Raw genomic sequence first — 72,089 nt, 5'->3', positions numbered from 1 at the left:
ATTTTACAAGAAGCAAAAGAGTAAATCTGTCTTATTTTCTTAGTAGAAGAAACATTTTACATTTTGAAACATGCACATATATTAACTCATCAGGAGCATTCAAGTTTTCATTTCAAAAGAAAATAAACTTGGGGAATCCAGAAAAAATAGTACTTGCTTTCAGAAAGAATTAATCAGGCCCTTGCTGAAATAGCACTGCCCAGTGCTGTAGCAAATACAATAGAAATAAAAGAAAAGGTCACAGCACACAGATAACTTAAACCTAGAAGATTATATAAGAGAAACATGTTGAAAACTACCAGAGCCTATGTGAAAATTTTAGAAATGATTGTAGAACCTATATCTAGATATGAAAGGAAGGACAAAGAAGTGAGAATCTGTGCCAAAGATGATTCTGTTAAGGAAAAGTGGGACGTCTTAGAGATTTATGAAGGATTTAATACAGATGAAATGACAGAGAGAGGAAGGGCATTCTATAGTTTTCTAGAAAAAATTGTACATTTAGTAATGATATTTTGTATTTTAAGATCTATTATTATTTTTATCAACCAGATGTCTTGAAAAAAAAATGTAATGTTTTTTCAGAATAGTTATAATCCATCCAGCTCACATCTTTAATCTTGTTGTCAAAATGTCAATACTTATAAGAGGATAAATTATGAGTATATGCTAATTTGGTTAATAAATACGTGAAGTACACAGGTGCACACAGTGAAAAACATAAACAGGTCTGCAAGGACAAGACAAGAAGAATAAAAAGGATGAGTTTGATAGATGTTACATGAAATTGTTGTTTTGCTAGGAATTTACTGCCAGGAACCTAACATTTGGAAGAAAGAACCTTTAGGGAAGCAGGAAAAAAGTCCTTAAAATCATAGAATATAGAAAGGGATACCGAGAACAGCCATAAGCAATCCCAACTTTCAAAAAATTGGATAACAATATTTAGAAGTCTTAGATCAATTCTGATGTGCTTAAAAAAAATTTTTTTTAGTTGTTTTTAGAAAGAGGTGGGGAGGGGCAGAGGGAGAGGGAGAATCTCAAGCAGACTCCTTATTGGCATGGAGCCTGATGTGGGGCTCCATCCCAGGACCCTGCGATCATGACCTGAGCTGAAATCAAGAATGGGACACTTGGGGCGCCTGGGTGGCTCAGTGGGTTAAAGCCTCTGCTTTCGGCTCAGGTCATGATCCCAGGGTCCTGGGATCGGACCCCGCATCGGGCTCTCTGCTCAGAAGGGAGCCTGCTTCCCCCTCTCTCTCTGCCTGCCTCTCTGCCTACTTGTGATCTCTCTGTCAAATAAATAAATAAAATCTTTAAAAAAAAAAAAAAAAGAATGGGACACTTAACTAGTTGAGCCCCCCAGGCACTCTTCTGACATGCTTTTAAAAATGTTTTGAATTAGGGGCTCTTGGGTGGCTCAGTGGGTTAAGCCTCTGCCTTAGGCTCAGGTCATGATCTCGGGGTCCTGGGATGGAGCCCAGCATTGGGCTCTCTGCTCAGCGGGGGGGAGTCTGCTTCCCCCTCTCTCTGTCTACCTCTCTGCCTACTTGTGATCTCTCTCTCTGTATGTGTCAGATAAATAAATAAAATCTTAAAAAATTTTAAAAAATGGTTTAAATCATTAAATTTGAATACAAAATTGTAAGCAAATTGGTCATTAGTCAATTTGATCATTAGGCATGTTACATTTAATGGATGTGCTACCACTCCAGACAGGGACATGAGACGTGTGAGCTTCAGAAGAGAAGCAATGGGGACAGAAAGGAAACCAGTCCTGCTGTAAAATAACACATCTGACTCTGGGATTCCAAGATGGGGGAAGGAAGGGTGTGTGTGTATATGTGTGTATGAGTGTGTGTGTGTTTTAGAATCAACTGATGCTCCTAATGGGCTGAACACTTTATCAATCCTTTCAGACAGAGGAATCTTTCTTATTAAAATACAACCTGTTTGCATGGCACCTGTCACTGGATCGTTTGGAGCTCATTCTCCAAGTTCAGTCTTCAATCTAAGGTGTAGTTCATTGACAGCCAGTAGGTTGTAGGGATAATTAATAGTCATGGAAGCCTAGTGTATCATCTTCCTTTCCTGGCCTAGGTTTTTAGTTCTCATCTCTTCAGACAATTCTCTGATGACTCAAAAAATGAGACTCATTATCAATTGAGAACATATCAGTAACTGCATTGTGCAGAAGTCAGCTATGTCTGATGTACCTGGGAAAGCGACAGGGTAATTCCAACCCTCCAACTCCCATCCACCCCCCAAAGGCTCTAGAATAAAGCGATGGTTAACAGAGTCAGATGGCTGTAAGTAATCTTGGGCAACCTGTTTAACCTTTATTTTACTTCAGCTTTCACATCTGGAACATACAATGATAGAAATAGTACCCACATCATAGGCTTGTTGAAGAAAGAGATAATATATGAGAAAGTGAGAAATGACTCTGGCAGCTGGCAGCCAGGCTGTGATGTTCCCAGTGGAACATAAACTTGCTCAAAGAAGATAAGAATACTCAGACAGAGCTGCTCTAGGACCACGGTGGAAACAAGCTGAGACAAGGCCATTTTGCAACCACAAAATGCCTAAACAGCCCCCTTCTCAAAGTTATGCAGTGACTACTGTTTCTATATTTATCTGTTTCTTTCATGGAAACATCATTGTTATTTGAGCTGAAAGTGTACTCAAAAATATTATTTTGCCTTGACTCAGAGCTTCATAAAGTACCATGAGATGTGTGTTACTACTACTCCTTCGCTAATGACAACTTCCTCTAATCCTCTTGCCTTGAAGACAATGATTAAAATGCCCCCCCCCCCACCAAATTGTCCCCATTTCTAGATAAAATCCATTCTAGAACTGACCTTTGCTGTTTTAAACCCTTCTGAGGATCACCCAGAATAGACCCAATTCTACAAGAACCCCCTGCCCCCTGACTCCCTTCTTCTGAGATGTCTCGCAAGTTCCCTGGGATACCTTTTCCCTTGTTGCAGCCAGCTAAACAAAACTAAATTTTCCACAATGACTCAAGTGTGCATTTTGTGCAGTGCCTTTTGGCTACTCAGTGTCTGCTTTGTTTCTAATAACACATTTAATTTGGCAGACTCCTATTGTCAGCTATCCAGACCCTCTATCTCATTAGGCTTTCACAATCCCCCAGCAGAGTTATTTGGAGAATGTCCATGGTAAGCCAAAGAGACTTCTGGTTCTAAACGCTGCCTGGCTAACTGCCTCCATGCAGCCTTTCCCACTCCTCATCGAGAGCTCACAAAGTCACAGAAAAGCCCTCTACGAGCAGACTGGCAACTCAATTTCAAAATCTTGGAAGAAGTGATGCGAATTACAAAGCATATGGATCAGAGCTGAGAATAAACCACGATGCTTTAACTCACAGCACACCCAGAACCGGCTCACAATTAAACAAGTGCAAGACTAGAGAAGACAGTGTGTACCTCCCCAAGAAATGTTTCCTGGCTCAGAGACTCAGCTTCGGACCAGTCAGATAACAGAGAAGGCATTCTTCTCTCTGCCTTGTGTGCTTCTGCGGGAGTTAACCTAGAGTTCTGTTCCTCATCTCCACCGGTGCCCAAGATACCATCTTTCTATATCCAGGCAGAGATGAAAAATCCCAGGAACCATTGGGGAGGAATGGGGGAGCAGACAAGGAACTAGACAGAAGGCAAGAGAAACTGGATGTCACACCCACCACAGCACAAGCATGGAGTGAGAAAGAATCTTAGTAGCAGTGCATTCTGCCATTTTCTGGTTTTCATATGTTATAGCCTCAGTGTATGAGAAAATCCACTTGGGCACAGGCAGAAAATGCTAGACCTTCTATATCTACTTAGTTTCTGTGGGAGAATTTTAAAAGAAACTAAGCTAGTTAATAACATGCCTATATTGGTCCATTAACTGTAACAAAGGTACAATGTTGGTAATGAGGGAAACTCCGTGTGGAGTATATGAGCATTTTCAGAATTCTTTGCATCATCTGTTCAATTTTTCTATCAATCTGAAACTATCATAGGGATAAAATCTATTAAAATACTTGGAAATAAAGAAAGGAAAGATTTATTTATACCTAATGTACAAGGACCATTGTGCACCCACTTGTGCTGTCCGATGCCTAGAGTCACCTCCCATAAACAAGGGGAGAGTGGGGAGCTCTGCAGCGTGGAAGGCTGATGGAGGTACTTGCTTGAGGCCATTTATTTCCAGCCTTTGGCAACGTACTGTGGTTTTTGCTGTTTAATTAAGTGGATATGTGGATTATGACATCTGGTTTTATGTAAACCAATCTTCCCAAAATATTTCTGCAAAGAAAATTCAGATTATATGTAATACTAGTAATGTTAGCATAAGGAAATAACAAAATGGCAGGACTCTCTCTCCTCTTCTTCCCAGTGGGGGGGGACTCTGCTTTTTTTTTTTTTTTCCAGTCCCAGTAGTAAAAACAGCGAGTCTTAAGAAGACTATTCAAAATATTACTAATGATAAACTTCATTCATTCTTATCTACACCATTTTAAATGATGAATTTTTCCCTATTTGTTATTTTGCCTTGATGGCTAACTAATTAATATGAAGCTATCATCATTACTAAGACATTTAAAACCTTTTTCTTAACCCCAGATATGAAAACAAACCTCTACAATTTTCTCAGAGATGTTTAAAGTCATGTAGCACTCCAGGGCTCCTGGGTGGCTCAGTCAGTTAAGCTTTTGACTCTTGATTTCAGCTCAGGTTATAATCTCAGGGTCATGACATCAAGCCCTGAGTCGGGCTCATGCTCATTGCACAGTCTGCTTAAGTTTCTCTCTCTCCCTCTCCTGCTGCCCTGCCCCAGCCCCACAGGTACCCTCTTTAAATGACTGACTGAATGAATGAATGAATAAGTAAGTAAGTAAGTAGGTTATGCAATATTCCATCTGGGGCATCACAGCATTTTATCACACATACTTCTAAGTATGTAGCACCCTGTTTTGACAAATATCGCTGTTAATAAATGAAGACAAAAAGTCAGATGCCATTGTTTTTCCTGCAGTAGAAAGAATAGCTGAAATATTAACCAGAAAATCAGTGACAAAAAAAAAAAAATCAGTGACAAGATAAAATGCCTTTATTTGACAGTAAACACTGGTTTCAAACACATGAAGGGATATTACCAAAGAATGGACAACAGAAGTGTTCATTTCTGGAGTTTGCCATGTTATGTTGTCATAAATAATTAACTTTTCTAGATTCAGTTTTAATAATGAAATACATGAAGAATTATATCTGGTGAGTCCCTGAGGAAGGATAGTTTGAAGATGTATTTTCAGGACGAAATCACTTTTTAATAAATGTAATGTTTTATGGGGAAGTTATACAAGTGTTACCATCGATAGAATGGCTCCCGGAAATGTGCTAAAGAAATAATTCTAGGGGGATGTTTGCAAAGATGGCATCTCCCTTGTAAATTCACTCACTGTGTCGCTGGCAGGCAAGCTCCTGAGGCAAAGAAGTTTATTCTAACAGACCACAAAGGGCAGCAGCAGTCTTCAATGTCCCTGCTTTAATAAAGACAATTGTAAAAATATAAAAGAGAGCGTTTGGGATGACTGGGTGGCTCAGCGGGTTAAAGCCTCTGCCTTCAGCTCAGGTCATGATCCCAGGGTGCTGGGATCGAGCCTCACATCGGGCTCTCTGCTCGGCGGGGAGCCTGCTTCCCCCTCTCTCTCTCTGCCTGCCTCTATGCCTACTTGTGATGTCTGTCTGTCAAATAAATAAATAAAATCTTTTTTTTTTTTAAAAAAAGAGCGCTTTAAAAAAAAAAGATTTTATTTATTTATTTGAGAGACAGAGATCACAAGTAGGCAGAGAGACAGGTGGGGGGGGGTGGAGTAAAGGCTCCCTGCTGAGCAAAAAGCCTTATGCGGGGCTCGGGATCATGACCTGAGCTAAAGGCAGAGGCTTAACCCACTGAGCCACCCAGGCACCCAAAAGAGAGCGCTTTTAAGGAAATGGGGTATGGTGGCGAACATTTCCTGAACTGCAGTGCTATTGACCATTTCTTAAGTACACAGAAGAGTAACTGTACACAAAAATGAGCCACTTGTTTTTCTGTTCCAAAACATGCTTGCTGATCCTTCCGTGTTTCTATTTAGTATATCTTTCTGGGGGGAATGAATAACCTGTCCCAAAAGCAAAGTGGACACTTGGAAAATATGGGGATAGAACTAGTTTCTCTAACAGAAGCTAGTGATGTGGAGAGAACATTTCGAAAGCAGATATTAAATCGTTATACCTGGGGGTGCCTGGGTGGCTCAGTCGGTTGAACATCGGACTCATGATTTTAGCTCAGGTCATGATCTCAGGATAATGAGATTGAGCACCTAGTTGGGCTCAGCCCTGGGCATGAAGTCTCCTTGCGATTCACTCTCTCCCTGGGTGCCTGGGTGGCTCATTGGGTTAAGCCTCTGCCTTTGACTCCGGTGGTAATCTCAGGGTCCTGGGATCATGCGTCACATTGAGCTCCACATTGGGCTCTCTGCTCAGCAGGGAGCCTACTTCCCCTCTCTCTCTCTGCCTGCCTCTCTGACTACTTGTGATCTCTCTGTCAATAAATAAATAAAATTTTTAAATTAAAAGAAAAAAAAGGTTCTCTCTCTCCCTCTGCATCTTCCCACCACTTGCTCTCAGGCACACGTGCTCTCTCTCTTAAAAAAATTATTGTATCTGGGTGGTAGCATTTCTCTTCTCTCTCCCACATTTTTTTAGGCTTTTAATTATTTAAATTTTATTGAATAAATATTTATTATAAATTATTTAATATTAATATTTAACATATTATTTAATAAATATTTATTTATGTATCTATCTATCATATATTACCTTATAGAAGTACAAAATCAGGTTAGTTTTTAAAAATATACCTGGCACATAGCTGGCATCCTATAAGGAGATCTTCCAAATGTAAAAAGAAAGAAAAACCAGAAAGGCAAACCAGAGGTTTCCTCTGACAGCTGGAATAAAATAAAACTGCAGGAAGAAATGCCCAATAGAGAACGTCCATTTTTCCTTGAGTTGGTTATAAGTGAACTGGACTCTTTAAGTGGTGGTTATTTCCTTGGTAATCATGGGCCCCCTATTTGTGAGAGGACAAATTTGAAATAATTCCTCAGCCATTGGCTCTGAAGCTGCCTCTCCCTTTGCTCTTTCTGGGAACTTCAGTGGTGAACTACTCGGGAGGAGCTAGAACCATATGGAGTAAATTTCCTCACAGGAGCACATTGATTCCAAGGTCATCTCTGCGGAGTTCCTAGCCAGACAGAACTTGTGTTCTGCTGTCCCTAAAATGTTGAACTGTTTGGAAGTGTGTGGCAAACATAATGTACTGCCAGCTTCTTGAGTCCAGAGGAAGCCCAGGGGCAGGAGACGGCCTGTGTCAGTGCCCATCCATTTGTGCGTTTGAAGTCCTGAGGCAGCCTTGTCCTCTAGAGTCAAGAATCCTGACAGGATCTCAGGGAGATGTGCGACGTTTCCTACTAGTCCTCTCCCCACTTTTAAGTCAGTTCTGTTCAGGTGAAGGAGTTATTGAATTTCTGGAGATGTTAGATTTCTCACTTTTCCATCTGAAAGAACTCATGACCAATTTCTTCAGAAGAGTTTGAATCCCCACTCTGCCACTTATTAATGGCCCTGAGCATCAACACACTCATGTGTAAAATACTTAATAAATCCACTTCTAAAGCTGATGCAAAAAGAAATAAGAAGACATATAAAGCTCAGAGCACAGCCTCTGGCCTATAGTAAGTACTTAATACGGGTTGACTATTATTGTTGTTGTTTTTATTAGTATTTTTTATTAGCATGACCTCTGGACTCTGGCCTTACTCACCTCTCTTTTGGCACCAGCCTTTCTCTCCTGGGAAGACATGCGTGATCTGAATCCCAGATCTATACTTGGGAACTGGAATTTTTCTTTGTTACTTCCAGTGGTTTTGTTTTTTGTTTTTTTAAATTTTTATTTATTTATTTATTTTCAGCATAACAGTATTCATTGTTTTTTGCACCACACCCAGTGCTCCAAGCAATCTGTGCCCTCTCTAATACCTACCACCTGGTACCCCAACCTCCCACCCCCCGCCCCTTCAAACCCCTCAGATTATTTTTCAGAGTCCATAGTCTCTCATGGTTCATCTCCCCTCCCCCAACTCCCGTCTCCTCTCTAACTCCCCTTGACCCTGCAATTGCATTACTGGGTATTTACCCCAAAGATACAGATGTAGTGAAAAGAAGGGCCATCTGTACTCCAATTTTAATAGCAGCAATGACCACGGTTGCCAAACTGTGAAAAGATCCAGTGGGTTTAAAGCTGTTTATTGGATAATTTTATGTGCCACAAAAATATTCGGGCTGCGATGCTTGGTTAAACATTATTTCTGGGTGTGTCTGTGGGGGTGTTGCCAGAAGAGGTCAGCACTGGGTACAGTAGACTGAGGACAGCAGATCGCTGCCCTCCTCAAGGCAGGTTGGCCACTGAGGGCCTGAACAGAACAAAAAGGCAGATGAAGGGACAATTTGCTCTCTCTGCCTGAGTGAGCTTGAACCTCAATCTTTTGCCCTTGGACATGAATTTACAGCATTGGTTCTCCTGGTTGTCAGGCCTTCAGACTTGCCCTCAGACCATGTCGCCAGTTTCCTTGCATCTCCAGCTTGCAGAGAGCAGATCATGAGACCTTGCAGCTTCCATAATCACATGAACCAAGTCCTTGTAGCAATTTATAACACATATAAATTCTTTACATAACTCTATCTATCTGGGTATCTCCTATGGGTTCTGCTTCTCTGAAGAACCTTGACTAAAACACTGATGTGAAGGCTCAGAGGCACCACCTCAGTGATTAGGCCAATGCAGACTAGAGCAGGTATGAAGGATCATGGCACTCATGCAAGAACACCATCCAGAAGCACCACCATCTTCAGGATGTAATTGGCAGTAAATAACAGAGACAATAACAATGCCTACACACAAGAGGCATCCTTGAGAACACAAGGCCACACAAGGGGAGGGCACAGAGATACAAAGTTGTGCTGAGTGTAGGCAGGCAGCTGCACATGTGTGGGCAGTGGTCTGGGCCCAGACACAGAGGGGAGGAACGGGCAAATGCATTGCCATCATGGATGTTTCTTTCCTGTGCTTTCTAAGACAAAGCAAACCTTTTTCCCTTACCTGGACTGTCCTTGATGCTAGGGCCCCAACTTGGCACTGGGGAAGAGCTGTGGTGGTTTTCCTTTTATTCTTTACCTTGTCTTCGAATGTGTGACTCCTTTGTTCTGCTTTTTGGGCCATAATGATAGGACTATTGTGATGCCTGGCCTCTTAAAAAAATCATCAGAACTTATTACTTCTAGAAATGAAAAGTTGCTATTTTTCAAATTAGATAAGATTTTAAATTTAATTAAAAGTAACTTAAAAAACTAGCAAAGAAAAAAACTACTTAGCAATTTTTTTTTTTTTTTAATTTATGTGGACCATTCCATCAGAGGCAACTTGAAATATAAAATACAAAGTTAGTCCTGTGTGCATGGTCTACCATATGAGTGAAACCATATGGTATTTGTTTTTCTCTGACTGGCTTATTTCACTTCGTATTATCTAGTTCCATTATCTAGTTCCATTATCCATTATCTACTAGTATTATCCAGTTCCATTATCCATTATCTATCTACTTCCAATATCCATTATCTAGTTCCATTCATGTTGTTGCAAATGGCAAGATCTCACTTTTTTTTTTATGTCTGAATAATATTCCATTTGTATATATGCAACATCTTCTTTATCCATTTATCAGTCAATGGATACTTGGGCTGCTTCCATAATTTGGCTATTGTAAATAATGCTGCAATAAACAAAGAGGTGCATGTATCTTTTAAAATTAGGTGTTTTTTGGGGGGGGGGCAAATACCCAGTGTCATGATTACTAGATCATTAGGTATTTCTATTTTCAACTTTTTGAGGAAACTCCATACTGTTTTCCACACCAGATGCTCCAGTTTGCGTTCCTACCTTGAGTGCACAAAGATTCTTTTTTTTCCACATCCTTGCCAACACTTGTCATTTCTTGCATTATTGATTGTAGCCATTCTGACAGGTGTGAGGTGGCATCTCATTGTAGTTTTGATTTGTATTTCCCTGATGATGAGAGATATTGAGCATCTTTTCATGTGTCTGTTAGCCATCTGTATGTCTTCTCTGGAGAAGTATTTATTCATATCTTCTGCCCGTTTCTTAACTGGGTATCTCTATTTTTTGAAATAATTTTTTTTTCCCTCAGGACAAAATGCATGCTTATTGTAAATTATTTGGAAAACAGAAATAGTTAAATAAGAAAACTAAAATCACCCAATGCTTCAGGATCCAGAGGAAGGCCTGGCTTTGTCTGCTGTTACTGCAGTTTTCAATAGACTGTGGAAGTGTCCAGAAGCATGGCTTTTTTCTTCCTCTTTCAGCTCATCTTGTCTCCCCAAACCCCTTCCTGACTTCACCCTCCTGGTGCTTTCTAATGCCATGTCTCTTGTCCTGTCTCTTTCACAACATCATTGTCACGTAATTGAGTTTTGTAAAGGATATTAGAAGGTAAACTTCAATATATATTGTTGAACTCAGGAAGTCAGGAAGTCAAGAATTTGGAAGTAAATAAAAATGTTTAGTTACAAACAACAGGAGCCCATTTGTTCCCAGAAGCCCCAGTGCAACAAGACTCTCTTACAAGGCAGTATCCGGAACCAGCTGCTGGAAGGACCGAGGGGGCTCTTTGGGAGTTCTCTGACTCTCATTCAGCCCATCATGGCTTGCCTGTCTGCTCGTCCTATGCACCATGGTGGCACTCTACTCTCTTACAAACTTGTTTGTTGTCTTTTCTCATGGCTGTCCCCACCTGCAGGAAGGCCAGGTCATCCTCTGACCCAGCCCCCTCCTGCTCTCTGCCTCTTGTCTCCTCCTTATTTGGTTCAGTGGGCTCAAACATCTGTGTTACTTCCTCTACGACCATGAATAAGATGGATTCTCCAGGTCATGAGTAAGAGCATGCACATCTGCTAAATGATAGCCACTAGCCATGTGGGAAGGAGACTGAAGGAAGCAGGCAGAACATGCATTTCGCAGGGAACCAGGTTCCGTCAATACTCATGTCGAACTTCTCCACTGCCCTGCAGGTTCTCTGCCTTTCTGAGGATAGCTAATACCTGTTCCCACCTTCACCTTCTTTGTTGCATTAATTCTTTATTTACCAGCTGTACTTCCCTTGACAGAGGGTGAACTCCCAGAAGGGAGAAAATATTCTTTTTGTTTTTGTGTTGCGATCATAGTCCCGTGTCTAACACATGATAGCTTCTGAGTAAATATTCGTAGAATTAATGCTAAGAATGTAGGACCTGGAAAAGGAAATAAGAGAAGGAATACATGCTTTAAGAAATTTCTACACAGATGGGGAGCCTTCTCAAATAAATAGGTACCCCCTATTTACATGAATAATGCTAGGTGTTGATGGAAGAACTAAATAATTTGTCTCTGATTAAGATTAAAAAAAAAAAAAAAAAAAACAACACACCAAAAAACTGTTCCTTTTTTGCCTGGCTTTGTTATGACTCTTTCTGAGGGCTTTGAGCATGATATGCCCTGAGAGAACGTAAGGATCTTGAGCCCTACATGCTGTTTTCCAAAAGGCATGACCCTGAACTTGAAGGGCATTGTTATAGTTCCAAGTCTGCCTGGGAATGTTGGTTGGGTTAAACATCTAATTAGAGTGGCTGGTCTTTTTTTATTTGTGGTTAGGTGCTGTGGATACTTGGCAGGCTGCACAGCAAAGAAAACTAAAAAATGTCCCCAGTGAGTGAGAGGGAAAGCTTGAGAACTTAGTAGCATTTCCATCCCGGCAGGTTCTACAGAGACTGGCTTTTACATTTTGACATGATTTTCCCAAAAGATCACCGTGGGTTGGCAGAGAGTCATACGTTTAAGAATGACAGTTAGAGAAATGGGTCACATAAATGCTGGTGGCAGTTAAGGAGGGACCGCATTAACTGTTGTGGACAGTCTAGTGTTGGGAAGAGCCCCAGAAATCAAACTATCTGCCCCTCATCTGGACTCTGCCAGTCATTAGCTGTGACACTTTGTGTTTGTTGGTCACCCAAGTAAACATCACTACACTATACTATGAAGGGTAAAATGAGGGAAGAGAATGGCCTAAAAGATATGTGTCATTCCTTCCTACTTGATTTTAGAGTCTCATGCCCTAAATCTGCAGAACTGACCATAAACAACATTATTAGTACCATTTATTTTTGAAACCCATCTGTCGTTCTCAGTGTCACATTCATCTTTCTAATTCTCTTTGGTTTTTCTCCCTCCCATCCCTACACTGGCTTGTTTGCTTTATATTTTAATTTGGTGGACTAACTACTATTATGAAAGTCTATTATGAAACTACTATTAGGAAAGAGAGTTTAGCTCTCTTTAAGGTTTCTCTTGTGCCCCATTTTACCCTCATGAAATGCTCTGCTCCCTAGGTTACACAATCTTAGCTAAGTGCTAGGAAGTGTCAGAAATGAATGAACCAACTCCTTGCTTACAAGGACAGGACCAGGCAGGACCAGTAGGCAGACCGTATTCTCAAGCAGAATGTGATGTTTGTAATGGGAGCATGTGTGAACCTCAGTGAATCTCTAGTTGGCAGAAAAATCAGTGAAAACGGAGTGAAGATGTCAGACAGGACACTGTATTTGAAGATTTGGGGGAAAGGACTTTTCTATGCCCCTTAAAGGATAGCATGCAGATTGTCACCATTCTGCCTCTATGTATGTTTGGCTCAAACATAAAAGCTTCAGATTAATTTCAAATTAAACTGCCATTCTCCTTTGGTTTCCACAATTACCTCTGAGATGACTTGGGTTTCACTACTTGTTTGATGACTAAAGTTGGACCAATGAACCAGTGCACATTCAGAGCTCCAGTTCACAGACATACTGTGCTGTCATGGTCTGTTCCTTAATAAGCCTCAACCTGTCCAATAGTAATCTTCTTGCTAATTATCCAATTCATTTATAGTTCTAAATATACTCTTTACCACTTTGTCCCACTCCACTGGAAGTTTATCCTAGTAGTTTATTGAAAGGGTTTTTTGACTTGACTTTACCCTCTCCACATTTTGCCTATCAGGCAATGCTCTCAGTAAACTTCCTAGGTGTCACAGATAAATTTCTTTCCATGTGACATGATAATCACCTCTCCATGATCTAGATACATTCTTTCTATTTCTTCACATACACTTTGAGTAAAAAGCTCTCTAAGAACGGACTGGGTCTGGTGCCAAGGAGTCAAAAGGAGCATTTTAATGTTTAAATCTTGCCAGACCTCCCTAATACGTGTGCCGAACCCCAGAGGCTAGGAAGTTTTATTCACTAGATCTTCAGAATCCTGAAGCCCTAGGGATTTTTTTTTTCTATAAACATACCCAACAGATTAGACAATTATTATTCAGTCTTGCATTTCCTGTCAAGGTACACAGCAAATGTTTTACAGCTGATGTTTTAATTGGGTTGATCCAGAGTTTTGAAGCGGCATGCCATTCACAGATCATTTTTTTAAGCTATTAATTTGCTGGAGATGTCATTGAATGTGCTCACTCAGACATATTTTGAGGAGGCATCTCAGCTATAAAGCTTGCCGGTTGCTAGTCTCCTTGAAGTTGGTGCCATCAGAACTCCAGTGGGAGACATTGATGGGACCTAAATGACATTTTCTCATTATTGATTTGATGTGAACACCTGGCCCATGTCTACAAGTGTAGAAATAGGTTATAATTGGTTTCTGAAGTGCAGCTTAAGTCTGGCAAATTATTATGTGCATTTAGGTTCGTTAACTCTTTCTTTCTCTATGAATTAATTGTTATCATTAGCTTTGACCTGACATGGTATTTGCATCTGAACCTGCACAGAATTTAACACTTTGAGTAACAAAAACAGTTTCTTTGTTCTGTTCTCTTACTGTGATGTTGCTAGGTGACGGATGATATACATCTTCATATAAATCCTCTGTTTATATGCAGGAACATGGTAGACATACATAACAACTTCCAGATATCTTAGAAGAGGGTATGTCTTAAATCATTAGGGGGTTCAGAAAGAGATCAATAAAATTATTTGGGGCCTTCTAAAAAGGTACCATCAGTGATCCAGCTGATCTTTGCTGAACTAGGCCCCGTGGTGTGCACCCTACCTATATTATTTTATTGCATGCCACAGGCTCAAGAGGAAAGTGAGAAAGTGACCCTCCACTTTAGAGAGAGGATATTAAAACACAGAAAGGTTAAACAGTTTGCCAAAGAAACTGGCCTTGGAACTCAGGTCTGAGCAGAGAGTTTAGATTAAGAACCTGGGCTTCTAATCATTTCGCCACCTGGTTTGTGTATAGGCAGCATGCCTAATGAGTAGTGGTACAAAGTCATTGGAAAAGACACCAGCTGTGATGAAAAGAGAAAGGACGTCTTTAGCAAGACACAAGACGACACGGTAAATAAACTGTGGTACATTCAGATAATGGAAGATTTTTCAGAACTAAAAAGAGCCATGGGATGACATGGAAGAAACTTACCTGCAAATAACTAAGTGAAAAAACCCATTGGTAAGGGCTTCAGGCTGTATGATTCCAACGATCCAACATTCTGGGAAAAGCATTCTGGAAAAAGCATTAGGAAAGGAAAAGATCCTTGGTTGTCAGGGATTGGGGGGAGGGAGGGATGAATACTCAGAGCACGGAGGATTGCAAGGCAGTGAAACTACTCTGTATGATACTGTAATGGTGGACATATGTCTTTAGACATCTTTCCAAATGGACAGAATGTACATCAAGAGTGAACCCCAATGTGAACTATAGACTTTGTTGATATAGACAATGGGTGTGCCAGTGTAGGTTCACTGATTTTCAACACATGTACCACTCTGGTGCAGATGGTGGGGGGGAGAGGCTGTGCATGTGTGCAGGTAGGGGTACATGGGAACAATGAACCTCCTGATTCATTTCACTGTGAACTTAAAAATCTAAACATGCAAGGACTTTAGTATAGTACCTGGTGGTTAGCACTCTGTAAAAGGACTATATAAAAGTTTATTAAATAAAATGAATTTCTGTATGTAACAGAAACAAAAGACAACAGGATGAGAAAAAAAAAAGGTGCAAGGATGAGATGAATAAAAAGTGTAAATCAAGGAACAGCCAAGAGGAAGCTGACCCCAAGAGCAACAAAGTGAGCTGATGTGTCACCAGCAGTGGACTGGCCAACTGGTCCCTCAGCCTCCCTTATCTCTTGGGTCTTTGGCCACTTTGATTACGGAGAACCCAGATGCCACTACTCCCACCCTAGCTTCAGATTCAGCATTTTCCACCCCATTTACTAGCTCTGGGGTCCATCTTCCTCAGAGCAGGGCTGAGCCTTTGTCATGGCCTCCATCAGTCCGTCAGCTCAGGGATGAGCCTAACCTGACCAGACTCACAAGAACCCTGATTCCTTCTATCACTGCTAGGCACATATACCACAGGACCTGCATCATGGTATCTCCAGGGGCTGCATAGGGCCAGGCGGCATAATCTGGAAGTACCCAGGAGTCAAGTCCCCATATTATTTTCCTGGGGCTCCCATACAAAGTACCACAAACAGAGATCTATTCTATCGCAGTTCTGGAGGCTAGAAGTCCAAAATGTTATCTGCAGGCCCACACTTGCTCTGAAGGATTTAGGGAAGAATCCCTCCTTGCCTCTTCTTACTTTCTGCTGGTTGTTGACAATCCTTCAGGTTTCCATGGTTTGTGGATACATTACTCCAATCTCTGTCTTTGTTGTCACATGTTCTTTTCATTGTGTGCTTGTGTTTGTGTTTCCTCTTCTTTTAGGGAAAACAGTCACACATTTGGACTCACCTTGATTGATTATGATCTTATCTTAATCATATCTTCAAAAATCCCATTTTATTTTATTTTTAAAAAATTTATTTATTTGAGAAAGAGAGAGAGAATGAGAGAGAGAGAGGGAGAGGATGAGAAGGAGGAGGGTCAGAGGGAGAAGCGGACTCTCTGCCCAGCAGGGAGCCTGATATGGGACTCGGTCCAGGGACTCCAGAATCATGACCTGAGCCCAAGGCAGTCGCTTCACCAACTGAACCACCTAGGCACCCAAAAATCCCGTTTTCGAATACCGCCACATTCAACAGGTAGTTGGGGTCAGGACTTCAACATATTTTGAGGGACAGAAGGACACAATTTAACCCACAACAGTCTCATAGGATGAACCTTGACCAAAGGTTCTTCTTACACCTACCTCTTCCTGATTCTACAGTAGACTGAGGAATAATGAGGAGGTAAGTATAGGGCAACTTTAATAATTTTTCTCTAAAATTATTTCCATCTCTAAATAATTCTACCTTTTTATCAGTGAGAAAATGTTAGTCAACTATTTCTTTTTCAGCAGGAGATAAAATCATTACATTGAAAATGAGCTGTAACTTTTGTTTCAAAGGAAGTCTTTTTGTTTAATCTTTGCTAAATTGCATCATTATGATTGGAAATTCTGCTCCGAAGTTATCTGTACTAGTGCCAATGTTGTTGTATTTCTATTTCACTGGTTTAGAAAGTCTTTGAGCTACAGTAAGAATTATTCCTCCAGTAAAAGCTTTCCTTTGTTTATTGTCCTTAGCTTCCTCCTGGAGGGCTGTGGCAGTGCAGAAGAATGCTTTCTGAATGAATGCATCTCTTTGTTAGAGAGTCACGATTTTAACAAAGTATCTAGTCTCTTTATAGAATAGGGTTTTGTTCAGCAAGCATTTTCATCAAAAATTGTATAGTAGCAATTGCGACAAGAAGGCTCCTTAACGTATCATTTCCTAAACACAGACATCACTGGGGCACTGTGCCAATCACCATGAGTAGTGATGCAGAGGACATGCCTTTGCTTGCTAAGATTTGCAAGGGCTTGCATACGTCCAGACTCATGGAGAGCAAATTGTCTTGTCGTCTTACATAAATTGAGAAATTGAGTTTTCCATCTTCATTCCAAGATACAAGTAGTTTTACATTTTAAAAAATATTGGGATGCCTGAGTGGCTCAGTTGGTTAAGCATCTGCCTTTGGCCCAGGTCATTATCTCAGGGTCCTGGGGTCGAGTCCCACATCAGGCTCCTTGCTGAGCGAGGAGTCGGCTTCTCCCTATGCCTGCTGCTCCCCCTGCTTTTGTGCACTCTCTCTCTCTCTCTCAATCTCTCTCTGACAAATAAATAAAATCTTTAAAAAAATGAATTTTTAAAATATCAAGATAATTGTATCACCATAAAAAAATATTTGTGTTTATTGGTATTTAAAAATTGCAGGAGAAATCATTGTGATAATGAGAAAGCCTATAATTTCAGTCACCAGCTGTAGTACCTGTGATATGAACTGGCAGTATTTTTTTTTCTCCCCCTCCCCCTCATTCTTGCTGGTGGTAGATTGTACCATGTGGAAATTTTTATTTTCATGAAGTCTAATTCTTCATTTTTCATATATGGCTTCTGGGTTTGAGTCCTTGCTTAAAAAGACTTTTTTCATTCATATAAATATCACATAAATATCATTTATATTTCATTCATATAAATATTCCCATATTTTCTTCTGGTGGTTTAGTGATTTTGGCTTTTTTTTTTTTTTTAAGATTTTATTTACTTATCTGTCAGAAAGAGAGAGAGAGAGCACAAGCCGGGGAGCAGCAGGCAGAAGGAGAAGCAGGCTAACCATTGAGCAAGGAGCTAGGTGCTGGACTAAATCCCAGGACCCTGGGATCATGGCCTGAGCCAACAGCAGATGATTAACCAACTGAGCCATGTAAGCATCCAGTGATTTTGGCTTTTATGTTTTAATTTTTGATCCATTTGGAATTAAAGAATGGGATAAAGATTCAACATTATTTTTCTTCTCAGATGGATAACCATTTGTCTAAAAAATTTATCGAGCACTGTATCTTTTCCCCAGTGATAGGCAGTGCCTCCTTTATCATACACTAGTTGTTTATATATATTTGTGCCTATTTTTGGATTTTTTTTTTCCCTGAGAGAGAGAGAGAGAGAGCACAAGCAGGGAGAGAGGCAAGGGAGAGAGCAAGAGCCCCAAGTAGGTTCCACACTCAGCATGAAGCTGGACTTGGGGCTCAATCTCAGGAGACTGAGGTCATGACCTGAGCCAAAATCAAGAGTCAGAGTCTTAACTGACTGAGCCACTCAGGCACCCCTACTTTTGGATCTTTTAAAAAAAAATTCATGGTTCTAAGGCCAGTAGACCAAATCCATACAGCTACTTGATTTTGAATATGAAGTTCTATTGGAATAGAGCTATGCCCATTTGTTTATGTATTGTTCATGACTGTTTTTGCACTACGATATTAGAGTTGACTAATTATGACAGAGATTGATCCACAAAGTTGAAAATATTTATCCTGTAGATCTTCACAGAAAAAGTTTGCTAACTCCTATTCTAGTCCACCTGTCCATCCATACTACACTGTTTTTTAATCACTGCAGCTTTATGTTTAAGTACCTCATAGTGCTAGTCTTTTTATCATTCTTCTTTCTCACAAATTTCTGGATATTCTTGCTTGTGTTTTCTCCATATGAATTTGGCATTAGCTAATCTAATTTTTGTATATTCCTGTTGCTGTTCTTTTTTGGTGTGAGGGAGCCACCTTGATTGTGTAAGATTATCTAGGGACACTTAATTTAATGTCCAGTTCAACAACAGGATAGGGGCACCTGGGTGGCTCAGTCGGTTAAGCATCCTTCCAATTCTTGGTTTCTGCTCAGGTCATGATCTCAGGGTCTTGAGATGGAGCCCCATGTTGGGCTCCATACTAGGTGCAGAGCCTGCTTAAGATTCTCTCTCTCCCTCTCCCTCTGTCCCTTCCTAACCCCACCTGTACTCTCTTCCACTCACGCACACATGCAAACTTTCTCTAAAAAAAGAAAAAAGAAAACAGAGTATATTTTTCAATTTGTTAACATTTGACTTTCCAAAATATTTTATGATTTTTCTCACATAACTTTTTGTACCTTTCTTGTAATGTTTATTTGTTATTATTTCATCACTTTGGTAGAAATTACAAATGGTATCTTTCCTTCCACTGTATCTTCCATTTTTGTTTATTAAGTAATAGAGATATTGATTATTAATTCTATTTTTGGTTCCAACCAACTTACTGAATTTTCCTATCTTTTAAACATTTTTTGGGGGGGTTACTATCTTAGTTTTTCAGATACCTAATTATTATTATATAATTTTTATCTGGAATATAATATAATATGTATAATAGTACCATCATAGGGCATTTTACCTCTTTATTTTTCAATACTTACACCTATTTTCTTCTTGTGTGCCTTGTATTAGCCATAATATAAATAATATAAAAAATTTTATGTTGATAGAGATTTTGTTACTGACTTAATGGAAATGTTTTCTCATTCTCTATCAATTCCTATTCTTCTTCTTCTTCTTCTTTTTTTAGATTTTATTTGGCAGAGAGAGAGAGAGATCACAAGTAGGCAAAGAGAGAGGGGGAAGCAGGCTCCCTGCTGAGCAGAGAGCCTGATGCTGGGCTTGATCTCGGGACTCTGAGATCACGACCTGAGCTGATGGCAGAGGCCTAACCCATTGAGCCACACAGGTGCCTCTAATTCCTATTCTTTTAAGAGTCTTTGTCTGAATCATAAATGGATGCTGATATAACAACAGCAGGAAAACTAACTTGTGCTATTAGAAATCAGAATTGTGTCTCTCTTGTGAGGACTCATGGACAGAAATGCAGCATAAAGGGTTTTCTGGGAGTACTGATAATATTCTGTTTCATCATCTGTCTAGTATATTCATTTCATAAATATTCACTGAGCTATACATTTATGATATGCTTACTTTTCTGTATGTATGTGGCATTTCAATAAAGAGTTGAAGAAAATGTTTGCTAAATTTTGTCAGATGCCTTTTTAACAAAGATAGCTCTAGTGTTCGGATTTTTTAATTTGATATCTTGAATTATGTTAATAAATATCCTAGTCTTGAACCATTTTTGTATTCATGGAGTAATATTCATGGTGCCATAGTGTTGGTTTCTGATTGTTTATATTTCTTTTAGTGTTCTTGTTTGGTTTTAGTTTTCTTTTATGAGCCGTTCTTGTTGGGGTTTAAAATCTGTGGTAAGCAGAATTCTTAGAAAAGTGGGCAGTTTCCTTATTTCATGTTCAAGTATAATATAATTGCATGCAAATTATATTTGTGTTCTTTAAATGTGTGGAGGGAGTACTTTGAAAAATTGCCTAGAACTACTGTTCTTTAGACAGTAGCTTTTCAAAAACTTTTTATTTTTCTATTTAATTGGCACACTTAGATACACAGTTTCATTAATTTAGATTTTTTTTCCCTAAAAAGTCAACAGTTTTATTCAGGTTAGCAAATGTGTTTGCCTGGAGGTGACAGAAGCTGTCTGATGATTCATTATCTTCAATATTTGTGGTTGTTGCATTGTCTTTTTTGTTTGTTTGGTTTTCTTCCATGTTGTTTCTTTATTAGGTGTGCTAATGATTTATACTTTATTCATTTTTATTTCTTAGAGGACTAGCTCTTGCATTTATTTGTTGGATTATAGAATTTTTATGTTTTTTTAAATGCATGAATTTCTTTAATTTTTCTTCATTATGTTTCCTTAAGTTTATCTTGTTATTTTTATAAATCCTAAGTTAGATGACTAATTTATTTTTAGTAAGTCTAATTTTCATCCATTCAATTGGGTAATTTAGATTGGGATATTTTCATTAATCAAAGTGTACTGTTCCCTGTACCATGAAAAAAATGTATTAAATTGTTGGCAGTCCTACAATCTTTTTCATCAAGAAATCCTAATAATGAAGCAAAGATGAAAATGACATAAGCAGTAGCCATTATAGGAACTTCTATTTCATGAGGGCCCACCTAATCTGCAAAAGACATATGGGTGTTTGAGCTGGATTAAGGGTATTGAACAAGGAAGTGGGCAGCCAGAAAAAGGGAGGCTTCCTTAAAGAAGACCCCAATAAAGAATTTTCTTGTTGAACTCAAAAAGAGGAAGTTTAACTTAACCTCATGGAGAGCAGAAGAGGCTGTAGGAGAGTCAAATGTACCAAGTTTGGTGGCATCAAAGGTAGGCATTAAATTTAGGGTCACAGAGTTAAGAATTCAGAAATTGAGTTATCTAATACTAAACAAAGGAAAATAAGAGGTATGGAGAGTGGAGGTTCCAAATCAATGTTCTCAAATGCCAGTTAGCATTTGAAACTATTCTATGGCTGTCCTCACCAATAAGAAAGGGCTGGTCCAGCTCTAAATGGCTTACCTATGTTAGGGAGTAGCCATATTGGTCCCCTCTTCTGTCCCATCCTTCAGGTCCTCATGAAATATTCCTAAAGCATCCCCTCTGTTCTGTGTAGGAATTATTCCAGACCTGTTTCCTTCCCTATCCTCTCAAACCTTTCTCTGTGTTGGCAGCCAGTTTTATAATCTTCATTTTTTTTCTTGGACAGAGACTCGCTCTGTAGATTAACCATCTAGTTAAAGCTGCTTTTTTTTTCTCCCCCAGTGTCTGCATGTGGAGTTAGTTTAATATTTTTTCAGCCAAAAATTATTTAGTTAAATATGTTAATCTTATACACAGAGTAAATTCGACCCTCAGTATTCAGAGGTAAGTGTTGAGTTTCAGGTATCTCCAATTGTGGGACTTCTTAGTAACTCATTCAAATTCATGTTATGGGTGTTTTTCAATGGAAACAAATGAAATATTAGTCTTGTACTATCTAGAAAATAAAGAAGTGTAACAATTTATTCATGAAATTTACTGTAAAATAAATTACATTTAGAAAACACTACTTTTTAAATTTTTATTTTATTTTATTATGTTATGTTAGTCACCATACAGACATCACTAGTTTTGATGTAGTGTTCCATGATTCATTGTTTGCATATAACACCCAGTGCTCCATGCAATATAAGCCTTCCTTAATACCCATCACTGGGATCATCCATCCCCCACCCCCCTCCCCTCTGAAACCCTCGGTTTATTTCCTGGAGTCCATAGTCTCTCATGGTTTGTCTCCCTCTCTGATTTCTGCCCTCTTCATTTTCCCCTTCCTTCTCCTAATGTCCTCCATGCTATTCCTTATGTTCCACATGTAAGTGAAACCATATGATAATTGTCTTTCTTTATTTGACTCATTTCACTTAGCATAATTCCCTCCAGTTTCATCCATGTCCATGCAAATGGTAGGTATTCATCTTTCCTGAAGAAGGCATAATATTCCATTGTAGATATACACCACATCTTCTTTACCCATTTGTCTGTTGAAGGGCATCTCGGCTCTTTCCACAGTTTGGCTATTGTGGCCATTGCTGCTATGAACATTGGGGTACAGATGGCCCTTCTTTTCACTACATCTGTATCTTTGGGGTAAATACCCAGTAGTGCAATAGCTGAGTCATAGGGTAGCTCTATGTTCTATCAAATTTCTATCTGAGGGGCGCCTCAGTGGGTTAAGCTGCTGCCTTCTGCTCAGGTCATGATCTCAGGGTCCTGGGATCGAGTCCTGCATCAGGCTCTCTGCTCAGCAGGGAGCCTGCTTCCTCCTCCTCTCTCTCTCTCTCTCTGCCTGCCTCTCTGCCTACTTGTGATCTCTCTCTGTCAAATAAATAAATAAAATCTTAAAAAAAAATTTCTATCTGAGTATGATCATTTGACTGTAGCAGTGAAACCACATGAAAGAAAATTCAAAATTACTTTAGAGGAGAAATAAGAAGATTAACAGTGTTTCTGAATCAATAGAAGAGATTTGTTAAGTAGCAATGACAAATCTAGACTATCTAGAAGTCAAATTAGAAGGATACAATTTAGTAATAAGATTCATATTTATATAGTGTACATTTATTAAAAAAACTATCCCAAGAACTATAATTCTTTCAGACTACCATTAGAGTTATTGTATAATCACTTTAAAAATAGTAATAAAACCAAAGGAGAAAAAAAATCAAAATTACTGTACTAAATCCAAGTCCAAGAAGAAAGACAAAAAAATTCTTTGGTGGTTCTGGATTATTCAAATGGATTTGTCAACAATGACAAAAACACTATAATTATACTACCTAAAAATAGAATCAAACAAAAGCAACTGATAAGATTTACATTTAGATGATCTATAATTACAAAACATTATCCTTAGAATTATAATTCTACCAAGCTTCCAGTGAGCCAAAAGACTGCTTTCATTTTGATTTGGCATTACCTTAAACTGTGGATGCTGGGAACAACTACTAGTTAGCTTCACATACTATAGTTGTCTGCAAATTATGCCAAATCGTTGGAAGCAGCTCAGACTGATATGATATGGCAACCATAGCCTGGCCTTTATCTGCTTCTCTTGAGAATAAGATTGACACAAATAATCAGCAATGGTGGAGGTTCATCACATGAAGATGGTCATACATTTATTTTGGGTGAGCAGACAAAATAGGTGCATGCTCCTTGGACTACCCTTAAGGCAATGCAACAAAAAACAAGGTAAAGAGGTTATTGTGATTATTTGCTGGTATAGTCCACAGTGGAGCAAGAGACATTGTAGAACAGTCATTGCAAAAAAAAAGGGGGGAGGTGTATGTATATACACATATATACATATGTATATTCATATAAGGGCAGTCTGAATTAAACAGAGCTTCTAACTCTGACTTTTTTTTTTTTTAAGATTTTTTATTTATTTCAGAGAGAGAGAGAGATCACAAGTAGTCAGAGAGGCAGGCAGAGAGAGGGTGGGGAGCAGGCTCCCCGGTGAGCAGAGAGCACAATGTGGGGCTCGATCCCAGGACCCTGAGATCATGACCCGAGCCAAAAGCAGAGGCTTTACACACTGAGCCACCCAGGCGCCCCTAACTCTGACTTTTTAGTCCAAGGAACTTTTCTAATAACTAGTCAACAACATTCTTTCCTTCTCCTGAACTCTAATTAGCTGGACTACTATTTAAACTTTTATCTTATACTATCTTGTGACATAATTTCTTGTTGACTTAACTTTCAACTGTTATTTAGCTTTCCTTAAGTACAAGGCTTCTTTATGCAAATAAAGTGAAACAGTTGCTTAGAACAGGTACTAAATCTTTTCTTCCATAGTGAGGAATAAGGTACATTGCCCAAAAAAGGAAGTCAATAAATCATAATTTATTTAATTCCATACTAATATGTGTTATTTTAATTTTTCTAGACTATCAGGACCCAAACACCTTTCATTAAACCAATGTGGCTAGAGAGGAGACCAGGGGCCTGTCATGTAAACAATAGAAAGGATTTTGTATTTTCTTTCAAATATTATAGGAAGTCTTTTTTTTTTTTTAAGATTTTATTTATTTATTTGACAGAGAGAGATCACAAGTAGGCAGAGAGGCAGGCAGAGAGAGAGAGAGGAGGAAGCAGGCTCCCTGCTGAGCAGAGAGCCAGATGTGGGACTCGATCCCAGGACCCCGAGATCACGACCTGAGCCAAAGGCAGTGGCTCAACCCACTGAGCCACCCAGGCACCCCAAATATTATAGGAAGTCTTAAACAGGAGAGTGTAGCTAATTGATTTGATGTAAGCTGTTCTGTTTGGCTATGGTGGGAATAGACAATAGAGGGTAAGAGCAGAAACAGTGATCACCTAAAAGGTTCTATAGTCTAAGCTTGTGATGATTGTGACTTACATTATGGTGTTAGCAGTGGGAGTGTAAAAATTCCAGATTCAAAATTAATTAGAAAATGGGACACTGGGGGGCTCAGTTGGTTAAGTGTCCAACTCTTGATTTTGGCTCAGATCATGGTCTCAGGAACATGGGATCACATGTTGCATGAGGTTCCATGCTCAGCACAGAGTCAACTTGTCCCTTTCCCTCTACTTCTCCCCATGCCCTTTCTCATGCTTACTCTTTTTTTTTTTTTTTTTCTGAAAAGTAAATAAATAAATAAAATCTTAAAAAAAAAAATCAAAGATAAAGCCAATAGGTATTGCGATAAATTGGCTGAGGGGACTGAAAGAAAGGAAAAACTCAGGATAAATGTGGAGAAACAGTGCTACAAGAGATAAATACTCTGGGTGTTGAGCCAAAAAAATTTAGAAATTGCTTTTCTATGTGAGTATTCGTAAGTGTTTCTTGTGTTCATTTTCTTCAAAATGGAAAATGAAGCTTGGGCTTCTTGAACTATCTTTCATCACCAGCATAGAGGTAAATAAAACATTTTGAAGCAGGCTTCAAATCCCATTTCCTAAGGATTTATTAAACTGTATTAAGCAACTTAACTATTTGGCCAAAATGTAATCTTAATAATAAGTTATCACTTCCATATTATAGTAATAGGGTAGATTAGAAAGCCCAAATATTTCCTCAGTTTGAAATACCCAGAAATTGTACAGGATATAACAAAACCAGTTTTTATTGCAAATCTGTAAAAATAAGAATTCCAGCAGCCAAAATGAAGGATTAAAAGCTACATTAAGGTAGTTCAAGCTACAAATACAGAAGCTATAGGGCTATTTAGTAACTTTGTAAGCAAAAAAGTAGCATTAAAATAGATGGGAAGGGATAGGAAAGAAATGCTTGGGTCTTCATGAAGTTAGAGCCTTTAATGGGTGGATTAAATGGGAAAAAAAATCCTAGACATAAAGTTATCTTCCCTGGCAAAAAGGAATGACAAGGAAGATTTTCTGTATTTGTCTGGGCTCTACATGGGGAAATAGCTAAGACATTGAACTAGAGGTGTGTCCTGTCACAGGCTGAGAAGGAGTCAATGTAAAATTCCTGCTTAGTTCAAGAAACTCTAAGCTGGTAATACTAAGATCCATCATTTTTAATACCCTTCGGACTTCTAAGTAGCAGATACAAAAGTCAATATAGAGGAATGCAGTATTTTCCCAGTTCAAACAAGTTTGCCATAGGGAACTAGCTAAAGATGAGCTCATAAACCAAAATTAGAAAACACTGATAAATAACCTACCATGAACAAAAGCAGAGATAATAATCTCCTTTGGAGATTGATCCCCAAAGAACTTGAAACAATAGAATTGTTGAAAAACATTTCTTAAATTAATAAATACAGAAAATAAGAAACCAAAGACATAAGTAAATGTCAAGATATTATGTAGTGATGAGTAGAAGATTTGCAAAAAAGCCAAATGGAACTTCTACAGATGAAAATGAAAAATACAGTATATGAATATAATATTCAACAATTGGGTTAAACATCAGGTTAAATACAACTGAAAAGAAGATTAATAAATGGAAAGAGATTTATGAACACATTATCTAACAACAGCCTAGAAGGAGAAAGATAAGGAAAAGAATAAAGGGAATAAATAAAAATGAAAAGTATTTCACTGTATTCTGGTGTACAGATGTGGCAGTAATTTATGCAGATGATTTTGATGGAGATTCAATTTGTTTCTCTCTTTTTTTTTCTACTACAAAGAATTATCCAAAAAAAAAAATCATATGTATAACATTTTGCTTATTCACAAGTGTATGATTTCATTCACATAATGCATAATTCTTGTTATATGCCAGGCACTGTTTTAGGGCCTATAGTATAGCAACAAATAAGACAAATTTCTTATCCTTCCAAGGAGTTCATAATAAAACTGGTAGAACAAATAACAGATGAACAAATAACTATATTGTATGTCAAATGTCAAGTTCTATTGAGAAAAATAAAGCAAGTAAGGGATAGAGATTAAATTCTGCTGATGATGGCAGCTATTTTATGTAGGGCTATGAGGGAGCTTCCTGAAGAGATGAGGGAATGAGCCATGTAGATATCTTGGTGAGTAGTTTCCAGATAGAAATCAACTCAAAAGCCCTAAGGTGGGGAGAAGCTAGGGAGGAAGGGAGTGATAGGAGCTGAGGTAAGGGATAGAAGGAAGTCGATATCCCAGGACAAGGTAAGCTTGTGTAAGGGCTTTGATGTTTACTTTCAGTGTGGAAAGAAGATATTGGAAAGTTTTGAACAATATAATGATATTCAAAGATTATTTTAATTTTTTAAAGATTTTATTTATTTATTTATTTGTCAGAGAAAGAGAGAGAGCAAGAACAAGCAGGGGGATTGGCAGGCAGAGGGAGAAGCAGGCTTCCCTCTGAGCAAGAAGCCCGATGTGGGACTTGATCCCAGGACCCTGGGATCATGACCTGAGCCAAAGGCAGACACAAGCTACTGAGCCACTCAGGCATCCTTCAAAGATCATTCTAGTGAGCACTTTCTTCCGTAGGATAAATTCCTTACAGTGAAATGGCTTGCTGAAAGTAATGAGTTTGTAATTTTCGAAGATATTGCAAAGCCATCCTCCATATTAGTTGTACAACTGACATCTCCACTGGAAACTTGCAGAAATAATCAATAACAAAGATAGAAGAAAACAGTGAAATAATATTTTAAAAATACAAATAGAAAGTAACAGTCAAGTTGGAATTCTATATGTAGCTGAAGTGTCTCTAAGGAATATGGGTAGAAAAAAAGATATTTTTAGACAAGCAAGTGTCAGGTATTTGCCATTAACAAACCATCACTGAAAAAAAGTCCACGTGTTCTATAAAAGAGATTGAATTGAGGAGAGATGTAAGAAATGCTGAACAGAGAAATAGTAAACACATGAGTAAATTGAAAGACGCATTGGCTGTAGGACAATAATAATAGTGATAATTATGACAGTGAAAACAATGAATAATAAGGAGCTATAAATCCAAGTATCAATGAAATATTTACAATCCTACTCTGTGGAATGTAGGTGGGGGAAGGAATGGGGTAGAGATAAAACTATTATTCTAAACTCTTCATGCTCTCCATGAAGGTAAAGATAACAATTAAAGTTAGATTTTGAAAAGTTATGTACACATGGAAAATAGACAAATAACCAGAAAAGAATAGAAATAGAATGTCCTATTTTCAGACATGGTTGGGGGGGGGGAGTGGATTATTTAATGAAAAAGAAGAAAAATAAATACAGCTCACAAAAATCATGGTTAATAGAAAGCAAAGATAAGATGACAGAAATAAATTTAAATATAGAGAAAATAACATTAACCACATCAATCTTTAGAAAAATTGCCTTTGACAGTTATTTAGGTACTTGGCTTTCACGTACACTGGCGGCTACCTGTGTCATCGCGCAATCACTGGCGTCTAATAATTCCACCTCAGACAACATACACAGCACCACAGTCAGCAAGTTAACCATGAATCAAAGACATTTTCAATTGCTTATTTTCTTTGTTTCTTACAAACCCCCCACACAACAGGGGGTCAGACTGCAATGGAGTTTGTGTCATGTGGTTTCAACCCAGGTATGTTGACTCAGTGCCCATTCCAATATCCACAGGTGCCTTTATTCTTTGATTCTCTCCCTAATATTTTCTATGCTTATCATCATAAACGTGCAACATTTTTGGGCGCCTGGGTGGCTCACTTGGTTAAGCGACTGCCTTCGACTCAGGTCATGATCCTGCAGTCCCAGGATTGAGTCCCATATAAGGTTCCCTGCTCAGCAGGGAGCCTGCTTCTCCTTCTGACTTCTCTCCTCTCATAATTCTCTCCCATTCTTGCTCTCTCTCTCAAATAAATAAATAAAATCTTAAAAATAAATAAATAAACAAATGTGCAACATTTTTTATTCTGGGTCAGATTTTTATCATAGAAAAGATCTGTAGGAACTGGAAAGCTAGGGAGAATGGTAATCCTGACCAGCTTGTAGAGGAAAGGAGCATCATAGGCACGAGATGAAAATAGAGGTTTGAGTGATCTTGGAGCACTCCATGCCTGATATCAGATGTTTGGGGAGCCACCTTCTTGGACAGAAGCAGAAAATACACGGGCATATTTTACTTCTAGTATCTGCATTATATCTATCTATCTATCAATATGTTTTTAAAGAGCTGACAGTTTTCTACCCAGTCTCAAACTCCCATCCCTATTTTTTCCAAAACTACCAGGACAGGACATTCATTTGGTTCAAAATTCGCCAGGATTCTGGCAGTCAGGAAACAACTAATGGTCCTGGGTTCATTCTTGATCATATCCATTAGAAGCGTGAGCCTCAAAATATGGTTCATGACTAGGGGAAGTATGTGTCTTGGTTTGTTCAGGACAGTTCTAGTTCATATGCCATTTTAGGGTCGGTCACCCTGTTGATCACACATTGGTGGAGTGTTCCCATGAAGGACTGTAACTGCTTTAAAATACAACTTCTTTCCTCCATTTTTAAAGGCAAATAGCTCTCAATTTTAATTCTAAATTGCCAGAGATTCTGTCTTCATTAACTTGGAGTCATAATAAAAATTTTTTTTTTCAGTGATTCTAACGTGTAGCCATCATTGAAAATGACCACAGGAAGAAGTCCGGTTGCAAGCAACAATTAAGAACATGGATACGTTCTTCCTCTGTGCATGTGCACGGATATAGTTGAGAGTCAATTTGGGGCAAGTATGCCTTGCAATTATGTTGTCTTGATACGATCATGGCCCTTTGCTTTTTATTCATAAATTATTGTTATGTTAGCTCCAATATTAGGAAGTGAGTTTATCATCTTTACTTTGATTAATCCTACAATGCCTCTGTAATACTGACTTAGAACTGTAATTTTGGCCTCAGATTTCCCAATAACCAGACTATAAGACTGGCAGGCATTGATAGCAATATACCTTAAGATAGACATGAAGCAGATTTTAGATGAAGTGATTTAGTTAATCAACATTTATTGAGCACATATGACATTCCAATCGCTTTATTAAATATTAAGATAAAGAGATGAATGAGACCTGGTTCTACAAATTAGTGGGAAAGGATGGATATGTGAACAAATCAGTGCAGTTAAGTTGTGGCAGCCTTTCCTAGAGGCGGCGTGGTACTGAGGGAATAGGCAGAGGGGAAAGAATTCTGGGCAGAGGAAGCGTGTGAGCAGGCACTGAGGCCAGATATGAGGTGATCTGGAGATATTACAGGATATTAAATATGCTGTTTATTCACTATTGTTGCTACAGGCTTAGCAAGTCATATATTTATTTCTATAACTTATTTTGTATGTGCATCATGTTTGTTTACTGTCAGGAATGTCTGTTCTCCTTTTGTATGCTTTTTAAAGAATTTAATTGTTTCTCCTTTCAGGATTTTAAGAACTAATGTAAAAATGTAGAAAAAGCACATCAACAGAAAAAAAGAAAGAAAGATAAAAGCACTACAATTTCCCCACATAGAGATTGCAAAGGTTTTATTCTACAGTCTTACTGCAGCTTCTACACTGCAGCTTCTATCATAGTGTGGTCTTGTGCACATCCATGTTTTGTTTACAATAATGTATTTTTTTTTAAAGATTTTATTTATTTATTTGACAGAGAGAGAGACCACAAGTAGGCAGAGCAGTGGGCAGAGAGACAGGGGAAAGCAGGCTCCTTGCCTAGCAGGGAGCCTGACATGGGGCTCGATCCCGGAACACCGAGACCATGACCCGAGCGGAAGGCAGAGGCTTTACCACTGAGTCATCCAGGCACCCCTGTAATAATGTATCTTGAACGTTTTTCTGGACTATTAAGATTATGAGACTGCTTTGGCTCTATTTTTCCTTATATAAGCAAAGCATGTTCATTGCCAAAAAATGAGAAAAACACAGGTAACTATAAACAAAGCAATAAAAATTCCCTTAGATTTTGTGACCCAGAAATAATCAACATTTTGGGGTTCATTTTTAAATATATTTTGCTGCATATAAGCTTCTTATTAATTGCTTTAAACATGGTTTATATGAATATTCCACAAGCGTATTCATTTCCTAGGAAGCTACTGTTTGATAATAGTCCCCCATTAATGAAAAAAATAACCAATTGAGCATCTTTTATGTTTTTATTAACTCTGTGGGGTTTTTGCATTTCTCGTCATACTTTCTCCTCACAAAATCATGGGCTTTCTTTTGCAGATGTGGAAACTGAAACCCAGCAAAGATCAGTGGTTTCTCTAGGGTCTCAGGGCCCCCAAATAACAACTAGAATTCAAACCCAGGTCTTTGGTTACCCAAAGGCCATGCCCTTTTCAAGGAGATGACAAAGGTAAAAGCAGAAGAGTTGGGGATACAGAGAGGGCTCTCTCTCCCTAAGGGCTCCTTGCCTCCCTTCCCTACCAGACAGGAGAACCAGCTGGGTCCTGGTCGTCCGTCCTTGCGGTTTCTTGGGAGTCTCTAGTTCCTTCACTTCTATGCATACGTAAGCTTTGGGCAACAGCGTGCGTTTGGCATCTGCTTTGGAAACATGCCTGCAGCTAAAAGCAGAAAGGACATCTGTCGTGAAAGGTTCCCACAGGTAGAGTTTTGCTGCAGCTGTCCACAAAATAAATACAAACGGAGAAAAAGGACCTTGTCCTTTGTTTTCGGTCCCTCCGGGGAGGAGCTGCCTTTCGCGCTCCCCCTGAGGCACGGAACGCCCTCCAACATGGCAGCCGCAGCAAGGCAGCTGCTCTCTGCGCTGGGAAAGGAAGCCTGGGTCCGCAGCCAGCCCGGGAGGCTCCCGGCGGGTCCTCTTTTGGAAAGCCTGTCCAAAAGAGCCTCCCTTCACTCAGCTCTTTGATTTGGGATCACCAAATCAAAATCATCATCATCAAAATCATCATCCGAAAGGCCCCTAAGGCTAACCCACTCTCCCAGATTTCCTTCCCGTTCTTCGCTTTGCCTAGATCTGTGATGTTCCCTTAGAAACAAAGCCACACTGAGAGTGTTCAGTGTCAGACTTTTAGGTGGAAATCATGCTGTGTAGAGGGCAAAGGAGAGGGAGAGAAAAGGAGCCAACATTTTTTAACCACGGAAGGACTTGGATACTTCCACGTGGGTCATCTCATCTAATCTCCACAATATCCCCAAAGGATAGGGGTTGTTGGCCCGGTTTACAAACAAAGAAACTGAGATGCAGACCAATGAGCTTGTGGGAGAGCAGCTATCTGGCAGGCAGAGCAGTGTGTGGCTCAGACCTCTGTGGTTCCAAAGCCTCTTGGTATATATTTATATTGGAAAGCACTCAGAGGACAGTCACAAATATTGAAGAAGCACATTTCTGTTAACCATTTATATGCTTAATGTGACACGAAGGAGAAAAGACAGACGAGAAGACAGCCAAGGGTTTATTGTTCATTTGAGCAGCTCAGCCATGCAGCTTAATGGTTTTCCTGGAATGTTCTTGCAATGGCCACAGAGAGGTGCCCAAGAGCAGACAGCCTGCTTTCCCAGGCGTTCTAATCTCAGGCACTAAAAACAAACAAGTAAATAAAATCACTGAGTGGCTGTTGTTTCCAGTTGGTATTTGGGCTTTTCTGTGGGCCAGCCGACCTCAGATTCCCGGTAATCAGTGTCACACCAGGAGGCAAGGGCTGGGAGGTGGAGAATTTTAAGGCGATCCCCTACATGTAAAGAACGCTGCTCAGCATCTGAAAAGTAGCAGGAGCTCCATAAATGTGAGCTTTCCTTTTCTTCTTCTCTCTCTGGTCCTCTCCACCTCCACTTCTACTCTCTCTCACCCTCTTGTCACCTATTGTCTGTTTTCAATGAGTCAAGAAATTTCTTAGGAATCAAATTACAGCAATTTCAGCGCAAGAAACCTCCCCTTGCCCCAAACCCAAAAATCAAACTGCCGTTCCCCTGGACCTAAAGAAACAGGGCCCATGTGGGAGCCCAGACAAGGCTGGCAGGAGCTTGTGTTATAGGGCTGAAGAAAAATGAACTGGATTTCCTGAACTCAACTCAGATCCCAGCAGAACAAATCAGCTGTGTGACCAGAGGTATTTTGCCTGGGCCACCCTTAACTCTTCTACAAAGCACCTCCCTCAAGAGATTACTACAAAGATGAGAGGAGAAAATGAGGAAAAGTACAACCAATAGTTCATGTATTTTATACATGTGGATGAACTCTTTATTTAAAACAGAATTTCAAGGCGAAAGCCCTGCATGGGCTTTGTAGGTGGGAAGCAGAGACTTAACCTGCTTAGTAATACTAAAATCTGGGGGTTCTGTGTTTCTCTGAGGGTTGGCACGGGTCACATGAACCTCTTCTGCTCGTTTTCAGGGCCACAGACCAGCCACCCACCTCCCAGAAAAATCCCCTCCTGAGAAAAACTCCTCGTTGGACTGACTGGAGGTAAAGGGTTTAATTTAGTATAAATATGTAGAGCAGGCATGTGTGCATGTGTGTGAGCAGGGAATTTAGGGACCACTTTGCTTCTCTGCTACGTAAATTGTGGAGCATAAGCAAATAATTTAACAGAAATGTAGTCAGATCCTCAAAGAACATCATGAAGATTCTGAACCCGTGTGTGAGTGTGTGTGTGTGTGCGCGCGCACGTACACACACACGTGTGCGTGAAACAGAGAGTGAAAGAAGATGGTTATTCCAGCATTAAGTTTCCAGAAACAGAAAGCAGAAGGTTGTAGATAACCTGATGATCTTAGGGAGATAGTAAGTTTGGTTGATGCCAATGCCTTTCAAAATGTAGCTGTGTGATAGCTTGACTTGGTGGATTTGATCCATCTTTCTCGTCACAGTGTATTTGGTGGAGCCAAGCTTTCTTTCAAGCATAGAGGGAGACCTGAGGGTCTGATCCATGGGGTTATAGGGTTACTCTCTTAATCAGTGCGGGTGCTCTAGCAGAACACCATGCACTGGGTGGCTTATAAACAGTAGAGATTTATTTTTCATAGTTCAGTAGGCTGGAAAATCCAAGACCGAGATGATAGCCGATTTGTCTGGTGAGAGCCCATTTCCTGTTTCACAGATGGCCCATCATCTGGCTATGTCCTCACACTGGTGGAAGGGGTGAGGAAGCTTTCTGGGGTTTCTTTTATAAGAGCAGGATCCCATTCATGAGGGCTTTAACTTCATGGCCTGATCACCTCCCAAAGACTCCATCTACCTCCTAACGCCATCACATTGGGGGTTAGGATTTCCACATATGATTTGTGACACAAACATTTAGTCTGTGGCACTTACCTCGGAGGACCTGCAGGCCTACAGAAGATGATCTGTTCCTTGGCCGAGCCATGTGTATTCCCAGTTTGGGATCTGCCAACCCCTCTGCCTGCAACGACCCTGGTTCAATAGTTGACTCCTGTCCTCATTCAGGACTCAGATTAATTTCACCTTCTTAGATTGCTCTCTCTGACCACCCATTCTAGAATAGTCCTGTGCAGCATTTGGATTTTGGACTTTGGACATAAATTTATTTTATTTTATTTAGCACATTGACCATTTCCTGACATTTTCTTGGTATTAGTTTCTTGCTCATCTCCCCTTCACTAGAATTTAAGCTCAATCTGATCAGCAATTTTGTCCATTTTTCGGTCTCTATCATTAGCTCCTGGAATTGTGTCCTGCAATACTAGGAACTCAACAAATATTTGCAGAATGTTGAAAAAGAGTTTGTATTCTTGTACCGTAAAGTTCAAAGCAACTCTAGACTTAACTTTTAAAGAGGAAATGGCTGCTTTTAAACAAAACAAAACAGAACCAAAAAAAAAAAAAAAAAAAAAAACAGCACCTTAAGAAAAGAGTATGCTTTAAAATGATGGTTTGTGTTTTACATTTTTGCAAACGTGACATAATTAAAGTGTTCCACTCTCCTCTGAGACCTCTGACAGCAAAATTAGCAGGAAGGAGAATAGTACACAATAGAAAGCAAAGATTAGCATTAAAATGTTTGTCTCATGCAAATTGCACAATCCAGTTTTGATTCACGGTGAAAACAACCTTTTTTTCAGGAGGGTTTGAATTGATAGATGTCAGTTTAACTGCTTAGGAAACACAAAGCTTTAACTTTGGGTATAAGAATTTGTTTATGCAATATGTATTTACTGAAGACTTCCAAAAGATGTCTGCTGCACTAGGCACTGGGTGACAATGATAAACAAGAATAAGTCCTCCCTCATTTTCTGAAGGTAGTGGAGCTGAGCAAAAGGCCAGTACAGCACAGTGTGATAAATGGAATAAAATAGGGCTGTCATACAAGCCCAGGGGGTGGTACCAGGGGCTTCATCAAAACTTTGGCTATGAAACGAAGTTGAGGAAAATATAACTGTCTTTGAAGATATGCCTAAACAGTAATAAAAGCTGACAGATAAATAAGAAACACACAGGAATCAAATTTAACAACAGCAGATGTGACATGTCATCAGTCAAGCGTTTACTGAGTGTCTTGTGTTCCATGAACTCTGTCAGGTGCTGTGACTCAAGAAGTTCAACGTTGACCATCCTGCTATGTCTGTGAAGCCATCCCACAGAAGCCTGATGTGCTTTCTGCTTTCAGGAATCCTAGAAAAAGGAGCTTTGGCACTCATGGAAACAATCTTATTGCTTTATTTTATTCCACTAGCCTGCCAACATGGTGACCAGACCCTCCAAGGAGGTTGAAATGGGTAGGGCAAGTCTGTCAGATAATTCAAAAGGCCATCTCTAGGAACTTTCTCCAAATCCTTTGGGAAATGATGTGCCCTCAGTCCTTCCTAGTGCAGAAGGTATCCTCCCTTTGCAAAAGCTCTTCATTTCTCTCTCTTTTTGTGGGCAACTTTTGGATAGGGTCCAAGTCCTACTGAGATGGGTGAGATATCTTGATTTATGACAGTAGAGAAGTAGGCTTTCAGTTAGTTTTTGAGTAAAAACATTTTCTAACTCCAAAATAAATTGTGACAGGAAATGCAGTCCATGCCAAACGCCCTGTGTCGTGTCTAGTTAAAGCACTGAATTTAAAGAGAATGTTAATAGCATTTGCTCACAAAGAAATTTTCTACTTCCTTGCGTAGGAAGCCCTGATATTGAATTCTCCAAAATGCTGACCCTCTTCTTGGTTTCTTTGCTCAAATTTGGCTTATTCCTCGATTTTTCCTTCCTGTCAGCATGGTTTTGGTCAAAGTAATTTCGGGGGTGGGGGGTAATATAGTCAGAATTAGATGCTGCAGTTGACATGCCTTCCTGCCATGGCCTTTCTGACTGGTATTTGAGACCATGAAGAGGGTGGCCACTGCAGCTCTTTCTAGCAGTGCCTTAAGGGAGAGGGTGGTGGGAACAAGGCCACCAGAGCCACTGAGGAGTAGGGATTGGGGAACCAGACTGCTACTTAGACGATCCCAGGTGGTGTGGACATCCAGCAGCAAGGACACCCTTCCCTGTCTTAGTAGTTCTTGGAGACTTGTGATCATCAGTTTACCAAAAGACAGAACTTCAAGTTCCTGAGTTAACAGTCCCAGAGCTGAAAACCAGTGCTTCTTTCATATGTACTTACAGGCAGACAGCATTAAGTAAGCCTTACCCCAACAAGCATAAAATATCAATGGATTCAGGAAGGGTTTAAATATAGTGCCTAACCTTATTAAGAAGAGATTGGAAATATTTGGGCCATGTCGTCAAAGCTTTTAAATCAATATTATGGGAAGCAACTCCCACAAATCTTGCCAAAGACAGATATATGGGTTGGCATTTTGACATGAAGGGGCATTCGAGAATGCACTTATGTCTGAAGGGTCCCAGATTATTAATTCTTTTTTTTAGTTTGAGTGAATTATTATACTTATTTAAATAGAGGGTTGAAGACAGTAAAGGACCACCCCTTTCCCTTCCACATACCTTCATTCTACAACCACCATTACTACCACAACCAAGGATAGCTAACATTACTATGGATGGGGCACCTGGAAGTCTACTTACAGGCAAAATCTCATGTAATCATTACTGTAAGGACCTCTTTAGTGAGAGGCTTTCATTAAAGTTAAACTGTCCCTGCTCCCCTTCCCCCCAGGGGATTTACTTAAAAACAAGTCCCGGGAAACCAGCTCCAGGTAACAAAGCCCAGATACTAGGGTGGGTCAGGGCAGGTGGAGACATCCATCAGTAGCAGGATGCATACTGTCTCCCTAGTTACCAAGGAGTATGGGCCCCTCCTTTTGGGCATCTTTTTGGCGCCAGTTCTGACCAAGGTGATAGGCTGGTTCAAATGTCTACTAGGGTAAATTGTAATTCAATTGGTCACCTAGCATGTCTGTGCAGCTTTCTCTGTGTGTTACAATCTCATTGACCACCTGTACGTAGCCAGGCCTGACCACATGGCCTTTGCCCTTAAAAGCTAGTCTGTGAAACAGAGAAGGGTCGCCCTCTCTTGTAGGAGGTGCGTCCCAAACGTTCAGTTAAATTCTTGATGCTTGGCGCGAAATAAAGCTTTGCTTGACCTTCACTTTGTATCAGTCTCACTCCTTTAATCACGGACCCATTATTGGGGCATAACAATTACAAAAACCAAACCAAAACAAAACTAAAAAACTCTGAAGAAAATACCAACACTTTCCTTTTACAGATGGTTAAAGTTAAGATTTCTCAAGGTTATATAACTGACCATGGTCCAACAGCTCATAAATCATAGCGTGAGCTCTAAAAGGCTTTGTGATTTCAAACACCTTGCTCTATGACATTACACTTCCTCTCCTTAATGAAAAGTAGCTGTGAAAAGTGGGATCTCCCATTTTCTTTCGGACCAGTGTTTCCCAGGCCTTGGTTTGACCTCTGGTAGGGATAGTGTATTTCCAGATTTCTCTATTCCGTGAACAGACCCCTCTCACATATGTCTTATGGCCTTTCTCTTAAGATGTAAACCCAGGCACAAAACAAATGCCACTAAAGAAATACCAAACCAAAATAGAATCTTTGATGTTGCCCTTAAAAAATTTTTCTGGAAAATGATAAATTACACTGCTTAGTGAAATGCAAAATTTCCTCTTCTTCAGTTATTTGCTTATGTGATCCATTCTTCTCTATTCTGGTCCTCTCTGTACAGCCTAATAAGATTTACTTGAAACCTTGCAGTTTTGCCACTTTCTTTTTGCTTATTTCTTAGGAACATCTGGCAGCAATTTATACTCTGCCTGTGAGCTTATGGACCACACTTCACAGTGGCGTCCTCAAGAGCCAGTAGTCGGTCTTGACATGGACTCGACTTTTTTATCCCCCTAATTTGTTCATGAACTCAGTTTTCTGCTGGCCTCTGTCTCTTTCTGCCAACATTATCTGCATTGAGGTTTACCAGATGCTTCCACTGAGTTTTGTTTATTTAGGTTAAGTCGTTAATGTTGTTGGCCCCTCTGTTTCTCTACTAGACTGTGATTCTGTGGAAGGGACTAGTTCTTAGTCAGCTTTGTGGCTCTGGTAACTGGTGTAGGCCTGACATGGTAGGTGTGGGTGTGCCATGAAACTTAGGAGGGAAGAGTGGAAGGGAGAAAGGAAGAGAGCAAGGTAGGGAGGAAGATGGCATGTTATTATTATTCCTATTATTTTTAGGGTTTGTTTTCATACAGCATGATATCTGGCAAAGGAAGCTGAAGCAGAGAGAGAGAACAGAGAGGAGGGAGATGGATTCTTTCACCTGACCTCTTGGACTTTTTGAAAGAAGTGATTCAGTAGGAAGGTAAGAGGTCTGACTAAAAGCAGATTATTGGGGTTCAAACCCCAACTCTACTGTTCACTGCTTAGAGCTTAGGCAAGTATTTTAACCTCTCTTTTCCTCAGTTCTCTCATCTATAAGTGGGGGAAAATGGAAGTGTACCTTTTTCAAGAGGGTTTGATGGGAAGCAATGAGTTAACATATATGAAGTCCCAGGCAAATTGCCTGCACATAGGAAGGACCATTTTACTATTGTTATGAGAGAGCTTTGAGCAGCGAAAATTTTGGGACTTCCCTGTAGAAAAAATGTTTATAATATTTTATTGATCATTTATAATACTTATTGGGTACCTCATATGTGCCAAGCATTGGGCTAGGTGTTAGAGAAGAAGCTCAATTAGGACAGGAATGACATGAAGGCTCTATCATGACTTATACTTTGAATCATCAGAGGTACAAAGGAAAAAACAAAGTGCTGTAATAGTGAATGAGGTGGGGGGAGGGATAGGGGAGGTGGTACCCTGTGGCACCTTCATCAGACTTTCCCAATGGCGGTTCCAAACAGTACAGCACAGAGCTTCTCCAAGGCATCTCTGTAAGCAGAGGATATGGGGCCAGTGCCGGTGCAGAACAGGGCAAAGGCTGGGCACGGAGTGAGGCTGCTGGAATGAACTGTGAGCGTGAGTGAGGCATCCCCTGGGAAATGCCAGCGGCTGAGGTTCTGTCTTCTTGGTGAAGACTCAGAGTCAGTGTCATTTTCATATTCCTGTTAGGGTATATGCATTTGTGCACAGAGACTGGTGATGTCCAGGGATTTGGGTCAAAATGAGTTCAACAATTCTTTCTGTTTCCTCTGGCCCTTTTCAGAAGAGCTTCAGTTTCCTCCATGTAGGTTTAAGAACCACAGGGTTAAATTATAATCTGGACTCCCAAACTCTTCTTCTTTGTTCTTATTTGGAGCTTTGTAATATCTGGTAATTATCCTTTTTTCCCCTTTTATGATATTATTAAGTATTGATCTCTATGTTTTTTTAATTTTTAGCAGGTGTTTTGTGTTTCTGACCTAAAATTGCTATATTCTTGTGTATTGCGTGGGTAAGATTCATTTTCCAGTCTTTTTTAGCATCTGGTAATATTGATATCCCTTTGATAGTTCTGAATCTTTATATGAACAAGATGTCAAATTCCTGATTCCAATAAGTCATTTAAGGACTAGAAATGACTGTGTTTGTGAGTAATAAGAAAGATCTGGCTTTCTTTAAAAAGAAAGAGAGAGAAAGAGATAGACAGCAATAAGAACCAAAAACTACTCATATACGCTTTTACATAAGACTTCTCTTTTCTTCCATATTTGAAATTTACCAGATATTCTCTAGGAATGAGCTCTATTTAAGAGATGCGCTGATGAACTTGAGACCTAATACTACCTTATTTATAGACATTAGCTCTGTTTGCATCAAATTTTATTATGGCAAGTATATATATACACATATTATGTCACATTATAATGCACTATATGTGTGTATTATTATTTTAGGAAAGAAATCCTCCCTTCTATTCACTATATATATTATATATATTATAATATATAAAATATAATAATATATATTGTATGTCATAAATATCTTATGTAATTTACTATATATCTTACTATATAGTATACATAAATTTACATAGAGTATATATGTAAGCAATTTACTATAAATAATATAAATTGTAATTTATAAGTAAATATTATTAATATTATTATTAGCATTACATATTACTCTTATATAGTAAACACCATACTGAATTAATCAATGATTTCCCCCCTCTTGCTTTTCAATACTAAAACAGTTGACATGGGTGCCCATGGGAAAATGACTGAGTCATGGACTAAGGTTAGGCAATTAATATGATTTTTGGAAAAGATACATTTTATTTACTTATTTGAGAGAGCAAGAGATGGGAGGGGGTGCAGAGGGAGCGGGAGAGACAATCCCAAGTAGATTCCCCACTGAGCTCAGAGCCCAGGGCAGGGCTCCATCCCATGACACTGAGATCATGATGTGAGCTGAAAGCAAGAGTCGGACACTCAACTGACTGAACCACCCAGGCGTCCTGGAAAAGATGCATTTTGAAAATACTATATGTTGGCTAACTGGACATGATATAAATAGATGATAGAGAGATAGATAGGTAGATAGATAATCGTGCTTCCAGAGCCAAACAAATTGCTAGAGGTATAGCCATCCTTAAGCATCCTCCCTAAATATGACTTTACCCCAAGTAGACCACAGAATTGCTCAACCTTACAAATTGCTCTCTCAATAACCCTTCTGTCTCTCCAAAGCGGCCACCTCCTCTGCTGTTGGCTGCATGATTCCCATCTAAAAGCAGACCTCTATGAAGTTAGCTTTTAAGAAGGATCGGAAATGACCTAATAGGACCATGGTTCAGAGGTAGAACACTGTAAGGTAGGTTTCGAGAGGGTCCTCTTTGCAAACACTCCTGTTCCCTGCAGCTGGCAGGGAGAGTGTCCCCTCCTTCAAGCCCTGGGGCAAGTGGCTTTTATTTCTCTTCTGGCATGGAGGTTTGGTGAGTTCCTGAAGAGCTGAAAATTAACCACATTTGGGCTGCCCTTTCCCTTCCCAGGTAATAAATGTTTGGAATGAATGAATGAAACAGAATGGAACAAAGTGTCAAGTATGATCAAGTAGGAGTCCCCATTTGGTGAAAAAAAAAAAAATCTTTTCTGGGTCTCCTCAAGTGCACAAGACACCTTGCAAGGAACTGGTTTTGTAATAGGATGCTTTCCACCCCCCACCCTGCCCCAGGGCTATTGTTGCAATTGCTGAATTTCACTGTCCTCTCCCTTCCCCTCCCTCTCCTGCTTCTCCACCACCTCCCCTTCTCCCCCTCTCTTCTCCTCCTCCCTGTCCCATAGCTGGGCTAAATACAGCCTGCTCAATTAGGTTTTAGTTTCAGATGACAAATATATTTTTGACATAAGTTTTTGCCACCTCTTGCATGAGATATACTAATGAGAGTTCCGTAATCAAAGGAGCGAGACTGATACAAAGCGAGGGTCAAGCAAAGGTTTATTTCGTGCCATGCACTGACAATCAAACCGACCGATGGGGCCGCCTCTTACAGAGAGGGTGACTCCTCCCTGCCTTACCGGCTAACTTTTAAAGGGCAAAGGCCATGTGGTTGAGCCTGGCCACACACAGGTGGTCAATGAGATTGTAACACACAGAGAAAGCTGCACAGTCATGGTAGGTCACACATGAGTGACCAATTGAATTACAATTTACCCTATCGTAGATATTTGAACCAGCCTATCACCTTGGTCAGAATTGGCGCCCAAAAGGCGCCCAAGGTGGGGACTCACACTCCTTGGTAGCTAGGGAGACAGTATGCGCGCTCCACCGATTGGATGTCTCCACCTGGCCCAACTCATCCCTGCATTCGGGCTCTGTTATCAGGGACTGGTTGACCACATTCTACTGATTTCCCAGACTTGCTTTTAAGTAAGTTCCCCGGGGTGGGGGGGCGGGCAGGGTCAGTTTAAGTTTCACTGCATAAACAACAAAATGGCTGTTAAACCGAGGTGGAGCCGCTCTGGCTAAATAGGCTCTTATACTAATACTAAAACTTATTCATTGTTTAACTGAAATTAAATTTAATGAGTTGTTTTTATTTGTGAAATCTGGCAAACCTATGTATTTCAGCTTCTTTTTTATTTGTGAAATCTGGCAGACCTACGTATTTCAGCTTCTTTCACCATCTTCATGAGTTGGAAAAATGTTTTGTGGAAACCCCGTCGCCCCTGGTCCTATTATGAAAATTCCAAATCTACCATATTCTGAAAAGTCTCTGAGAAAAGAAAGCATACATTTTAAATAAAATTGGGCAATAGAATCAGAGATCAGCTATTCCTAACATTAGAAACGTTGTGTATTTTCTGATTATGCTTCTGTATTTGAAAAAAGGAGAAATGTGGTACAGTGAAAGAGAAGCAAGATAGCATTCACTGTTCTAAGGGGAGGGATGTGCCACTCAATTTAGAGAAATAGTAAGATAATTCAATAGGGATACCTTTTCTGTGCAGTTTGTTTTTTCTCAGGCATGCTTTGGATTGATGTCCCTCAGAATTTGGAAGATTCAGAGTTACTGAACAAGCACCACCTTGAGGATAGTATTTAACTTTTTTTCTGTTTTCTTTCCAATTGAAATAATGATCTCATTTTGATATGAGAGAAGGAGAAAGTATCCACAGTACCAGGTTTTGTATTTTTCAGTTAGATTTTAAAAGGCATGCATTTCCGGAATGCTGTCTAACTTTGATCAGATGACAAACGGCACTGCAGTTTTTTATCGAGTGCAGAAAGTACCCTCTGGAGCCAGGAGGCCAAGGATTCTGCTCAGCGCTGCTGTTCCTTGGCTGTGTGATCTAGAACATTCCAGCCAGCATCTCCAATCCCTAACATGGAGGGAGCATGAGATCCCTAAGGCTGTTTCCTGGTCATTGTCCTCTGGCTCCATAATGACCCAGGAACAATAGCAGCAGGTCTCATTTGTGAAATTTTCCCTTCCAAGATGTTAGATCAACTGGCTTTTTCCTATCTCGTTCTGCATCTTTCCCCTTTGCTCCATATAGTCAACAGTAGGGAAAAGTTCTGTGAAAAACCCTGAAATAGCTACAGCCGAAAAGCCGACATGGAATCCACTGGGCTCCGCTGGGCCCACAGCCTGCCAAATAGTTGTCATCAACTCACCAGTAGGACATGGGAAGGAACCAATGCTCGGGTGACGGCGGCTCAGACTTGTGACTTGTGTCATTAACCTCCCCAGAGAACCCAGGCCAATGAGGAAGTCACTGGAAGAGCCCCTAAAATTCCAAAATACCTACTAGAGCAAAAATGTCCTCTGGGACGGCAGCCAGTTGACTGCCCGTGTTCTGGCTGGGCTGGGAGCTCAAACGGTATCTGGCATGGCCTCTCGATCCTGCTCCCCAAAACCCCTCCGTTACTATGGCAACTCAAGAGAGCTCTTTGAAAGAACTCTGAGGCTGGGAAATTTTATTAATTTTGTGCTCTGGAATCAGTTCTGGGCATCACCCAAAATCTACAGGAAGTAGAATCCCAGACCTAGAAAAATGGCTCCTGGTGCCCATAGGCTCAAACTTCCCCAAACCGCCATTGTGTGTGCCACCTTCTGGTCCTTGAGATCACTTACCAAACCTGAAATAAGTGAATTGCTTAGTAGAGGACTAGCTCATGAAGAAAGTGCTTTCTACTTATCCGTACCATCAGAAGAGGAGTTCTTTTGTAACCGTTTCCAGCTACCAAGCACTTCGAGTTGGACCTAAAGGCTTGGAAATCAAGGTGGCTCTGGCTTTACAGGATGGAGGCTTGTTCCCTCTTCTGACCCAGTCGGATCCAAGTTCTCTGGAATAATTACCCTTTGAAATACAGATTTATATAGCACCTTAAATTCACTTTATTGCACATCTTAGAACTGACCTTACCCGTACAGCTTTCTCCTGGCACTGAATGGTGGAATGTGAAGTGCTCTGAAATACAGATTGTAATTTCCATTAAGAGAGAAAAAAATTCATGTCTTCGAAGATAAGCCATCTGCAATATAAATCACAAGGTTACTGCATTTGGAATGCAGTGCTACTGTAATTTCAGTGAAGAGAAGAAAATAATACAGCTTTCTTTCTCTGGGAGCTTGAAGTTTCCAGCAGACTTTCACTTACATATGCTAGCGGTTCTTTTTAAGTCTGCTAATATGTACTAAGGATCTATGATCTGCTGAATTTCACACCAGGCACTGGAGCTAAGTATATAAACAGACAATTAGGGGCACCTGGGTAGCTCAGGGGGTGAAGCCTCTGCCTTCAGCTCAAGTCATGATCTCAGGGTTCTGGGATCGAGCCCTGCATCAGGCTCTCTGCTCAGCGGGGAGCCTGCTTCCCCCTCTCTCTGCCTGCCTCTCTGTCTATTTCTGATCTGTCTGTCAAATAAATAAATAAAATCTTTTAAAAAAAGTAAAAAAAATAGACAATTAAAGCACAGTGTGTTAAATGAAAGATATGTATGGTGTGTTGTGTGAACAATATGGAGAACTTAATCTTTTGAAGTAATGTTGATATTTCTATTTATTAGAGCAGAAAACTGAGGCTGAGGAGTTGATGTGAATGCTTCTTAAAGAGTAGGGCCTGCAAGGGAATCCATATTGAGGCGAGCCCACACTCTTTGCAATGTCTCTGTACGGAATCTTTTTCACTTTCACTAAAAAATTACCAATGCAATGAGCTCAATCATTTTTTCACAGCGAGAATCAATTTCTTTTGTCCTACACTCCTCTCTCATAAGCTTTCTCGTCTCGACAGTATGGTCCCAATTGAAAAATCTCACCCATCAAGAAAATACGATAGTCTGAACATCTAACAATGTTAGCTCTTCTCTGTATTCCATCAGCATGTGAAATCTTCTAAATGCTTTCCTCTGGAAATAGCAGCTGTGGGGCTGAACATCCACAGTCCTTAGTGTTAAACCCTGACCTGTGAGGACCCAGACTACTGACTGAGTGTAAGGAACAAGGTCTTAGTTGAATTTTGAGGCATACATCATGCCAGAGGTTAGTCTTTTAGGAGAAGATCCTTCACACTGGAAGTAAGGGGACTTGAGTCAGTTGGCATGACTGGAATTTCTTTGGCCATGAATTTGCGTGTGATGGGTAGGTAAAAGTAGAGACATGTCTCCCATACATTTGCAACCCAGCAGGTGGATGAGAAGGATTCCAAATAAAAGCCCATAAAGTGTATGAGTCCCTTGGAGCTAGAATGTATCTCAAGCTACAGTATTTTTTTTAAATTAACATATAATGTATTATTTGTTTCAGGATACAGGTCTGTGAATTATCAGTCTTACACAATTCACAGCACTCACCGTAGCACATACCCTTTCCAATGTTAAGCTACATTATTAAGAACAGAATAAAGCTTGTAAGAATCAGCATGTCCTGGGGCGCCTGGGTGGCTCAGTCAGTTAAGAATCCAACTCTTGATTTTGGCTCAGGGATGGAGAGCCCTGTGTCCGCTCTGTGCTCAGCAGGGAGCCTGCTTGTCCTCTTTCCTCTACTCTTTCCCCACCCCTTTATCTCTCTCAAATAAATAAATTAAGATCTTAAACAAAAAAAGAATTAGCCTGTTCTGCATGCAGGCTATGGATTTTTCAGATGGTAGCTTAAAATTATTGCTATTCTAGGAAACATGAGGGAAGTATGGCATAAATTAGGAACAGTGGGCAGAATTTATAAGTATTAGTGCTAGTCTTAGAAACATGCCACAATCTTTGGGGAATTTCTAATTGTATATAGAGCAACTGTGTCTGAACTAAAGAAAGGCAATCTCAGAACTCTGGGAACTCTCCATGTTTCAATTTTTGCCCATGATGAAGGAAGGAAAATTAATATCTACTAGTTAAAACTAGCAAACTCTTGGACTACAAATAGGAGTATGGGCAATCACTGATGTTTTCATTGTCTCTATAGTTCTGGTTATCCAGAATGCCACACAGCTGGAATCATACACTAGGTAGTTCTTTCAGACTGGCTACTTTCACTAAGACATACGCACTTAGGGATCCCCCATGTCTTCCCGTGACTTGGTAGCTCATTTATTTCCAGTGCAAGTAATATTGAATTGTATGGATATATCACAATTTGTTTATCCATTCAGTCATTGAAGGACATCATGGTTGCTTCCAAGTTTTGGCAGTTATGAACAAAGCTGCTAAAAAACATTTGTGCACACATTTTCATGTGGACATCTTTTCAACTCATTTGGTGATATACCAAGAAGTACAATTACTGATTTGGATGGTAAGAGTATGTTTGGTTTTGTAAAAAAACTCTCAAACTGTCTTCCAAAGGGACTGTATCATTTTGCATTCTCACCAGCAGTGAGACACCACATCCACCAAATCACTGAGGGCTGTCCATTTTTTAGATCTTAGCCATTCTAATATATGTGCTGTGGTATCTCACTATTGATTTAATTTGTAATTCTCTAATGACAGATGATGACATATGATGTGGAATGCGTTTTCAAATGCTTATTTACCATCTCTATGTATTCTTTTTTTTTTTTTTTAATTTTGGAGGTAGAACTTACTGATTCATCAGTTGCATATAACACTCAGTGTTCATTACATCACGTGTACTTAGTGATGTATCTGCTCAGATCTCTTGCCATTTTCAACTGATTGGTTGTTGAGTTTTATGTTTCTTAAATTTATTTTGGACACAAATCCTTTATCAGATAAATGTCTTGCAAATATTCTCTCCCAGGCAGTGTTTTGTCTTTCCATTCTCTTAAAATTGTCTTTTGAAAGGAAGGGTCTTTAATTTTAATGAAGTCCAAGTTATCAATGTTTTCTTTCACTGATGTTGTATAAATGAGCCTGATAGTCATGCTGGCTTAAAATGGACCCAGGATGTTTCTGATTCACAACAGGCTGAGACTATCAGCTCAAAGCCCATGGGCACAAAACACAAACTCTTACACATGAAATCATTTTAAACACAATCCAAATAAACATTGCTAGCCATTCAGAGCCTACCTATTTTGCATACCCTGTGAAATTTTATCTAACATCTAGTAATCATAAACAAGACAAACCATGTAGCTATAAAAGACTAAACACTGCTGCTGCCCTTCAGAGATCTCTGACCCAGAGACTTCCCACTGTGCTGCTGAGTGACATCACGCGGACAAGAAGCCCCTTCTCTGATGTCCCTTTTTTTCCTAGGAGGTCCTTGGCCTCATTCCTTTTCTGGTGATGACATGTGTCACTGGCTCTGGAAAGTCCCTTTTGGAAAGGACTTCCTCTCTAATGCAGTCTATGAATGACTTCTTGTATGTTATTACTCCTTATGGCTCTGTCTCTTCCTTAATTACTCCCAAGTCCTCAAATTTACCATGTTTATCCAAAAACTCATTGTCAAACCCTAAGTCACCTAGACTCTCTCTTGCATTATCTTCTAGAAGTTTACAGGTTTGAATTTTAAAGTTAGGTTTATAATCCATTTCAAGTTAATGTTTATGGAAGTGTAGACACGCTCTGTGTCCACACTAATGCTTTCACATGTGGATATCCTGTTGTTCTAGCACTTTTTGTTGGAATCACTGCCCTTTCTCCACCAAATTGTGCTTACTCCTTTGTCAAAGATCAGTTGACTGTCTTCATATGGGTTTATTTCTGGGCTCTTTATTCTGCTTCATTGATCTACTTGTCTCTTCTTGCATCAGACCCACACTGTCCTGATTATTGTCTTGAAGTCAGTGTCAGTCTTGTGACTTTGTTCTTCTGGGTCTTTTGTCCCTCCCTATAAACTTTACATTTCAGTCTATTATGCGCAAAATACCTTCCTGGTATTGCAGTATGCTTTCGTCCACAACACCTCTCATAACGTGCTTACCCAAGCAATCAGTACTCCAGTGAGGAGCCATTGTTTTCCAGTCACTTCTCTTAGGTTTTCCTGTTGTCTCCTTTTTTCTGATACTAACTGCTCTTTTTCAATACCTTTGTCTTGGCTAGTCCTTTCAGAGCAATAATAAGTCAAACTGCACGTGTAGGCATCTCTACCTTGTTTCTCTATTTGATTATAATGTGATTATTATTTCACCTTTCAGTTTAGTGTTGCTGTTAGTTTCAGGCAGATCTTTCATCCTGTTTTGTCAGTTTCTTTCCATGCTTTCCTGAAAGTATTTCTTCTTGATCTCCTCCACTAGATATTGACTTTTATTACGTTCTGCATTTGCATCTCTGAAAATGACTATGTGATTTATGTTGTCATGTTAACATAATCATATCTGTCAACCTATCTCTCAATCTTGAATTCTCCTTGAATTCCTAGTTTAAACCTTTCTGGCATTAATCTGGGGAGTTCTTTATTTTAGTGGATCCAGCATTTAACTTGTTAATGTTTGATTTAATATTTTTGCACTTACATTCATAAGTGTGATTGAAAGTAATTTAAAAATAATCTTTGCCTTTGTCTATGCTCTTAAACACTTCAAATAAGGATTGTCTGTTTCTCCATGACTTGAGAAACATTGTCTATGAAACTGTCTGGACTCGACGCTTCTGTAGGAAGTCATCCTCTGATAAAACTCTTCCTATTTATTGTCTGATGAATGTCTTATTTAAGATTTTAAGGCATGAATTTGTATTCAACGTGGGGCATTTGTATTTTCCAAGAAGACTGCTCATTTCAACTTTAATTTCAAATATTTAAATAAGGAGTTTTGTGGAGAATTATCTTATAGTTTAGAAAATCGTTTTTATATGTCCTTACCCTTGTGATTTTTTTCATTTTTTATGGTTTCATTTTTAATATTTAATTTATTTTTATTGAGGTATAGTTGACATACAAAGTTATATTAATTTCAGGTGTACAACATAGGAATTTGACAATTCTGCATGTTACACAATGCTCACCATCATAAATTTAGCCACCATCTGTCACCATACAAAGTTATTACAATATTATTGTATATTCCTTATGCTGTACTTTTTCATCCTCATAACTTATTTATTCTCATTATTATTTCTATTGTTATTTACTCTGTTTTCTTGGTGAAATTTCACAAGAACCAGATTTCATAACCATTTTAAGTCAACTTTACTGTATTTTCCCTTTAAATTCATTATAATTAGAATTTTCTTTTTGCTGGCTAGGGTCTTGTTTCATTTTTTTTGGTATCTGAGGTTGAATGTGCAGTTTACCTACCCTCATTAGTTCACGTGTAATAAGAAAACCACCAAAAGCTACAATTTCTGCTGATACAGTTTTATTAGCATTTAATTTTCTGTATATAATATTCTCATTGTGACTGATTTCTTTTTCAATATACACCAAAAAAGTGTATTCTTTGTAGAAAAATGAGAAAAGGAAAAAAACAAATGACCCATAGTTTCACTAGCTATAACATCTGTTACTTCGTTTTGACAACACATTTTGTTAAAATGCCTGAATGTCAAAACCCATAATAAACAGGGTTAAAAGGGCAAAGTGGGAGAAAATGTCTGCAATATATATGAGGAAGTTGAATAGTTTTGGTATAAAATCAGCCCTTGGAAAGCTATAGGAAAGGACAGAGTACCCATCAGGTCTGTTGGTCTAAAAAAGATTTTTTAAAAAATCAGTTTTATCTCATAAACAAAAGAATGCAAATTACAACCACAGTGACAAATCTTTTTTGCCTATAAATTAGCAAAGATATTTTCCCCCTCTAGTTATAATCTCCAAAGTTGGCAAAGTGGTGGATAAATTGGCTGTTTGTCAACTTTTAGTAAAAACAGAAAATAGTGGTGCCTGCGTGGCTCAGATGGTTAAGTCTCTGCCATTGGCTCAGGTCATGATCTCAGGGCCCTTGGATCCAGCTGGCATCAGGCTCCCTGCTCAGCGGGGAGTCTGCTTCTCCATCTCCTTCTGCCCCTCCCTCAGCTCCTGCTGGCTTTCTCTCAAATACATAGATAAAATCTTTTTTAAAAACCCTGAAAATAAATTTTAAAAATGTATATCGTCAGGAAATCACTGCCAATGTAGCAAAGATTTAGCTATGAAGATATTTATTGTCATAAACATCGTATCATAAACAACCTCAATGCTAAACAACGTTAAAAACATTGTTGTTTTTAACAATGTTAAAAACATAAAAATAAAATCAATGAGGGCTGGTTGATTTCACTATGGTAAGCTAAATGGAGGAATTAGACAGTTTTTACAAGTGACACTGATGAAAATATTTAAAAAGGGAAGGATTGTCATGATATTCTGAATACCCAAACACATTTGTTGCATGATTTCATTTTGGAAATATAAAGATATTGTGACTTATTTGCGTTTGAAATGCTTATGCACACATATATTATGGATAATTTTTCTCGTTCTCTTTCTCTTCCTCTCTACTCCCTCCTCCTTTTCTGCTTAATGTAAAACTTAGGAAAAAGCAAAAATTAGGATATATAAAAATTGTCCGTGTTGTCTTCAGAAAAATATTTTCATAAATATTCCAGGATTTTTGTTGCTGTTGTTATATATTATGTTTTCTTTGTTTTTAAAAAGACTTCTTTCTTCTTCTTCTTCTTCTTCTTCTTTTTTTTTTTTTTTTTTACAGCAGTTTTAGGTTCACAGCAAAATTAAAAGGGAGGTGCAGAGAGTTCCCATATATTCCCTGTCATACACATGCACAATCTCTTCCATTAGCAACATGTTCCAACAAAGTGGTACATTTGTTATAATTGATGAAACTTATTCCAGGCTTTTTCACATAACATTGTTTGTTGTACCTTCAGATTTGGCAATTAGAAAGTCACTGTGATCATGTCTTCCACAGACTTTTCAGAAGAAGGGTGAGGACAGAGTCCATTGGAACTGAGAAGAGCTCTGTGCACACAAAGGCATACAACCCAAGAGCAGAAAGCTATTTGAAAAAGTTTAGTGAGAAAAGATAGAGATGTAAAGATAGAAGCATTGGTAGAGAAGAGTTCTTGAAGGCAAAATTCATACCCATTTCTGGCTTCTGCAATACTTAGCTCATTAAACATTGAATTGGTTTAAATTCATTTCATAAGACTTAAATGTCTTTCAAAGACTTAAGTTAGCTAAAAGCAGACATTTGCAGTTTTCTTTATATCTTCCCAGAATATCTACCTTTATTTATTTATTTTTTTTTTTTACTGAGTGCTTTTATTTTTCATTGAATTTTTTTTCGATATAATTACAGAGTCACTTGAAGTTTAAGAAATAATGCGGAGATCCCACATGCTCTTTATGGAATTCCCCACAATGATAACATTAGCAGAACGATAGTGTCATATCACAAGCAGGATATTGACTGATACGTAATTTGCTGGTCTTATTCAGATTTCCTCAGTTAATTACTTGTACTCATTTGTGCATGTGTATGTGTTCTATACAACTTTATCATCATTTATGTTTGGGTGTCCGTAACCACAGTTAAAATATTAAACCATCATCATGAAGATCCCTCATGTTACATTTATAGCAAAGCCACTTCCGTCCCGCCACCCCCCTGCCCTATGCCCGCATTTCCATATATCTGAAAACCACTAGTCTGTTTCCATTTATGAAATTATGTCATTTCAAAAGTGTTATATAACTTGAATCATACAGTAGTAAACTTTTTGGATTGATATTTCTCCCCTAGCAAAATTCACCAGAGATTTTCTAAACTGTTGTGTTGTGTGTATCAATAGTTCATTCTTTTTATTGCTGAGTAGCATTCCATGGCATTGGATGTATCATGGTATACTGATTACCTGTAAAAGGACATCTGGGCTGATTCCAGTTTTGGACCATTATGAATAAACTGCTATGGATGTTTGTGTATGGGTTATTAGGTAAACATAATTTTTTATTTCTCTGGAATAAATGCTGAAGACTGCCATCACTAGGCTATGTGGTCATTGCATTTTTAGTCTTGTAAGAAACTGCCAAACTTCTTTTCAGAGTGGCTGTACAATTTTACATTTCCACCAGCAATGTGTGAGTCCTCCAGCTTTTTCATATTCTTACCAGCAGCTGTTGTTTTCAACATTTCCTATTTTTGCCATTCTGATAGGTGTGTAGTGAAACTGCTTTGCAGTCTTGATTTGCATTTCCTTGATGCCTAGGGATGTTGGATGTCTTTTCTTTTGTATATCCTTTTCAGTGTTCATGAGTTTTGCCATTGTCTAACTGGACTTTTAAAAAATGTTGATTTTGAGAGTTCTTTATATATTTAGGATACTACTCCTTTGTCAAATATGTAGTTTGCAAATATTTACTCCAAAGATGGAGCTTGTGTTTTCATCTTCTTCACAAGGTCTTTTGCATAGCAAAAGTTTTTAATTTTGATGAAGTCAAATTTATCATTTTTTCTCTAATGGACTGTGCTTTTTGTGTTAAGTTTAAGGGCTTTTTACTTCATCTTAGATCTTGACAATTCTCTTCTTTTCCCCTAAGAATTGAATAGTTTCACATTTTGTGTTTTGCCCTCAATCTACTGTGACAAAGCGGTTCATATTGTTTGCTTTAGATGTCCAATTGCTCCAACATCCCTTGTTGAAAGACTGTCCCTTCTCCATTAAATTGCTTTGAATTGATGTCAAAAATTAGGTGAGCATATTTGTGTGGGTCTGGATTCTCTCTTCTATTCCATTGATGTATGTATCTATTCCTCCACCAATACCACAATGTCCTGAAAACCATGGCTATACAATATACCTTAATTTGGGGGACAGTTATTCCTATACTTCATATTTTTTTTGTCAAGATCATTTTAGCTATTCTAGGGCCTGCACATTTCTATATAATTTTTAGAATAAACTTGTCAATAGCCACAAAAAAACTTGCTGGGATTTTGATAGAAATGGCATTAAATGGAAAGACAATTTGGTGGTGATTGACATCTTTATGTTGAGTCTTGAACTCAAGACTCCTTTCCATTTTTTTTTTTTTTAGATCCTCTTTGATTTCTTTCATTAGTATTTTGTTATTTTTAGCATACAGATCCTGTACATGTTTTAAGTTTATACTTAATTTCTTCATGTACTTTGGAGTCACTGTAAATGGTATTGTACTTTTAATTTTGGTATCTTTATATTTAAGTATTAGAAATGAGATTGACTTATGTCAGTTCACCTTCTTTCTGAAACATTGTTGAGTGCATTATTATTATTATTATTATTTATTTTGTAGATTCCTTGGGATTTTCATACCATCTGCAAATAGAGATGGTTTTATTTCTTTCTTTCCAATTGTATACTATATTTCTTTTCTTCTGTCATTATTGCAGTGACTAAATCTTCCAATATATGTTAAATAGGAGTGATGAGACATCCTTGCCTTGTTCCTGATCTTAGGGGGAAAGTATTCATCTTTCACAATTAAGTATAATGTTATCTGTGGTTTTGTAAATGCTCTTTATCCAGTTGAGATAGTTCTTCCCCTCTGCTTTCATCTTGCTTGCTGAGATTTTTGTTTTGTTTTGTTTTGCATAAATGGGTGTTGGATTTGGCAAACACTTTTTCTGCATCAACTGATATGATCATATATTTTTTTTCCTTAAAAATGTGATTTCGTGTATTACATTAATTGTTTTGAATGTTGAGCCAATCTTGCATACTTAGAATAAATACCACTGGATCATGGCATATGATTCTTTTTATATAGTGTTGTATTCTATTTGCTAATATTTTGTTGAAGTTTCTTGCAACTTAAATTATGAGAGATTTTGGTCTGTAGTTTTGCCCTCTCTACTGTCTTTGTCTTTTTGGTATTGGGATAATATTGACCTCATACAATGAGTTGAAAAGTATTCCTTCCTTTTTCTATTTCATGGAAGATGTGTAAAACTGATGTTAATTCTTCTTAAGTATTTCGTGGAATTCTCTACTAAAATCGTGAGGTCCAGGAGATTTAGGAGGGAGTTAATTACAAATTCAGTTTATTTAATGTTTATAGTTATTCACATTACCTATATTACATTAGTTGCATTTTAGAAGTGTGATTTTTGAGGAGTTGGCTCATTTTGATTCAGTTGTCAAATTTATGAGTATGAAAATGATTTGTAATATTCTTTATTAGCTCTTTGATGTCTGCAAGATCTATAGGATAATCTTCTTTTTAAAGAAGATTTTTTAAAATATTGGTCATTTATATCTTCTCTTTTTAAATATTTGTTAAACTTGCTAGTAATTTATCAATTTTAATCATTTTTTTTGAGGAACCAGTTTTTGTCCCCCTATTATTTTCCTATTTTCAATTTCACTTATTAGCTCTTATTTTTATTTCCTTCTAACTGCTTGCTTTGGGTTCATATTGCTTTTCTGTTTCTAGTGTCTGGAGGTAGGAATTTGAGAGATTGGCTTGAGATTTTTTTTTTACTATTTCTTAATTTAAGCTTCTGTGCTATGAACTTCCCTCTTAGCACTGTGATATCTGGATCTCACATATTTTGATGTGTTGTCTTTGCATTTTTATTTATTTATATGTAATTTTTATTTCCTTTGAGGTATCTATTTTTACCTGTAGATTACTTAGAAGTGTATTGTTTCATTTCCATGTGTTCAGATATGCTTCTTTTGTCTTTCTATTACTGATTCTAGTTTGATTTCATCGTGGTCAAAGAACATGTTTTGTATGATTTCAGTTCTTTTAAATTTGTTGTTTGTCCAAACAGGTACGATTTATCTTGGTAAATGTTTCATGTGAACCTGAGAAGAATGCATCTTCTGTTATTGGATGGAGTGTTCTATATGCCAATTAGAGTCTGTTGGCTGACTGTGTCATTGAAATTTCTATATTCTTGTTGATTTTTTTGTCCAATACTATTATTAGTAGCTGAAAGAGAGCACTGAAGTTTTTAACTGTAATTGAGGATTTTTTTTCTTTTTCTGTCACCTCCTTCAGGTTTTGTTTCAATATTTTGAATCTCTGTTTTCTGGTACTTACCCATTTAGGATTATTATGTCTTCCTGGTGGATTATATTTTTTTCCATTATGAAATTCTAGTACTCTCTACTTCCAGTAATTTCCTTTATTCTGATGTTTGCTTTATCACATATTGATACAGCCACTCCCACCTATTATTCTAAATATTGTAATATTATTACTCATTTTTATTTTAAATTATTGTTTGTGTCATTTATCTTTTTCTATCATTTTCCTTTTAACTGAACTATGTCATGGAATTTTAACTGAGTTTTTTTAATAGCATATAATTGGGTAATTATTTTAATTTTTTGTAACAGTATTCATATTTTGGTAATTAAACTATTTACTTTTAAGATAATTATTAAAACATCAATGCTTAAGTCTGCCATTATCTTATATATTTTCTCTGGTGCTCATTCCTTTGTGTCTTTTTTACCTTTCATTGGGTTAGTTGAACTCTTTTGTTAGAAATCCATCTTAATTTATATATAATTTTTTAAGACTTAATTTTTTTGCTGTAGTTTAAGGTTCACCACAAAATTGAGAGGGAGCACAGAGATTTCGTATACACTCCTCACTCCCAGATACGCACAGCCCCCATTATCAATATTTCTCACTATGGGGCACATTTGTTATAATTGACAGACCTACACTGAGACATCATAATAACCCAAACACCATAGTTTATTTTGTGGTTTACTCTTGGTGTTGTACATTCTATGGATTTGGACAAATATGTAGTGACATTTAAATATTATTATAATGCCATACAAAGTATTTTCACTGTCATAAAACTGCTATTTACTTTGTTATTCCTCCTATTCCTGCCAATTACTGATTTCTTTTTACTCTCCATAATTTTGCCTTGTAGCTGGAATCATGTAGTATGTAGTCTTTTCAGATTAGCTTCTGTCACTTATTAATATGTATTTAAGGACCCTCCATGGCTTTCCATGGCTTGGTAGCCAATTTCTTTTTAGTACTGAATAATATTCCATTGTCTGGATGTACCAGAGTTTCTTTATCCATTCACCCACTGAAGGACATCTTAGTTGCTTCCAAGTTTTGGCAATTATGAATAAAGCTATTATAAACATTTGTATGTAGTTTTTCTGTGTATGTATGGATATGTTATTATTTATTTATTTATTTATTTATTTGAGAGAGACACAGAGGGAAGTGGGGATGGGCAGAGTGAGGGGCACAGAAGGGGAAGGAGCAGAGGGAGATAAAGAGGAAGAGAATCTCAAGCAAACTCCTTGATGAGCATGGAACCTGACTCAGGGCTCTATCTCAAGACCCCGAGATTATGACCCGAGCTGAAACCAAGAGTAGGACTCTTAACCAACTGAGCCACCCAGATGCCCCTGTGTGGATATAAGTTTTTAACTCATTTGGGCAAATATCAAGGAGTGAAATTGTTATATCATGTGGTAAGAGTATATTTAGTTTTATGAGAAACTGCCAAACTATCTTCTTAAGTAGCTATACCATTTTGCATTCTTACTATCAATGAATGAGTGTTCCTATCACTCCATATCCACCACAGCATTTAATGTTGTCAGTGTTTCCATTCTTATTCATCAAATACATGTACAGTGGTATTTTATTATTGTTTTAATTTGCAATTCCTTAATGATGTATGATGTTGACAACTTTCCAATGTTTGTTTTACATCCATATATCTTTTTTGGAGAGGTGTTTATTAAGATCTTCGGCCCATTTTTTATTTTACTTAAGATTTCTTTATTTATTTTAGAGACAGAGTCCACACAAGCAGGGGGAGGGGCAAAGAGAGAGGGAGAGAATCTCAAGCAGGCTCCAACTCCTCACTGAGTGTGGAGCCCAATGCAGGGCTTGAATTCACCACTCTGAGATCATGACCCGAGATGAAATCAAGAGTTGATTTCATAACTGACTGAACCATCCAGATGCCCCTGGCCCATTTTTTAATTGGTTGTTGGTGTCCTATATTGTTGAGTTTTAAGACCTCTTCACATTTTGGATATTTCATCAAGAGCATCTTTTGCAAATATTTTCTCCCATTCTGTGGTTTTTCTTTTCATTTTCTTGATCTCTCTTTCATAGAGCAGAAATGTTTATTTTGATGAAATCCAGCTCATCAAGTGTTAGAATCAGTTTTTCATACTCACAAAATAACTGGCTGAGATGTTTTTTAAAAAGATTTTATTTATTTATTTGACAGACAGAGATCACAAGCAGGCAGAGAGGCAGGCAGAGAGAGAGGAAGGGAAGCAGGCTCCCTGCAGAGCAGAGAGCCCAATGTGGGGCTTGATCCCAGAACCCTGGATCTGAGCCGAAGGCAGAGGCTTTAACCCTCTGAGCCATCCAGGTGCCCACTGGCTGAGATTTTGATTGAGATTGCTCTAAATCTATAGATCAAGTTGTAAAGAACTGACATTTTAATAAATATTAGGTCTTCCTGTACATGAATATGGAATATCTCTCCATTTATTTAGTTCTTTGATTTTAATCACAGAGTTTCATAGTTTTCCTTATATGGAGTTTATACATATTTTGTTAGATTTAAACTTAAGTATTTACTTTTGGAGGGGCTAATGTAAATGGTAATGTGTTTTTAATTTTAAATGCCAGTTGTTCATTGCTGGTATCTTAGAAAGCAATTGACTTCTATATATTAACCTTATATTCTAAAAGCTTGCTATAATCTCTTATTAGTTCTCAGAATCTTTGTTGGTTCTTTTGGGCTTTCTACATAGACAATCATGTCATGTATAAAAAAAAAAGGCAATTATACATATTCCTTCATGGTATTTATTTTATTTCCTTTTTTTGCATTTTGCATTAACAAGGTCTTCCAGTACAATATTGGAAAAAGAGCATTAGGAATGGACATTCTTGTCTTGTACATAATCTTAGTGGAAAACTTAAAATTTCTCAATACTAAGTATGATGTTAGCTATAGGGTTCTGTAATATATTCTTTTTTTTTCTCCAGCATATTTATTATTTTTTGAAAGGAATGGATTTTGAGTAGCATAAACATAGGAAGAGAAGTATGGAATAGAAAATAGGGGCGTGTGTGTGGCTCAGTGGGTTAAAGCCTCTGCCTTCGGCTCAGGTTGTGATCCCAGGGTCCTGGGATCCAGCCCTGCATTGGGCTCTCTGCTCAGCAGAGAGCCTGCTTCCTTTTCTCTCTCTCTGCCTGCTTCTCTGCCTACTTGTGATCTCTGTCTGTCAAATAAATAAAATCTTTTTTTAAAAAATAAAATAAATACAAAGGTAAGCTATTTTGCTGTTTTATCATCACAACAAATTCATACGGAGAACGTCTCATACAAAACAACACAATAAAGGTTCAAAGATCAAGGTATTCCCTTAGGCAAGATGGAAGATTTCAGTATTTGAAATTTAGACTGCAGTCCTTGTCTTTGGGTGGATCGCTGGGTGGGTGACACAGTTCATGGTTTTAATCAGACTTGAACAGAAGAATAGCCACTTGGCCCAGATAGAAGTAGTTGAAGCATTTGGTTTCATTTGTCACATAACTACTGAAGTTTCTCGCCATGAGGCAGTCCCAGGTGGGGTTGTATTCTTTGTCAAACTCCTTTTTCCTATAGGCCACAGTGTCCCTCTCTATGTTATATTTCTCCAGTGCCTGAGTTGTACATTCTACCCACTCCTGTTGCATCTCCTCCAACATGCTTCATTTTTTATCAGGGCATTTTATCAGGGCATTTTTTATCAGGGCCTTTTGGTTGCACATGATTACCATGGAGTAGGGGCTAGTCCATAGCAATGGTTTTAAAGGGTGGGAGAGCTGGTGACTCTCAGACCCAGCAGGAGCTGTCCTCACTTGGGTCTTTGTTTATATTCTTTAAAAAGTTGAGGAACTCCTCCCTACTCCTAGTTTACTGCAATTTTCATCAAGAATGTTAGTAGAATTTTGTCAAATACTTTACCTGCATCTATTGATATCATCATGTGATTTTTCTTCTTTAGTTGGTTAATGGGATGGACGATAATAATTGATTTTTTAATGTTGGGGCATCCTTGCATATCTGGGATAAATACCACTTGGTCAGGTGTATAGTTCTTTTTTTTTTTTTTTTTTACATTGCTGGATTCTATTTGCAAATATTTTTGTTGAGAATATACTTAGCTATGTTCATGAGCAATATGGGTTAATAGTGTTCTATGTTTTTGCAATGTCTTTGTTCCATCTTGGTATTAGGGTAATAGTGACTTCATAAAATGGAGGTAGGAATTATTTCCTCTGTTTCTATCTTCTGAAAGAGATTGCAAAGAATTTGGTGTAAATTTCTTCTTTCAGTGTTTGGTAGAATTCACCAGGGAATGCATCTAGGGCTGGTGCTTTTTGTTTTAGAAGATTAGTAATTCTTTCTTTCTTTCTTTCTCTTTCTTTCTTTCTCTTTCTCTCTTTCTCTCTTCCAAGACAGTGAGAGTGTGTGAGCAGGGGTGGGTGGGGTAGGCTCCATGCTCAACACAGAGCCTGACACAGGGCTCAATCACAACCCTGAGATCACAACTGGAGCCCAAATCAAGAGTAGGATGCTTAACCAACTAAGCCACCCAGACACCCCAGCAAAATTAGTAATTCTTGGTAAGATTAATTTATATTTTTTAAAGATTTTATTTATTTATTTGACACAGAGAGAGAGAGAGAGATCACAAGTAGGCAGAGAGGCAGGCAGAGAGAGGTGGGGGGGAACCAGGCTCCCTGCTAAACAGAGAGCTGGATGTGGAGCTCAATCCCATGACCCTGAGATCATGACCTGAACCAAAGGCAGAGGCTTAACCCACTGAGCCATTCAGGCACCCCTTGGTAAGATTAATTTAAAAGATACAAGCCTATTTCTTCTTGTGTGTGAGAGCGTGAGACCTAGACAGGTCAGGTTGTGTCTTTCAAAGAATTGGTCCATTTCTTCTATGTTACCAAATTTGTGGGCATAGAACTATTCATACTATGTCTGTATTATTCTTTTAATTTTCATAGAAGCTGTGGTGATATCTTCTCTTTTGTTCCTGAGATTAGTAATTAGTAGTGTGTTCTTTCTCTTTCTCTCTTTTTTTTCTTAGTTAGCTTGACTAAAGGCTTATCAATTTTATTAATCTTTTCAAAGAATTGGCTTTTGGTTTCAATGCCTTTCTCCATTCATTTCCTGTTTTAAATTTAATTGATTTCTGCTCCAATTCTTACTGTGTTGTTTTGTTTGTTTGTTTGCTTTGTACTTAATTTTCTCTTCTATTGTACTTAATTTTAGGAAAGAAAGGAAGAAAGAAAGAAAGTTTCTAAGGTAGAAACTTAGCTTGTTAGTGTTAGATACTTTCTCTTTCCTAGCACCAGGCATTCAGTTCCCTCGAAGCACTGCTCTGCTGCATCCTACTAATTTAGTTCAAAATATTTTTAAATTTCTCTTGAGATTTCTCCTTTGACTTATGTGTCCTTTAAAAGTGTATTGATGCGGGTCGCCTGGGTGGCTCAGCAAATTAAGCATCTTCCTTTGGCTCAAGTCATGATCCCAGGGTCCTGGGGTCGAGTTCCACATCAGGCTCCTTGCTCAGTGGGAAGCCCGCTTCTCCTTCTCCCTCTGTTTGTGTTCTCTCATGTTCTCTCTCTCTCTGTCAAATAAATAAAGAAAATCTTTTAAAAAATTAAAATAAAAGAGGTGTATTGATGAGGCACCTGGATGGTCCAGTCAGTTAAGCATCCAAATCCTGGTTTCAGCTCAAGTCTGATGTCAAGTTCATGAGATTGAGACCTGCAGTGGGCTTTGCCTTCAGCATGGAGTCTCCTTGTGTTTCCTCCCTCTCTCTCTCCCTCTGCCCCTCCCCACAACAGATAAATAAACAAATCTTTAAAAAATAAAAAATAAATAAATAAATGTGTTTTGTTGGCTCAGCTGCCATCATGAATGATACATTAACTATCTGGACCATGAAGATTATGACCCACTGACTCTTTCAGCAAAAAAAAGGGTCATTGATGTTCTTCACCCAGGAAAGGCAACAGTACCTATGACAGAAATTCAAGGAAAACCTGCCAAAATATATAAGATCACACAAGATGTCATCTTTGTATTTCATTCAGATCCCATTTTGATGGTGACTATGCAACTGATTTTGGTATAATTTATGATTTCTTGGATTATGCAGAGAAAAATGAACCCAAACATAGACTTGTAAGACATAGCCTGTATGAGAAGAAAAAGACCTTAAGAAAATAGTGAAAGCAGCATAAGAACAGAATGGAGAAAGAGGGTCTACAAAATCCAGCACTGACACTGGCTCTAAGGAAGTTGGAGATTGGACAACAAAAGGCGTAAAGATTCTGCAGTGACTTTATCTGTGGTGACTCTGCAGACAGATTTTTCATGAAAGGATTAATAAACATATTTTTTATGTGTCTGGTTTTTTAAAAAAAGTATATTTGGGGTGCCTGGGTGGCTTGGTGGGTTAAGGCCTCTGCCTTCGGCTTGGGTCATGGTCCCGGGATGCTGGGATCGAGCCCTGCATCAGGCTCTCTGCTCAGTGGGGAGCCTGCTTCCTTCTCTCTCTCTGCCTGCTTCTCTGCCTACTTGTGATCTCCATCTGTCAGATAAATAGATAAAATCTTTAAAAAATATATATTGTTTAATCTTCAGGTATTTGGGAATTTTTTAAAAATTAAAAATGTATTATTTTATTTTATTTTATTTTTCACATTGAGGTCCTTCATTCATTTTTAAAAAATTTTTATTTCTTCTCAGCATAATAGTATTCATTGTTTTTGCACCACACCCAGTACTCCATGCAATCTGTGCCCACTATAATACCCACCACCTGGTACCGCAACCTCCCATTCCCCGCCCCTTCAAGACCCTCAGGTTGTTTTTCAGAGTCCATAGTCTCTCATGGTTCACCTCCCCTTCCAATTTCCCTCAACTCCCTTCTCCTTTCCATATTTTTCTGTTACTGACTTCTAATTTAGCTCCACTGTAGTCTGACAGCAGACATTCCATAATTTCTATTCTTTTAAATTTGTTAAGTTGTGTTTTGTGGCCTAGAATGTGATCTATCCTGGTTAATGTTCCACTTCTACTATCTCTCCTGGCCTTTGTGATTTCAGATAAGAAATCTGTTATTTGAATGGTGTTCTCCAATTCATTTCTCTCTGTTTGCTTTCAAGATTTTTCTTTGTCCTTCATTTCTAAAAGCTTATGATTTGTTTTGGTGTGCATATCTTTGGATTATGTTCAGAGTTTGTTCACTTGCCTTCTTGGATCTATAGGTTTATATCTTTCACCAAATTCAGGAAGTTTTTAGCCATTACTTCTTCAAATACTCTTTTAGTCTCACTCTCTAACCCCTCCCTCAAACTTCTTGATTATACACATGTTGGATCTGTTGTGATTGCCCCACTGATCCTTGAAGGTCTACTCTTTTTTTTTCTTTAGTGTATTTTCTCCATGTTGTTCAGATGAGGGGGATTCTACTGATGTGTCCTCAGGTTTATTTACTGTATCTTCTGTTTTCTCCACTCTATGACTGAGCTCATCTAGTGAGTTTTAATTTTTTTCAGTTATTGTATTTTTTTGATTCTGTAATTTGTATTTTATTATTTTAATAGTATTATTTCTTTGCTGAGGTGTTTTGTTTTCCCATTTATCTCAACAAATTTTATTTTATTTAATTTATTTTTTTAAAGGTTGTATTTATTTGAGAGAGGAAGCAAAAGACAAAGCATGAGTGGAGGGGAAGGGGTAATAGGAGAAGGAGAAGCAGACTCCCTGCTGGGCAGGGAGCCCAATGTAGGGCTCCATCCCAGCACCCTGAGATTATGATCTGAGCTGAAGGTGGATGCTTAACCAACTGAGCCACCCAAGTGCCCCAACTCAACAAATTTTAAAATGGATTGTTGAAGTACTCTTATGATGGAAGCTTTAAAATCCTTGGTGGTAGTGTCAGAGAATTCCAACATCTAATTCATCCCCATATTGGAGTCAATGGATTGTCTTTTCTCATTCAAGGTGTTTGTTTTTTGACTCTTGACACAAGAAACCATTTTGTGTTCTGGACATTTTGTCTAATACACTAGGAGATATAGGTTCTGCTTATATCTATTATTTTAGTAGAAAGTTTGTTTCCCTGTTTAGGGTTAGCATTCAGGTCTTGGTTGACTTTTGTGGGCTGTGGTTCCAAAGGGTGTGCATTTGCAGTGTTCTTTTGTTTGTCTTTGTTTTGTTTTGTTTGGCTTCCCTGGTCCCTCTGGGGCTTCCTCAGGTCTCTGCCTATGAATATAGAAGGAGTTTCTCAGACCAGGATTCTGATATCTCTCTGTGGAGATCCCCCAACTGGTGTTCTGTGCCTTCTCTGGTGTCCCTGAATATGGAAGACTTTTCTTGAGCTTTCAGGATCAGTCTTCTCAGGTTGCTGCTTATTTTGTTGCTGCATTCTGATAGCTGTTTCCAACCACCCACCTTGGTGCCCTCTGGAGAGTGGGATTGATCATTTGTTATGGCTGAATCCTTCCTACTGGTTCTACCTGATGACCTTGGTAGCTCCCAATATGAGAAGGAATATCAGGAGTATTAGGTTTGTGGTGCCCAAGGGGTAAAAGAGGCTTCCCAGACCAGGTCCCTTGTGATAAGTGTGTCCCCCTTATTTGTTCTGGCCCCTTGCCTCAGTATATTTCAGCAGTGCAGGCTTGTGGGGGTCAGTGGAAGAGAGCACTCTGCCTTGCCTTTTATTGTTGATGAGTTTCCTAACTGTTTTTCCCTGCTAGTGGTGTCAGGCTCACTCATGTTGGCAGAGGGTCTCCCATTCAACCCAGGAAAAGGATGAGTTTACCTGGGTGCATTTTGTGGCCAGCTGGGGGTCAGGAAATGCTAGGTCTTGATGACCTTCCTCTGTTGGTTGGGGAAGGATGCAAGACTCCCATTCACTGTGTTGTTCCTCCAGTTTTGGGGTTCCAAATGAGCTTGACTTCTCCTTACTACCATTCAGACTTCTTGCTTATTTTCATTATTATTTCTTGCATTATTTCTAGGGTTTATAGTTGTGCTTTGGAGTTAAACAGGGAAAAACAGGTCTGTGCCACTTGTCAGGCTGGAAGTCCTACCAAAATGTTTTTGCTGAAAACTTAGAAGTTGACCTCTGAAAAGATTTCACAAATGCGATAAGTTAGTTTCTGTGCTTTATCACACCAAATAGTCTGTGAAATGAACATAGGGTAGGGATACACATTATTTTAATGTGATTAATCCTCCATAGGTTTAGTCACATTTATGGCTTATACTATTTCCCTATTTCCCTATACTTTTTCTCTATAGTGATGATATATAAGATTTCCCTCTTGATGAACATAAGAAAAAATAAGTTAAATTTCAAAATGAATGTATGTCTGTCCTCTCAAGACAATATATCTAAACAAACTTACAGAATTTCTACAAGTTTTTCGATACAAAACTTCATTATTAAAATCATATACATATGGTAAAAATATGCAAACCAATGATGTGATGCTGTATCAGGCTCCCAGCATCTCTCTTGACTGAAATTTACAACTGGAATTAATTGCAGATGACTTTGGCTCATGACTGTGTAATTTATTCCAGGCTAGAGGTTTCAGAAACAAAGCATCTTCATCTGTCTCTGTCTTCAGCCCTCCCGAGAGGAGCCCATTTATCAGCCTTCTTTATTGATTTTTTTATTTGGAGAAGTGATGCAACACATACTAGATATCCAGATAAATTAGTGATTATTGCCTCCTTTGCACAGTTCTGAATTTTGAAAACCCATATGCATGTATGACATATATAATTCTGTTATAGATGAATACTTTATAATACCTAGCAAGTGTCTCATCACCTAAAACATACAACACACACACACACACCTATGTCATCTTACTGGCTTTACTGGTTTAGGAGTGAAAATTATATTGACAGGTTATTTTTGATATCCCTTATGTGATTATTTAGACAACATTAATTATCATTGTGATACGTGATTGTATTTATGCATACGCTATTTGAATATTTTTCATATTGTCAATTAACATTTTTTTCAGGACACTTTTCTATTCATGACCTTGTTTTGTTCTTTTCACAACTCTGCTTTTTAAAGTATCTTCATTTTGCAGATGTGCAAGCTAAAGAGAAGTGTAGAACTTATTTTTATTAAGGTCAAACAGTTAACTTCTAGCAGCCTGGAAACCAGAATATAGATCTTCTGACTCCAGGCTCTTTGCAGTAAACATCAATCCCTTTGTGACTAAAGTCCAAACACAGGATGAAAGAAAACAGAACAGAATACAAAAGGAGTTATTTCATGCTGCATGGAGAGGTGCTGTTTATAACCAGGGAGCACTGCTAATTACCAACCTGGTGTTAATTACTGATCTGTGTCTAGTTTATGACTAAACATTATTCAGCCCATGCTAATTAATTCTGAAATGAATCAGATCATTTCATCATTGGCTAAAATTCACACTTGGGCCATACCTCTGTAATCAGTCTCCTAGTTCATACACCCCACATACAGAGCTAAATGCAGTTAACAAAAAAAAAAAAAAAAAAAAAAGTGATCCATAGGAATCTAATATCTAAATTGCCAAAAATGCATAAAAGATTATTATATAGAAAATAATGTTAGGCTAATTAAGTGTCAATTAATCCAATTTCCATTCAGAATCCTATGCAGAACAGGAGACTAAATTTAGTATCAATTCTTTGTATGCTCATATTTAACTAGAGAATCTGTCTTCACTTTATATGAACAATATAATTTTCTTTGTTTATTCAATATGCTGCCTTATTCATTTTATTATAAAAATTGTCTACTCGCTTAGTTTTAAAATAATTGAGTCTATTTGTTTTATTTTCCCTGATGTATTAATATTTTCTTTGCATGGTACTTTAGAAAATATATGACCTAGAAAGCCGCCTAATTCTTGCCACAGCTGCAACCTTACTGAGGCAGAAAATTTGGCATTTATATAAAATGAAACCATCTCTAATGCTTTGTCCGCCCTTCTAGAATCCCCTTTGTTTAATCACCATGTTTGGAGCTTATAAAAGGAATGCTTTCAGGAATAAGTAGATAGAAATGAGGCGATGCTGATGGTGATATAAAAGAAAATTGATTTTGTTCCCCCTCCAGCTCAAGTCTGTGGAGGTTGCCTTGCCTTTCACTGATGGCTGTATGGTTAGTCTTTGATTTGTGAATTACAATCCTGACTGCTCTCCCCCACTCCTGCACCGGGATTGCCCTATTCCTTGTTTCCATGGTGCTGAGCTTCCCTATCATAGCACATTATTGTTATTGCTTATTATATCTTCTGAATTCTCTGATAGACATACGGAGTCAGGGACAGTGTCTGCTGCCATTGTGTCACTGACATCTAGCCCAAGGCTGGCACACGGGGTCCCTTAATAAATGTTTGTTTAAGGAGAGGACGAACAAGGCTTAAAATTTGCACTCCTGGCCACTCTCACTCACACACTGGACATTTTCCCTCAATGTTCCTGTGGATACCACCCTTCAGAATAAGACTCTTGTGTTCCCGTTGGTAGCACCAGCACCGACTTCAATGTCTGCAATATATTAACCTCCTGATAAATATTCCTGAAGTAACTGAATCACCAAGTTCTCATCTTGGGGGGGAACCTGTTATTTGTGGATCAGATCTGAGGACCCTCTGGTGATCACATCACTAAGAGTTATCTTCTGGGCTATGTAACGGGATAAGCACATCTACCTGTCAAAGACATTTCCCTGATGCGTAAGTTAAAGTTTATATCCTGATACAGTTTTCAGCTGGGTATAAACTAGATGCCCTAATAAATTCAATAGTTTGATTCTGATTTTCCAGGTACACTATTTTTTTGAAGCTATCAATGAGGAATGCAGTCCCAGGTTAATTTCAGAACACCCTTCATTTTGATTCTGAAACCTGCCCCACAATGAAGAACAGCAGCCCCTTGGGCATGGTGGGTTTTATGTCATTGACCTGGCTTTTTTTTTAGTTGTTTTTTTCTCCCTAAATTCAGATTGTCTCACTTGGCATTTAGAAGACTGACTCAGCATCCCCTAAGTAATGAAGATTTAAGTTAATTAAAAAAAAAAAAAAAAAAAGCCAAACAGAGCAGGTCTCTGAAAAACAGAGCACCTAAGAATGCCAATAAGGAGACATTCATGTTTATATTACTACAGAGCTTTGCAAAATGTTTAATATTCTAATGTGTTGGGTTAGCCAGTTACTACTACAACAATAAGCTCCTAGGACAGTGCATCACAAATAATAGGATTTTACCATTTTTGTTGTTGTTGTTGTTAAATTAGTGAATACAGGTTATAAAGTATTCTACTTTATACTGGGAAAAATACTAGGGACATGTAAAACATGGTCGAAAACCAGAGTATGGGAAATACACACACACACAAAAGACAAAAAAACAACAAAAAAACCCATGAGGTCTTACAGGTGTATTGACATTCTCAGTGAGGAATAGGAAAGATGAATTTGCATAGCTAGCAAGGGAAATCTGGGTAGGATGAAAGAGTTCCTTCCCAGAGAGAAAAGGGAACAAAAGGCAGGGGGCTCTTAGCTCTTCATGATAAAAGGAGGAATGCTTTCCATCTCAGAACTTTCCAACTCCAGATACTTTCTGGACTGGGAATGGAAGGGCAGGTTGGTCTGCATTGCAGGGACTGTGAAACCACCTGCACCTTGAGGCTGTGCCTGTCTGTTGGCCTGCGCTGGACTGGGAAGGCGGTTCTGGCCAGGCAGCTTGGTAGATGTAAAAGCTGGAAGCTGGAGTGACCCAACCTCAAGGCAAGTAGAGACTCATTTCAGGTGCAGCCTCAAGGAAGGTAATGTTAGGGCCATGAGGGAGGGACAAGTCGTGTTACCAGGAAAGGAGCCACAGAGAAGATACCAGCTGGATTCCCTGGTGAGTGCAAGTTATTTAGCAAGTGGTAGTGGGAAGGAAGTTTCCTGAGACTCAGAGCGCCTGACATAAGAGGGAGTGATCTGGAGATTTTCTTGGTCAGTTCCTGTTGCTATAACAAAATGGCATAGACGGAGAGACTTACTCAATGAGCATTTGTTTCTCCCAGTTCTGGAGATTGGTAAGGGTGAGATCTGGGTAATGGTGTGCTTGGGTTCTGGTGAGGACCATCTTCCCAGTTTGCAAATGGCTACATACTTACTATGTCCTCATATGGTGGGGAAAGAGTAGGCTCTCATCTATTCCTCTTCATATAGAAATACTAATCCTGTTACAGGGGCTCTGCCCTCATGACCTTATGGAAATCTAATTCTTTCCAAAGACCTGTCTCCAAATACCATCTTATGGGGATTAAGACTGCAAAATGATTTTGGGGGGAGATATTTGTTCTGTAGCAGGGATTAAAGGAGGGAATTAATGTACCTCTGGGTGAGTGTTCAGCGATACAAGTATTTCTATTCCCTGAATTACATGACCCATATCTACTGTTGATTTTTCCTGTGGAGATCTTTACCTGTCAGTACCATATATCAGACAACAAGGGATGTGGTGGTTCTGCGTGTGTCCCTCTGACTCTCATGTTCCCTTCAGCTTCAAGTAAGGCACTGCTTTCATCAACAGAGTTTGGAACTGGAGAGGAATGACCTTGGGCAGACACCAATTCAGACATAATCCATTAACCGTGTGTCAAGCATTCTTGAGTTTGTAGATATACGAATGCGAACAAGAGATCTAGTTTGGGTTCTCATAAAGCTTATGTTCTAGAGAGGAGGCAGACAGCATGCAGGTCACTCAATATATTAATAAGATAATGTTGGGCAGTGACATATGCTATGAAGAAATGAATAGGAGAACTTGATGGAGTGATGGGTCGAGGGGTGGAGGGATGTACTTTAGATTAGGGGTAAAGAGTGAATTTGAAGGAGGTCATATTGGAACTGAATAATGACAGAAGATTGAGGCATGTCAGGATCTGGAGGCAGCATGTTCTAGGCAGGGGTCACAAAGCGTTTTGTGGTATGGTGAGTTAAATGTGTTTGAGATATAGAGAGAGGGCCAAGATGACTGAAGACTCTTCTGTTACTCATCATCTGCAAAGATCTGAATGCTGTGTCCCACCAAATGCATATGTTGAAGCTCTTACCCCCAGTGTGATGACATTTGAAGATGGGGCCTTTGGGAGATAATTAGGGATATTTTGGAGATAATCTTAGGGAGATAATTAGGTTAGGTCATGAGAGTGGGGCCTTATGATGTGATTAGTGTCCCTAAAAGAAGACACACTAGAGACTTTGCCTTCTATCCTCCCATCCACCAAGGAAAGGGTCTGGAAGAAGGATGCCACACCTTGAGAAGGAGGCCATCTATGAGCCAGGAAGAGGGCCTTCACCAGAGCTATTGGCAGTCACCTTGATTTTGGACTTTCCAGTCTCTAGAACTATGAGGAAGAAATTCCTGTTGATTTGAGTCACCCCAGTCCCTAGTATTTTGGTATCAATGCCCAAGCAAACTAAGACACCATCAGAGTAACCTTGGGCAAATTGGAGCCAAATTCAGCCTTGTTTATCTCTCCTGTAAAATGGCACTATATCTGGGCCACCACATGAGAGTTTAGTGAGAGAATTAAATGAAATTTTAGCATTTCAAGTGTTAAGCACCTTATCTGAGACATAGTAAATGCTCAGAAATTCTGTATCTATTAACGAATTCTGCAGGAATAAATATGAATGATGATAAAGACCACAAAAAAATTTTTGAGGAGTTGTTTTATTTTGGGTTGTGCCATCAAAATCATTCTTGCTGGGGAACCACAGGGTGAAGGGGGAGATGCCACATGAGCTATGGGATTTTTGGGATGTGAACCACAGCTGAAACTTTGCCAGTGGGTAAGCAAATCAGGTGCCAAGAATTTCTTTGGAAAAGGAAAAAATATAAGAATGATTGCTGAAAATGATTGGATTAGAAAATGATCTGAAGAAGGACAGAAGTTGAGAAGAAGTTTATGTGCTTTTCATTGCATTCCACTGGTTTAGTATATAGGACACACAATCACACAAAGTGGTAATACTGTGTTCGTTTATCTCTTAATCAGTTATTTGAGTTTGCATCTAGTGGAATAAAAACAGAAGCTCTGAGCATTTTCCAAGGAAAAGAAAGCCATCTCGCATAAGGCAAAGGACATTACTTACCAATAGTATTTCTGCATATTTCATAGATTGCCCTTTTATTGTCTGTAAAGCCATATATTAAGGGAGAACATCATGACTATCTCTTCCATAACAGAATGTCTGCAGTGTAGACATTTATTCAAAAAATCTTTCATGAGCTCTACCATGTGCCCAGCATGCTCTGAGAAGCACTCAATGCTCAGAACATGGTCATTGTCCTCAGAACAGTGGCTGCAGAGATGCATCTGGTCAAAGAACAATGAGATGCTATACCATCCTTGTCCTGGCAAACCCATGGGTAGGCCCTGACCACTCAGGACAGACACTGAAGACTCTCCTTGCCAGGGAGATGGTGGGCAAGTTATCCAGATGGACTCTCTTGTGGAAAGCAAGTGAAAATCCTGATTGGAATGGGAGGCAAAATCTCATAGCATCAATACCCTAACTGGAAGGGAGCTTCCGGCTGAAATTTAAGTGAAGGTAGAGAAGGTAGAAGAAGAATCACACAATAACTCCAACTTTGCTCAACAAGATCACACTGAGATTTGGTTTTCATGAACACATGGGTATGAGGTGCTGGGGCAATGCTCAGGGCCTAGCTAAGGTGATGGGTCTTATAGAAATCCCTCACGCAGGAAGCTGGGATCCCAGTAGCCATGTCCTCAATGTGAAGGTGAAACAGAAATAAGAACCACTACATGAATACATGGGTAAGTAACCATCTTTCACTCAGAGTCACAATGACCAGGATTAACAGTCAGAAATTCCACATCATTTCTTCTGTTCACCAGCAATTTATTTCTGAGCAGATGATCTATCTATTCTGACAAGGAGAAACAGAGAGTATTCAAAGAGGATTAAAAGTGACATCAAGTCAACATAACAGCATATGTTGGTTTCAGGTTCAGGTTGAGGTATTTTGGCAGCCAAATCTAGTCCTTTTTCTTTTTTGGCACGTCTTAAGCGCCCTGTGTGGTCATGTGACAAAGTTCTCTCTAGTGGCGTGTAAGCGAAAGCAACATGGCTCCTTTCCAGAGCTGGCCCATAAAAGCTCCTCCCCATGTTCTCCACTTCTGCCTTTGGACTGAACAGTGATGGTGCTGTCCAGTGTGATCGAATGTCAGGAAGCAAGAGTTTCCATCAGCCTGAGTGCCTGAATGGCTGCCAGTAAAGATGACCCACAGACCCGAACAATGGTGAGGAAGTAATAAGCTGCTGTTGTGTCAAACCCCCCGACATGTCAGGGTCGGTGGTGGCTTCCAGCTAGCCCAAGCCAGCCAGTGCAGAATCCATGCACCTGCTATTCTGAAGAGTAAGGACCTGCAGCTGCAACAGCTCCAAACCACAAAGAAATTGGAGGCTGGAGAGAGGGGAAAAGTGCATCCTGAGAAAGGCAGGAGATGAGAACACTGATAAACTAACTACTTATTTTCATTTGTTTTATTATGGTGACCATTGCTGTTCGTGGCTCAGTGGGTTAAGCTGCTGCCTTCGGCTCAGGTCATGATCTCAGGGTCCTGGGATCGAGTCCCGCATCGGGCTCTTTGCTCGGCAGGGAGCTTGCTTCCCTTCCTCTCTCTCTGCCTGCCTCTCTGTCTACTTGTGATCTCTCTCTGTCAAATAAATAAATAAAATCTTAGAAAAAAAAAAAAGAATTGAAATGAAGAATAAAGCAAATCATCCTATTACTACCATCCTCAAATATTGTGAACTCCTCATGTGGCCCTTCCTGATGATGTCCCTTCCACGCTCCGAGAGGCAGCCCCCATCCTGACTAATCATTCACTTGCTTTTCTTCAGTTTTACAGACATATATTTGTATCTCTAAACATATTATTCATGCCTAATATTTTGTTACATTTTTAAATAAGTGATACATAGTTTTACACAAGGGTCATCTTGTAC

General features: G+C 38.8%; 1 long non-coding RNA gene and 1 pseudogene across 1 annotated transcript; one reads left to right on the top strand and one right to left on the bottom strand.

Annotated features, from left to right (window-relative positions):
- The first annotated feature begins 32,459 nt into the window (after positions 1–32,459).
- LOC131819990 (uncharacterized) lies at positions 32,460–37,322 on the top strand. Its single transcript, XR_009349436.1, has 3 exons — positions 32,460–32,564; positions 33,173–33,244; positions 35,318–37,322. It is a non-coding gene; the product is annotated as an uncharacterized LOC131819990 (long non-coding RNA).
- A 21,150-nt stretch (positions 37,323–58,472) lies between these two features.
- LOC131826653 (dynein light chain 1, cytoplasmic-like) lies at positions 58,473–58,769 on the bottom strand (annotated as a pseudogene).
- Between the last annotated feature and the right edge of the window lie 13,320 nt (positions 58,770–72,089).

Source organism: Mustela lutreola, chromosome 1, assembly GCF_030435805.1.
Source record: "Mustela lutreola isolate mMusLut2 chromosome 1, mMusLut2.pri, whole genome shotgun sequence".
Classification (NCBI taxonomy): domain Eukaryota; kingdom Metazoa; phylum Chordata; class Mammalia; order Carnivora; family Mustelidae; genus Mustela; species Mustela lutreola.
This window is presented reverse-complemented; position numbering and strand designations above follow the sequence as displayed.